The sequence below is a fragment of the Rissa tridactyla genome, chromosome 2 (genome assembly GCF_028500815.1).
Source record: "Rissa tridactyla isolate bRisTri1 chromosome 2, bRisTri1.patW.cur.20221130, whole genome shotgun sequence".
NCBI lineage: Eukaryota > Metazoa > Chordata > Aves > Charadriiformes > Laridae > Rissa > Rissa tridactyla.
The window spans coordinates 4,711,757-4,783,845 of NC_071467.1; the positions used below are offsets into that span (position 1 = coordinate 4,711,757).

At 41.2% G+C, this 72,089-nt stretch overlaps 1 protein-coding gene across 3 annotated transcripts; it reads right to left on the reverse strand.

The window, feature by feature from the left end:
• Positions 1-684: 684 nt before the first annotated feature.
• Positions 685-39,732, reverse strand: DENND3 (DENN domain containing 3). 3 transcript variants are annotated; one of them, XM_054191977.1, is made up of 23 exons: positions 39,586-39,732; positions 34,284-34,557; positions 33,415-33,530; positions 32,773-32,912; positions 27,260-27,371; positions 26,116-26,235; positions 24,441-24,659; positions 22,909-23,030; positions 22,290-22,445; positions 19,018-19,114; positions 15,174-15,277; positions 14,670-14,851; positions 13,569-14,090; positions 12,010-12,272; positions 11,287-11,457; positions 10,224-10,353; positions 9,634-9,741; positions 8,270-8,409; positions 6,880-7,040; positions 4,395-4,528; positions 3,241-3,356; positions 2,983-3,120; positions 685-2,185 (listed from the first exon to the last, which is right to left on the reverse strand). In XM_054191977.1, the coding sequence occupies exons 1-23, from the start codon at positions 39,667-39,669 to the stop codon at positions 1,985-1,987; spliced, it is 3,810 nt and encodes a 1,269-aa protein (XP_054047952.1). In that variant the 5' UTR covers positions 39,670-39,732; the 3' UTR covers positions 685-1,984. The 3 variants fall into 3 exon arrangements, 2 of the variants coding, with proteins under 2 accessions (XP_054047952.1, XP_054047953.1); XM_054191978.1 differs by lacking the exons at positions 34,284-34,557; positions 39,586-39,732 and having other exon boundaries at positions 32,773-32,923; positions 33,415-33,528; XR_008464915.1 differs by lacking the exons at positions 685-2,185; positions 4,395-4,528 and having other exon boundaries at positions 2,984-3,120.
• Positions 39,733-72,089: the final 32,357 nt, after the last annotated feature.

Genomic DNA, 72,089 nt, shown 5'->3' on the forward strand with positions numbered 1-72,089 from the left:
ACTTGTTCTCCAGACCCCTCACCAGCTCCGTTGCCCTTCTCTGGACCCACTCCAGCACCTCAGTGTCTTCTGAGATTCTCTAAGTATCTGCTGATGCTGGTGTTCACCAGCTGGCATTAAAGAAAGCAGCGTTTTTAAAAAGGAGGCATCTCAATAAAGTATGTTCCATTTCAATGAATTACTTTGGAGTCTTTCATGAATAAAAGAATTTACAAGCATAAAAACTGACATTTGCTCGTTCTGTCATCTGACATTTTCACAAGCTGGGTACGAACCAGTTGAGAAGGCGAAAGCAGGTTTTAGAAGTCCGGCAGGAACGAAAATCCATGAAGGCAACGGCCGGCAGGCGGCAGGTTGGTCTCTGCAGCGAGTGAAACGTCACTAACAGCGCTTGTGGGTCTCTGCACAGAGAAATCTTTTTAATTCAGTAAATAATTCCTTTCGCTTACCCTCAGCAGCCAGGGGAGGAGATAAGGAACCCGAAAGTTACAGACGAGGGGCTCAGAGGAGGACGTGTTGCCAGCAGAAGCTGGTTTTAGAAAGGAGAGTACGTAGCGAGGGAAATCCAGGCAATTATTCTCCGTAGCACTCAGACAGGACGCAACTCAGTGCCAAACATCATCATCTCGTATCGCGTTATCAAGTTACACAGGAAAAAGAACACGGTACAAAGAGAGGCCGAAGTATCAATATAGTATTTAATATTCTTAAATGCCAATAAAAAGGTAAAATTTCAGTTGCCGTCGTATGATAAAAGCTTTCATCCGCACACGGAAATAGTCAGAAATATTACACAAAGTGTATTTCCAGTAGTTTACACTATTCTACACTGGTTTATATTTATTTTAAAAAGTAGCAGCCCGTTTTTTCCTTCTGTTTGCAGTATTTTAAATATCGCGTTCCACTTTGCACTGATACAGATAGAACTATTCTGCACAGATTTATTGCTTTACTCGGAGATAATTGTCATCAATGGAAAAAAACCAACGGACATCAGGAAGTGCTCAGGGAACGGTGCTCAAGAGAGTCCCTGAGACTGCAACCCAGTGACGCTCACTGCAGCAATTAAGGAGGAGTTTGATGACTCTGACGTACTTAAAAATTAAGCAGATTCTACAGAAAATAACAGCAGTTCCCGTGATTACAGAAACGGCGTCCGCAGGGAGGAGCGGCAGAGGTTTGTTTGCGCAGTAACAGAAAGGGTGCTTCCAAAAGCAAGGCTAATATATACGAAAATGAAATAAATTAAGTGCTTCAGAAGGAAAAAAATATAAAATAAATGAGTGTCACAAACTGTTACAAATGCCAAGTGCCGGGCATTGTTTTTAAAGGAAAGACAAGTTTAAAAACAGTCATTAAGAATATCCAAGTATCTTGTTCCACCAGCAGGGAGCTTTCAGCGCTATGCGGGAGAGCCTGTCCGTGTCTCCATGTTAAATACTACAGCACCATAAATATCCATCCGGGGGTAATGGACAGTCTTCCCGGATAAATCCAGCTGCCAGTTCACAAAGATACTCAGCATTTACAGTAACTCCAACAAACGCACTTAGATTTTTCTTTTCGGTGACCGTTTCCAGCTATTACAGGCTGTAAAGATGATATCGAATTGCATTTTTTAGGCAACCCACGCCACGGAAGAGCTCCAGTGGAACGACTGAGCTGGTTTCGGCTCTCCCAAGGCAATCTGCACCCGCAGCCTGGCTGCAGCCCTGAGCCTTCACAGCAACACACGTCAAGTTTAAAGGCAGCGACCCCTCTACTCACATCTCCGCTTCTTTATCAAACGTGCAAGAGCAGCACAACATGCAAGGAGAGATCCACTTCTATTTCGATTTTCTACAACAATGTAGGTACTAAAATAATAAATACCAAAAAATAACACTGAGAGGTTGGTTGAAATATACGCAAAATGCTGGAGTGAACACAGCCTGAGGTTCTTCACTTTTTTCCAGCCCAGGTAGACAGATTTTGATTAGTTTAACTATTCAGCTTTCCAGATGGCAATCTTCCCTTCGTCCTTTCCAGAGCCGCTGAGGACGTATCTGTCCTCTGCCGAGCACAGCGCCTTTACTGTATCGGCATGGCCAACCAACTCCTTCTCCACAGTCTTCTTCTCAGCACTGATCACGTAGATCTTCCCTTTGCTTTTGCCTTGTGATCTTCCACTGCTGCCAACCCACATCTGGAGGAAAAACCAAACCAAACCACAATCATTTTCGTGGGTTTTCCATTTCAGTTCCCAAGTCTAACCAAGGGCTGAATACACAGAAAGCTTCTCTATTTCACAAGGCACTTCACAAAGTCATTTCTGAGGAAGGAAGGAGGGAAAAATCTGAGAAAAAGATTCAGAAAGTTGCTTTCCCAACAGATATATATTCGTATGTATTTGCAAATTAACCCTAAACCTGCCCATCTAGTATGTCAACTACAATCATCTGCAGAGCTACTGATACCATGCAGGAAGAGCAGGTACACAGCCTGAGGCTGGTAACGACAGGGACACAAGATGCTGAGGTCGGAAGCCATTGGCTCCTTTGGTCTCTGTAGACTTAGGAATGTGGTAACCAAACAAGAAAAAGGTCACCTACAAAACCAGGCCAGCTAATTGGCATTTATTGTTTGTCTATTAACCTCTTCCAAGGCTTAAGTCTCAGGAGCCCTGAGATTAAATATCAAGGGAGCTAAAATTGCAGTTTCTACGGTTCCCTGAAAATGTCAATGGCTAATAAAAGTCATCGCGCATTTAATTACTGACGAGGCTTTTGGCTTGATGTGCATTGTGGGGTATACCTCTAACTGCCAGCCGTGTTGGGCAGTCGTTAGCTTCTCCGATTTCAAAGAGGAATCAACGTTTCAAACCACTGCGTATGCAAACACCCGGTAAGGAAGCTAACCGACGACAGCCCATGGGAGCTGCAAACAAGCAAAACTTCAGTAAAGAATTCCACAACAGGTAAAAACAGTCCAAATGTCTCTCACCTGATTTTTAACTCTTATCATACAAGTAATCTCAGAGCAATCTTGAAGATGAATCTTTTGAGGTGCACTTGTAACGCCTCTGGTGTTCCAAATATACAGGTCGCTACTCCCTGAATAAGACGCCCACACTTCGTCTCGCTAAAGCGGAGAAAAATACGTTTAACGTGAGCACTGCTGACAGGACGTATATTGCGATAAGTAACTATGGCTTGTAACGCCACTTAGTCATGCTTCATTTAGACAGTTTAAATGCAATACCTCAGGGAAGAGCTGGAAGCAGAGAAAATAGGAACACACATCCTTCAGGTGATGCTCAATTTTCATCTGTAGTCGAAATTCATGAGCTGACATTGCAAGTATGCAACTTCCAGTGCCTTCAATATTAAAGGTAAAGAATTAGTAACAGGAGCGCCTACTTCCTCCACCTCTATAAACAATGGAGAAAAAAGGCAAAATGAAATGGATGCACCTAACAACTGACTTGTTTCTCAATCAGCAGTGACATCTTTGAGATATTTCTTCCCGGTTTTCACAGTATCTATCTTTTAGATCTGTTCTTTCTCCAAACCCTGGTTGCTATTCTGCAGCGCATACAGCTGTTAGTTTAGAGTCCAAAAACGATGAGAGGAGAGGGAACAAACTCCTTAAAGTTAGGACATCTCAGACTTAGGTTGTCAAGTACACCTTTATTTTCATCTACAGAACTGAGACTAAGTGTCCATGCTCCCAAGTTAACAGGGCTGAATCCTTAACCCACCACAGCAATAGCAGCATCCAGACTGCCCAACCGCAGGACCAGGGATTTCCCAAGGCTTTAGCTTATATTCTATTATGATATGTTTGGATCCAGGATCTTGTGTATGGCAGTACTGAGAACCAGTGCAAAATTCTTGAACTGGTCACCATTTATGAAACAACTTCAAGATGATCTTTTACCCCAGCGCAAAGCTTTACTTCATGCACCTGAACTCCTACAGAGGGGATGACATTTCTGGGAGCGGCCAAAATGCAGGTCTGGGGATTGCCAAGTCAGACCAATACCATAAAGTCTAGCTGAAATACCAGCGGCGATTTACAACTGCTATTGCCCCTCTAAACGTTAAAATGACTTAAAAGTTTTCCATTACAATTTACAGGCATCGTGCCAGGGGAGGGCAGACAAATACAGGGTAGCCAGAAGTCACAGCATGGGCAGCACCTCCAGGAGTGGCCCCAGCTAGCCGTCTATGTAAGTGTTTTGGAGGCCTTACCTACAGAAGGCTGCTCAAACAGCCTCGGTGGAGACTGGGGGAAAAACAGCACGTACACAGATGTCTGAGTTTGAGATTAATGTATTGTTCTGTCTAATAAACCAGAGCATTATGAGAAAATGTAATTATTTTTTTTTTAAGTTATTTGAGGAATGAACTCACAGCACCACAGTTGGTCATTATGGAGCTTGACAGAAGTGAGATTTTGGCACGGCAGCTGAAAGACGCGGTTAACTTTCAGAGTGCTGATGTTCCAAGCAATCACTGTTCCATCTAAACTGCTTGAGTACGCTTCACTGTTGGTACAGATTGAAAAAATAACAACAATAGTACAGTGTACATTCCTGTTCAGAACAGAGTGCATACACAGAAGAGACCGACTTGCAAAATAACCCGTTTTACAGTAAGCCAAATTAATGTTCTTATTTCAGAGACTGGAAGAGTAAAGCACAGTAATGGGTTCCAACAGAAAATGGACTGAAGTCCAAAAGGCTTCAAGGCCAGATACTATCATTACTTTAATAACAAGCGATTAGTCTGCTTCAATTCTTTTAAAGAAGGTGACCAGAGTCTTGAGTGGACAGGAGTATGTCCATCCTGTGCCCACCAAGATGCGTAGGGAAGGATCTAAGCTTCTTTTCTCCCCTCGCTATATTCTCTGTAGCTGGCTCTAGACAGCTGAAGGTGCAGTTAGAGCAACCAACAGCTCTGGGTTGCAGCCAGGCATCCAACTTTCAAGCGGCTTATGTCTCCTATTGGAATCAAAGTATCCTAGCACAGGTATTTTTTTTCTTCTTAAGATTATACTTTACAAACTCTGTATCATTGGAAACTCTTCAGGCTAATTCAGAGTTCAAAGTGAATTAGCGCACACATTACATCGTGCATGAGGACTGAAGTGCAACAAAAATTTTCCCCATGATTCTCCTGATCATTGTTGCCTGTTGGATTCTCTCCCTTTTTCTCTCAAGTTAGGACAAAGATATCTCAAAACTGTTTTTCTTTGCTACTGCTGTGGCAGTGTACCCTCCCCCGGCACTCCCTTCCCACTTAAGCCATAACCACCAGTGGGGGTCGCGATGGCTGCATCCAGCTTACTCTGGACTTTGGGGGATGACGCGTGGCAACACGGTAGCCAAGGGCTGTCTGGAACAGTGACCCAGATGTCTTGCTGGTATGCAAATATGCCTATAAATCAATCATCTTACTCTATAAATAGCGGACAGCCCAGGGTCTGTTGAGCTCTCCTGCACAGCAGCGGGCTGCACATTGGGGCTCCCCTCGAGTAGGGACGCCCCTCAAGGTTACTGCTCGAGGCTGAGAGATTCTTTGCCGCAACAGATTCTTGGGAAGTGACTGATAGCATGCTAAGCTTTGAAATCTTAGCAAGGGATAAAAAGGACTGATTGTGCATATATAATCCTTTACACATAAACTGTTGACCAAATCTGGGATTAGGACTGGATCCGGCTGCACCTAGACTCCTCTCTTAGGAGTTTAGAAAGCCAGGGGGTCCTTTCTGGACCTCGACTCAATGGGAAGGTGTCCCAGACAGTTCTGTCCTGCCCTGTCCTCCCTGCAGCAAATAACCAAGTGTGCCTTGCCATCGAATCTTGTTAAACTACTGTTGTGTTTACCATTGAACTTTGTTAACTCCCTGTTTAACAACAATAAAGTATATTGTTGCTTCTCTCTCCTATGAGCGAAGTGCATGATTCCATCCGCAACAACTGCACCCGAGAAAACAAATTATGCTATCCCCCTTTTTCTAACCTTTAACATCTGTTGTCTTCAGATGACAAAACCTTTTTTCAGAAGGTTCCAACAACACCTAAGCAAATTATCCCTGAAACCCAGTTACACCTGCTGTGCCACTGGCAGAGCTGCGGCTGATGTCCGGTCTGGCCTGGGAGTTGCCATTCCCATGGGAAGACAGCAGGTTAAGGCCTCCAGCCAGCACTCTTCCCAGTGCTACCAAAAGATCCAAAGTATTTTGCCTGAACAAAACCATAAATGCTTTATTTCTTTTACAAACAGGCAGGAAAAACCCAGAACCATGTTGTAAACATGCAGTTGATGATGTGCTCAAAGCAAAACTGAAGTGGTCTTTAAACTCCCATCTGTATTGCTTCATTGTTGGATGCTGCCAATTCCTGGCTGCTCTCATCTTTGTCCAAAAAAGCATTCCTTTATCCTCTTTGTTCCAAAGTACATAACGCTCTTTTTTTAAAAAGGAAATTCTTAGGTTACCAAATACAATATGGGAGCTACAAAAACAGGCTAAATGAAGGCTTATGTTAGCAGGATAAGCCCCCTCCATTTAAAACAATAAATTCTTTCCAACATCTAGGAAAATCAGGCACTGGCTTCCAATATGGGCTTCTTTTCCTTGAGCACAAGTTAACTTTTTGGCTTTGTTTCGGTCTAATTAAAGCACAATACTGTATCATTTGGATCTTTAACTAGTCCTCTGCTCACTGCGGGCCAAATTCTCTAGGCTGGTGCATACTGTTCTAGCTACATATAATGGCTTTCCGTTTAACCACGGGAAGATTCTCCACATGTCCATGACTTCTCGGGGTACAGACGTCCTTCACATTTGCTTGTATGCGTCTTTTTAAGAAGAAAATGTTGTAATTAAATATACCTGGGTATTCCATTCTTCTTCGCCACAATGATGTCTGTAACATCAGAACGATGATCATTTAGTTGCTTATTACAAGACATACTGTGGGTGTTGATTATATAAATAATGGAGTCTTGAGAACCGATCCACACTTGACTCTGTTCTACCATGATCATACAAGTCTGGGGAGAAAAAGCAGGATTTGATAAAATCTAGAACAAAAATCACTCTTTAATGTAACACGGAAAAAGGCTATATTTAAATGCTACAGTTTTCTGGTGATTATCATAAGAGATCAAGACCCAGCGCTCCAGTATTCTATCCTTTGCTCTGCTCTATAAATAATGAGAGAGGACACATGTCTTTCTTTGCTGAGTTTATCCTTGAGTAAATAGGATTAATAATGTATCTTGGTAACTGACTCAAAGTTGTGTTTCCTGGCCCAAAGTAAAAGTTACAAAGGGCATTGGGGAAACCACAGAAGTTACTGTATTTCTCTCTTCTGGATTGCAAGTCATCCTGACCATCTGAACAAAACACATTTCTAGTTCAGTTAGAAGTAGTGTCTAAGAACACTGTCTTCTGCTCTACTGTCTCTGGAACATCCTTCCCCCATTCAGAAGTTCTTTATTTCTCTCCCTCCCGAGTCCCATCAGTTCCAAAATTTCCTCCTCTCTTCTTCAGAATAGGTTGGTATCCAACTCTTCTCTTGGATTTCCATCTTCCCTCCACCCAGCTCTTTACCATCAGCTTTACCACTCCCTTTCTGACCGTCTCCCACACTCATCCACAGTGATGTTTCTCAGCTTTCACACAAGTGACCTATACGATCCCTTTTCCTGCGTGTTCTCTCTACTGCGTGTTTTTCACTCAGTCTGCAGCTCTGGTTCAACTTCCCCTTCCATCGAGAGAGTTATTCTTTTCAGGTGGTCTTCCACAAGCAACTCTTTAACCTGCTGGTCGAATCATCTTCTTTTAGATCTCTCTTTCAGTATCATCCACCTGGTTTCCTTACACATTTCCCCAATTTCCCGTTCTTTAGAGCACAAGTGACTTTTCATCCATTCTTAGGGCTCATCTCATCTTCTCTTATATTGATTCTCTCCATTATTCTTTCTCCTCAACTGTTTCAAACCCACCCTCCTGCCCCAAGAAGCCATGCCATCAGGCCAGCAAGCCCTCCTGATATCCAGTCCATCACTTCCACCAGCTGATTTGTTTCGTTATTAATTCATTTTCTCTCCTTTCCGTTTTTCTCAAAGATCTCCATTTCTCCAAGTTAACTGAAGCCCAGACAACTCAAATGTCTTCCTACAACTTCTAAGGAACGACTATGATTCAGGGTCATCCAGGCTATAGCAACAGAAACACCAAGCTAAAGCAGCAATTGCAGTACGCGTGTCAGTCTTACCAGTTTAGAGCGGCCCATTTTGAAACAGTGTTGTTGAATAGACCAGGTAGATGCGTCAAAGACAACCACTTTCCCCTCATTTAAAGCACACCATAGTTTTGGATGAGCATTGCCAGGTCTTTCTGAAGGGTCAAGATGCCCTAAAAATGAAGTAGGGAAGATGAAAGTGGTAAAAGAACATAAACCACTTTTGGAGACAAGTGGGGAAAACATTATTAGGCAGAGCAGCCTTCTAACAAAACGCATCTGTGTTCTGCAACTTGCATCACCAGTTAATGAATGACACATTTTTCACAAAGGATTTGTGCTCATTCTCATCTATTTCTTGAGCTTATCTTATGGTTTAATCTTACACTTCAAAGATATTCAGAGCAGAGATAATGTTTTTCATTGATGACTAAGTATTTAGCTAACTGGGACTGCAGGGAGGCTTTTAAGCCCTATGAAATACAACTAATAAATCTCCTCTATTAGAGCTCCACTTAGAAGCCTCGCACTATAAAGGAAGGAAAGCACCACTGAACCCACCACCCACCCAACCACCTACAGTTGTTCCTGCCCACTTTCTTAACGTTAGAATTCTACTAGCTTTCCCCTTTTGTCTCAAATTGCCCAAATACTAGGAATTACGTATGAACTTACATCAGAAGACTAGTAAGATTATGAAGTTAAGAGTTAGGAACTTCCAGAACTAACATATCTGCTACCTAAATTCATGCCCATAGCACACAGTCTTTAACTTCTCTCTTTTTTTTTTTTTTCGCCAATGCTTTTTGAATTAGTCAGATAAAAATGTGCCAAGTATCACACAAAAGCTCACAAGAAAATTCATAATGCTTTCTTCAGGGATCGACTTAAAATTGCATGCGATGAATAGTACATTAGGTCATATACTACACAGTGAGAGTCACGGGCATATAGGTCTGGCTGGGATTTCAAGAGGTGGTACACTATTCCTTGCACTGTGGATCAACCAAACACCCCCATATGACTCTACTGAAAAAATAAAAAAATAACAATGAATATTGATCAACGGTGGAGCATCATTCATCCACCCTGCTCAATAAATGAAGCAGAAATCTTAATGGGAAATCAGCACATTAACACATAATTGAAGTCTATTATAAGGCATATACACACAGGAAGACAAATTAAGACTGTGAAAACTATGCCTTGGAGTATCTTAATATGCAATGTTAACTGTTCTTTTTTAATGATTTTCTGGTTTAGTATTCAACACACAACCAAAGCATGTCAGAATGTGAACAAAAGCAGACAGTCATAATACCAGGTGTTATGAGATAACATGCTTTACAGGCTAATTAAAGCTGGGCTAACATAAAGAAAGCAATACATCATCTTACCTGGAGTATAAAGCAAGACATCTATTGCCTGTGGAAATGTCTCACCAGCTGAGGGGTTGATCTTGTGCTTTAATGTCTCTGAAGTTGTTTTGGGGACCATCATAGGCACTAAAATAGATTTTTAAACAGTCATGAAGTGCACACTTATGCCTAAGATCCAAGACACAGATCTATAATTCTTATGAAATAAGAATTCTGCACCATGTATTCACATTTCTCATTTTTCTTTCCCTCTAGCCTTAGCTGACTAGGAGAGCCAAACACCATTGCTATGAATTCTGGCAGCAGAAGCAGGCATACAACACCCAAGCACTTCAAACAACCAAAACAAAAATACAGCATCCGACGCGGGGACAGACATACCAACTAAGGTTCTGAGGCACAGAAGCAAAAAAAAAAAAAATAACAACCACCAAACCCATAAGCTTTCTATTAATACTATTTAATCAACTACATCCGTGAAAGTGAAATCAGACTAACATATTTTTATATTTCTACAGATAATCAGTTTGAAACCAGAATATAAACAGAAAGAGCTGAGACAGATGATGCAATAACAGCAGGTTTCGTAGCCTTGCTACGTGACTGACCTTCATTTTTCATCCTGTCAAAATAAGACAGTTTAGAGGCTGCGTATATGGTTTTGGAGGACTGCAGGGCACCAACTACAGCATCCATCAGGAGAACGTTTGTCAGTGCTTGCTGAATATACTGAGGATCCTAAAGACAAAAATCTTACTGTAGTTTATCTATTGTTCATTATTCTTACAACTCTCCATGTTCAACACTCACAACGTACGTCATGCTTAGCACAAGCACTAGCCAGTTGCTGCGCCGCAGCGTAATTCATGCTACTTGCAGTCAAACCCTGCTCCCACATCACACGTTCCACTCCCAAGCAAGGTCATGGAGCCAGGAGCCAGCGTTAATTCATTACACTGAAAGAAGTATTTCAGATCTGGCACAATCTTGATACAGGAGGTGCAAATGAAATCACATGAACGGCACTGATGAAAAACATGCAGTGGACACAGGATGGATATCCATTTTCAGGATGGATCTTTCTTCATGGGAGGGAAGTACACATTATGGTTCATCTTGGCTAAAATGATTCAAATCCTTCCTTAAGAACCAGCAAGCTACATTTCCACTATTAAATTCAGCCGTCGTGAAGAATTATGTGGTTTAAATGGAAACCCTGCTCGTATGATCCTTTTTCTCAAGGTTTCTGTGGCAGAAGACTACATCTTCATCTATTCATTGAAAGGATCTACAGCCGGCAGGGTTCCAGAATGGCAAAATTCTTTCTACGCGTTATACTTCGAAGCAAGGTGGGGAAAATTTTGTTAGTTAGGATCGCTATTCTCATACATTGTGAACTCAAGAAACTATTTCACAGAAATGGTGAATAAATGAAAAGTTCCATGCCAATGAATGACAAAAAAATATCATATTTTTTTAATGTAATCTTTTTTCTTGTTTGTATTATTCCAGAAGTGTTATACTTAGAAGTAACAACAAAAATAAAAGTTTATTACTTAGCTATTGTTTGCTGAAACCTCGAAATTCTAAGATTGAGGCGTTATTTATTTAGAACAGAGACAGAAAGCACATACTTCCTACTTATTTGGTTAGAAATTCCCATATTTATACCTTGTGGTCATCCGCCATTTTCTTTCCAGCCCACATTTCTTTCACTATCAGGTACCAGAGATCACACTCAGTTTTAAGGTTAGCTTCAAAGACTTCTTTTTTAGATAATGTTTTAATCCTCAGAGTAGGTATTCTCAAAAGAAGGAAAGCTACAGTCGTGCTCTTAACATCCTGGGAATGCAGGGAAACAAAGAAAGCAAGGAAGATACAGCATGCGATCACAGATAAGGTGCAGTACTCATCCTACAGGGCAAATTTCTCTATTTATAACTACAGCTAATGATTTCAATTGTCCGTACACACCATTGAGCAGAGATGGTTTTCTGAAATACACGTTTCAAACAACATCATACAGACTTTGCTACACAGCAGGTACAGGCTGGCTCGCTGACACCACAGTCTAATAAGCACACTTACGTTATTAAACTTCTCGAGCTCTGTATCCCACGTGCTGTGCTTTGCACCTTTCTGTTCATCTAGAAGTTATGACCTCTACATTTTTATTCTATGTCATCCCAGCGCCTGGTAAACCATCCTACGTCAGCCCTGAAATTCTCGGTCCAAAGACCCAGAATTTTATCTAGTCACTCGTAAGTTACTGACTTCAAAGGTGTTCCCTACACTCCTTACTGAAACTTTAAGTTGAGAGACAGATCTCTGCAGCACAAAACACTGCCTATATCCATGGGCATGCAAGAGAACAAGAAGTTACTTGATGCTCACCTCTATGTCCCTGAAAGAAGCAATCTGGACATAACCAGGACGTCCTCCTTCTGTCAAAAGGAACAAGCGCTTTTGGGTCAGAGCTATTTTTCCTACGCCATAGTTAGTTTTAACTGAGCAGGATAACTTGTAGACACATTCATTTTTATCTAGATGCTCTATTACTGTCGGTGGCAGGTTCACCTCTTGAGCTTCTGCTTCAGTTTCTTTCCAGTAGTTGTAGAAATCTCTGAATGTTTCAGGATCAATCTGTTTCTGCTGTCCTAAAAAATATTTAAAACTTATTTAATGTGAGAAAGTTACACAGATTTACAGAGACAGATAGCTTTAAAAGATACTAGCTTTCTAATTGTGCCTCTGAGAGCATGATGGGTAAGCAAGGTGCAAAAACTACAAAAAGTAGGCCTAGAAAACAATTAAGAGACAAAACTCTTCTCCTGAGGTACAGAGATTCTTCTGTAGTTAGCCTAGGCCACTGGTCCCATGTATCTGGCATCCTCCCTTTCACCCTGCTGTACGGAGGGAGGGAACAAACACTGTGCCAGTCTTGCTTTTTAAAATTCATGCCAAAAATCCAGTCAGCTGATGGGACAGGATTTGTACTTCCCTACTGAACTGAATACTTTTCATTATGGCTTTCCAGTTCTTTATTCTATTGAATGCTACTGTATCGCATACTTACCAACCTGGGATAAAAGCTAAAAGTTATAACAGTTAAAGACTTAATCAACAGGTATTCTAAGTAATTAGTTATTCTAAGAATTCAAGGATTTGGAGAGCAGAATCTCAAACAAACACAAATTCTTGCAAGATGTATGCTTCAGAAAGTCTTGCTATCGTCTTGCTATTTCGACCAATGTGTAATCCTTTGTGGTCACAAAAATACAACAATTATCAAAGTAACTAGGCACAGAAAGAGAACTGAACAGTATTTTATAAAAGCACTCGCAAACTATGTTTTTAGAAATTGATCACAAGATTCACATCTCATTCAGGAGAGAAGAAAGTTCTCTTAAATATAAATGTAACTTCTCCTTTTGCTATGATGACCATCCAAGAGGAATTTAACTGTAACCACTTGAATTCTGGATTTTGTTAGTTTGTTTTTAACAGACTGCCACCTTGCCATGTTACCCAGTGGTTTTACAACACAGAGGTATTTTCCATTAGCAACTAGGACAGTCTTGTATTCACTTTACTCAGCCAAAGCCGAAGCAGAACAGCACACCATCAGATCACAAAACTACCTCACCTACACAACCTGAAAAATTGTAAATTGTGCGCCCGAATGTAAGTGTATTCCTTGTCTTTATTGTAGATGCAAGTATAGACATTCTTGTATACATCATTCTCCATAATTATCTGAATTAAATACAATTGTCCATAAAATTCATATATTGTGAGATTTTAGAGACCCAGAAAATGTTGAATAGTAATTGAAAAGAAAAACAACTGGAGACAAAAAATTGATTTTGGTTCATAAAAAACATAATAAAAGGAGGTTTGAAATTGTCATTGGACCAATGTAGATGGTCACTAAAAACGTATCTTGTACTCACCTACTGTTAGAGCATCAAATAACCGATGTATAGTATCTATATCTTTGACAATCCCAGATTCCTGGATTCGCTTCACAAAATCATCCAGTTGCATGTGCGTTTTTGGCAATTCAAAATTTTTTACATGGTCATCTATTTTCATAACTTCTCTTTGTTTTTCCATCACTCGACTTATCAGCTTCTTCAGCTCAGGCTTGCGGTCTGCCTGAGAACGCTCAGAAGGAGGCATAGTTTCCACTATTTTTCTTACAAGATCAGTAGGGAAAATTCTTAAGTCTGTTTTATCTAGGTTCTGAAAGTCAGAAAGCGCATTTAGTAGTTTCCCTTGCATCAAGCTAATAAGTCCCCGGAGGTAGAAGTACCTTGCCAGCAATGCTGAGTTATCAGGTGGTAAGGTATTTATAGCTTTGCTGAGATGGTTGAAGAAGTCTGTGTAGTAGGAGTGAACACACTGGAATATCAAAGGAAAGTGAATTTCTGGGATTTTGAATGTACTGACTGATTTGGAGGGCATTTTCACCGCTAAAAACAAACAAACAAAGAAGAACATTGATTAGTATAAACAGCAAGTAGAAGTGCCATGCTACAAACAAAAAGAATCCCCATCACAGCAACAAGCAATTACATCGCACAAAATTCACGTGTGATTACAATTTTGCTAGGGAGACAAATATATTTCTATGTCCATCATCCTTATTATCAGAATATTCCCTAATCCAATAATATCAATTCCGGGAGGAGAAAAAAAAAAGACACTCAGTTTCTATAGGACTTGCTTTGTTAAACACTGATATGTTTAAAGGCAGTGGAGAACCGGACGTAAAGTGGGTAAGGACCGAACATGGTTACTGAGTCAGGAAGCAGTTCTACAGTATCAATCCTACTGTGAGCGTTCAGTCTTTCACGGCACAGCAAAACTTCCAGCAGACCACAGACTGATTCAACATGCAAGAAGCAGCACAGACAGGCCCCAGCTCAAGACGACCCAGCTCACCATTTCTTTCCAGCATCTGACACTGTTTCTGTGAAAATTGTTCAGTGATGTCACCCAAAAAGATAACAGAAAAGACATGGTATAGGTTCAACACGTTCTTCCCTTACCAATGCCTGTTTCTATTCTTCGAAGTGAGGAATTTCTAGTAGGACCCTCTGTCAACTTGATATCTTGCAGATTCGGCATACTGATTACCATACGCCTATTGACCGTGTACTGTGGATTAAGTCGTTTAGAAGCCATTTTCCCCATAGTCAGTCTTCTTGGCATAAGAAACATTAAGTTTAAGCTGGGAAAAATAATTTTAAAATTATATAACTAGTTTTAAAATTCAGTTTACATACATACAAAATTACTAATAGATTTTTTTTATTATAGTATCAAGTTACAATTATAGTATCAAGTTACAATTATAGTATCAAGTTACAATTTCAACAGCCATGGCTGGACATGTTCATATCATCCTTTTACAGTAAGCTTAATAAAACGTCCTATCAATTAGTTGTATCTTACGCATAGGTGACCTGATCTCTAAAGATACAGTCAAAGGAGTTTTATTACTGATATCAACAGAAGATTCAAAACCAGACTAAGGAAAGAGAAAACTTTACCTGTCCTCTTCAGACTGGGTACTCAACTCAAGTCGAGCAAAAGCATCCATCTTTCTGTTCAGACGAGCTTTAAGAAAAGAGTGAAACATGTAGGTCTCCAAAACCTGTGAGACATAAACTGGTGAATTGTGGATCATTTACAAAATACAATTTTATTAGCCTATTTTGCTCATTTTTATTACCTTTACATATGCAAAGCTGAGAATTTCCTATTTAGCTTTGGAATTTGGAAATTCTAATTTCAAATTTAGAATTTCCAATCACAAAACCAAAAATCATAGAATCATTTAGGTTGGAAAAGACCCTTAAGATCATCGAGGCCAACTACTACTGAAGTTTAACAGCATATTTTCTGCCTATAACTAAGTGATGCTAATATTGTCTATGGTTTACAATAGCCAGCTTTCCTCCCGGTAGCCCCCCAAAATTGTTCCCTGTTAAGGTAACTGTCACGGTGTCATCCAGAAATAATATCCAAAAAGGTCAAATTGCTACTTTTAGGAGAGAGGACACCATAAGAAATGCCAACAGTGAATTCAAGAAAAGTGCAAAGCTACCATTTCAAATATAAATAAGATAAAAGCTAGGGTTTGAGGCAACACAACATGTATATTATATAAATGTTAGTTCTAGCACAGAGCTCTCAGAAAACTATTCCATTCAGAAAATCAAATGCAAACTTCATCGGGTGACAGTGTTGTTATAATCAGGAATCCTTTCTTTATGTTTATACCACCTCCGGCCTTTACAAACTTACTAATGCAAAAACAGTTGTATCTTCGAATGTAACTATGAAAAATTACTTTGATTAATTATATATCCCAGAGGCTTGCCTAAAATACCCTTGTTATTCCTGGACTTTATCACAGGACCAAAAAAAAACCACAACCCAAACCAACTCAAAAAACCCACTGATCAGACATCATTGTATTTCTATGATCTTTTTAAAAGGCAAATGAGAAAGAGTCGTAAGTAATCTAGGCACTCTGAAATTATTGGAGACATTTCACCAACAAATAGGTCATTGTTATTCAAGATGCCCCTTATCAATCCATTTGCAACATACCCTGTAAAATGGCATCTGAAAAGCATTAAGATTCCTGCTTTTAAGTATTTCTCCAGTAGATGGCACTTTTTGTTGGCAATTGTATGTACAGGAGATGATGAGCTGCAGGAACTGAAAGGGTCCTTTCTAACGGTTTTTGGAGTTCTCTTAACATAATTCTAGATACCACTAGTAACTACTCTGTATTGTGTTATCTTCTAAGATTTGCTTGAAAGCAAACCTGGTATTTAAGTGATTAGTTGGTATTGAAGTGAGTCAACTGCTCAAAGCTCTTCTTAAATCTGCACATCTGAATTTTAAATTAATTTTAAATTTCAATTCATAAAATCGTCACTATTTCATTTATAGCATTAGAAACTGTTACTGAAAATATTTTAATTATTTCTATTCATTTGAAATCCTGGCCAGAAGATTTCCAATTAATTTCTCTCCTGATGATGTATTAATAGGTTCTTCTTTCATTTTTCCTTTTTGTTTGTATGTTTTCAAGAATGTTTGCTGGTGTTGCAAGCTTTATCCAACAAACATTATTTCCTATTTAGGATTCATCAGTTTGTTATCTTTGAATTGCCAGAGATTCTGCCAAGTTTGGCAATTACTGCTCAAGTAAAATGAGATACTTTTCTGATCATTTCCTTCACACACTGACATCTCCTTCAAATGGATGTTAGGAAACTTTTCTTATCATATGCTTGAAGTAGGAAAAAAAAAAACAAAACAGGAAACAAAAAAGGTGTTATCAACCACGGCCTGTTGATGTTAATGAAGAGTTCATTTTGCCAGGTATAAAACAATTACTCCTGAGAGGTAACTGCCAAATTCTAGCAGCAAAATAAACCTCTAACTTTCATATGCACCCACAGAACACAATTAAAAGCAAATGTAAGATGGGAGATGCGCTTTCTCACATTTCTTATTAAACCTTTTGTTTGACCCACAGGTCTGTTAAACAAACTATAGTGTCACCAAAAAAAGCGAAGACACAAGCCAATAGTATTTTACTTTTGAGAAGCTTAAATAACAGCACAACATGTCTCACAGTTAGTTAGAATAAGAAGCTACTTAATAAAGTATCTGTTAAAAACTACTAGGTAATATTGCATCAAAGGGTGCAAGAAGCTGAGAAAGATGTCTTGCATCCCTTCAGAAATTAGGTATTGACCAGAGACACTCTCAGTTTAGGGTAACAGTCTTCCAAACAATTATTTTTTCATTTAACTAAGGTAAACTTTTTATTTGATTAATAATCATGACACTTAAGAAAAAAAAAAAAAAAAAAAAAACAAACCCACAAGTGTTTATAACTTTGGATTTTGTCTTGCCATGTGAAGACCGAATTCTCCCAGAACACTATACATGGCTAGACACAAACCCTTAAAACATGTAAATTCTGTTTCTTTCACACACACCAGTTTAGTTTAATTCTTTAATGGCAAATATTAATTAAATCAGGTGCAAACAGTTTAATGGAAAAATAATAGCAAGTATGAAACTCTCAACCTTCCCACTTCTGGTCAAAGTACCCTAACACTGCGAGATACTCTCGCAGGAACCTGCACACTCTTAATCTCTCCTTCTGTCCCTGCTCCTTTCCTTCTGTTCCCCCTTCCTTTCTTCTTCCCTCTCACTCAAAGGATCTCCAACCTCCAATGGTCACAGACAGTCCTACACCAAGGGCATGGAGAACTGGTGTAGTTCCTGGTGACCTGGTGACCTCCTACAGCCTGGTGACCAAGACGCTCTCCTTTTAATGAGGAAATTAAACCTACTCCATTTCCTTAGGATATACAAAGCCATTACAGAAAAGGCAGACTGACACGCCAGTACTGTCTATGCTCTAGAGGAAAACAGACCTGCATCCTTCATAAAAACCTGGTTCACTAGATACACTGGGTGAAAAACGAGTCATTTTGGAGCTTCAGCAGATCAAGCTGATGCTAACGGGAGGACCAAGCTGATCAGGGCAGGTGCAAAAGGGACTCAGGGCTTGTATGGAAAAACTCCACACCCCTACAGGTTTTCAAACCCAGGTTAAGTGTTTAATAAGCTGGGTTAGCAGGAGGGCTAAGAAAAACTAAGTGAGGGTTTCAGGTTGTCCTTTAGCCTCCGGCACTATTGGGCCTGGCCTGAGGCTATGCACTATTTGCATATTTCTTCATGGGCTTCACCAGCACAGAAAAGTAAGTTAGGGTTATATTACCTGGTAAAGCACATGGAAACTAAAAATCAACCTACGTCGCACACACCCTGTCACACTGCAGGCCCTAGGGACACCAGTGCCACTCATGCGCTCAGAGTCAGCAGCATGCGGTGGCCTGGAGCCAAGCAGACATCCTCTACTCCATGCCTTGTCACTCAGGCTGCGGATAAAGCAGGTACTTCGATTTGTGTCATTTCAGCTCCCTTCTGCTGTGCTCACAGGCTTGCTGAAAACTCATGTCTACAGACAGGCTTCGGTGCAAACAGTTTGGACAGGTGCCTGTACTTAAAATACAGTTTAGGTGTAGCTTTACTGACCATCTGCCATAGGTGAATCTCATCCCCAAGGAATTACATTTAATTTGCTCTGGAATTACATAGTACCTTGCTCTCCAAAATGCTGTCTACTATTTTATCTGTTTATAGTGAAGGAAATATATTTGGTTAAGCATTCTGTGGAAGTTGGTGGTTCAACACCACCACACAGACCAAACTGTGACCATTCTATTAATTTTTGGCATTAATCCTAAAATACAGATTAATAACAGAGAATCACAACATATTTAACACTGAATTTACCTTCTTGTAAAACGGCTGGTCTCCGATTGCCCTTGTTTTCAGAAATTCTTCACTGTTAAACACTCTATGTTCATAATTTAGATGGTCTTTTACCTCCCTGGAGACAAAAATAAATAAATACATAAATATGCTTGGAGATTTGTAAGCAAGCTGCACTTTTGCTGTAGCAGCAGCCCACTAGTACTACTAGAAATATGCTGCAGTATTGGAAGGCAAACTCAGTTTTAATGAACAAATCTGAGTTACTGAATCATAGAAAAAGAATGCAAACTCTTATGAGGAGTAAGACAGGCTACCTGCTGCCACTGCCATTTCAAATCAGCAAATTCACTTAAGAGTCTGTGGGATCAATTTTAATAACCTACAGAGGAGATTTTGTATATTTATAAAGTCATGACTTCAGCTCCAATCCTGGAATTACATTTACATACACAGTTCCTGAATTACGTATGACCCATCCGGAGCGCTAAGACAAGTTTACCTATTCACATAGGCAATTTGAAAGATGTGATCTGACCTCACACTGCCCCATTACATTGCATCTGTAACATGCACCCCAAATATTATAGATTACATTATTTTTTGCTGCACTCTCAAACTCTGCTCATAAAGCCAGCAATAACTGGAAATTGGGTTAAACTAAAGAGACAGGTCTATTGAAATAAAAGAGGAAGCGAGATAAAGAACTGATGCATATTTCAGTATATGCAGGGTCAGAGCAGGCAGCAGAAGCCCTGTATTACCCGTGGAAAAACAGACATCAATACTAACTTCTGTGCCCTAAAGGTGAGCCAGAAAAAGTTGTTTCAGGAGCAGAAAGTGGGAGTTTTTTGGAAAAAAAAGCTGTTCTCTGAAGCCTGTGAGTAAGAAATTATAAGTTATTTAAGCTAGATATGTGCAAGTGGCTAAAATCAGGCCTCCTTTTATTATTACATCTTAATTCATCTACTCACGCTGGATATTGAGGAATAATAAATTCCCATGAAAACACATGAATGAAGAAAATAAGTTGGTAAGCTAAAATTTGAGTGTAAGAACACAAGGGGAATCTCGTACCCATGCAGAGATCTAATAGGTCTACATATCCCTTGTCTTTCATAGATCAGTGATAAAAGCCTATTAACAGTTTATCAAGCCATGTGGGTTCAGAAAAATGACGGTTAGTAAAAGCATGTAGTTCTATGTAATTTGACATAATTTAGCATTGTTTGCTTTAAACACAGAACCTCCATGCACGCAAAAATACTACAGTGCTTCGCTGAAGACAGTATCAACTGGCAACACAACTGCATCAGAGATTTACTTTCCTTCACTCCTGGACGCTGGTAGATACAGCATTAGAAGACAGAAGAAACAAGGCTGAAAAAAAGAACAAAGAAAGAAAGTTTGAAGGAAAAGAGAAAGGAAGCAAGAGAATAATCAACCCCTTTGAAGAACTTATTATCTCTTAAAGAGTAAAGCATCTGTTCATTTTTTGTAGCCAAGTGTTTAATGCATTAAAGATTTCAAGCTGTTAACAGCAAAATGCATTTCTTCTCATCTTTATCTGGAACATATTGTTGCCAAACACTGAAATCCACCAAAATCCCACAGTGGTAGCACATCAGGTTGTAAATGCATTTCATTGCTGTGCTAGCTGTACAGTCCGTTCTATCCTCCATACCCAGCCCCTGGAGGGCCCAGCCACTTGTATGAACACTCCCTAAACTGATCCCAAACCAGCAAGCAGGTTAACAGAGACCTGGTATTTGGATTATAGAAATTAACCCAGCACCTTCTGACTGAAAGTGTTACGGAGCATTCACGTGAGCAATTCGGTAGCTAATCCAAAGCAAGCACCACCTCCAGCAAGAAGCAGCAAGGAATAGCTGGGGATGGTTATCTGCACACCTATTTGCAGGCCTCTGTCCATAAAATCAGATTCTTTACAAATACCAGGCAGGCAGTTTCATTTCAAGGTCAAATATGCTATAGATAGCAAATATGCTATCTATGCGTATGCAAACCAACCATCCATTTTTGTACAAATCACCTACCACACTTCCCTTCTCTCTCCAAATATAAGCAAATAATAGCAAAGAGATTTACAACCAGTACCCAGACTGGTAAGATAAAGCAGCTGTGGGTATCAACACATTATATTAGATTAAGAGCAAGGAAAATTAGCATAGCTGGACCTTTATCTAGAGGGGGGAAAAAAAAACACCAAAACTTACTCCACATCGTTATTAAAATGTCAGTCCCAACCACACCCAACACCCAGCATTTCTTCTGCCATCACTCTGTCCTTCAGCTTAAACAGCTTCTCTGCCTCCTTCCTTCTCATGTGGTTGCAGTCTCCAGAAATCTCACCCATTCTCAGCATTTGTTCCGTTAGCCAAAACACACCCAGGTGTTCTGAATCATAGAGTCATAGAATGGTTTGGGTCTGAAGGGACATTAAAGGTCATCTAGTTCCAACCCCCTGCCCTGGGCAGGGACACCTCCCACTAGACCAGGCTGCTCAAAGCCCCATCCAGCCTGGCCTTGAACACTTGCAGGGATGGGGGGCATTTACAACTTCCCTGGGCAACCTGTTCCAGTGTCTCACCACCCTCACAGGAAAGAATTTCTTCCCAATATCTAATCTAGATCTCCCCTCTTTCAGTTTGAAACCATTACCCCTCGTCCTATCATTACACTCCCTGATCAAGAGTCCCTCCCCGGGTTTCCTGTAGCCCCTTTAGGTACTGGAAGGGCCTCTAAGGTCTCCCCTGAGCCTTCTCTTCTCCAGGCTGAACAACCCCAACTCTCTCAGCCTGTCCTCATAGCAGAGGTGCTCCAGCCCTCGGATCATCTTCATGGTGCTGAACTCCCAGTCCTGCTCTCAGCTCTTCTACCCTGTCCAAGTTTGAATTCATTCTCCTCTAACAAGAGTGACCAGGACTGTGTCCAGTTACAAATTAATATCCCTACTGGGCCTTAAGCTTTTCCTAATTATGAAATATGGGGGCTGCACTTCTCTTCCTGGAATCTTTGTACAAGAGACATACCATTTCAAAATTAGAACAGTTTTATCTAAGGCGTCCTACCAATGTATATGTACCTGAATACATTAATTATTGATATTCCAGCAGGCTAGCTGGACCTCCTCCTCATATTCCCCTCATAAAACTTAAGAGATTTACGAAACATTTATGAAGTAAGACAAAATAAGAGTATTTTCAATGACAGCTGAAGTATCTTAACCAGTACCATATGCTCTTATAATAAAAAATACTGTATCCACTCACCTAAAGATATTAACAATTAACTGCAAAGTTGTTTGCTGAACTTCCGTATTCAGTTTCTGTTGCCAAGCCCTTCTACGCATTTGGAGTTCACCAAGATCCGTGCTGGCTCGGAGATGGCAGAGCTCTAGATCATAATGCAGCTGAAGACTCTCCACTCTACACAGAGAGGAAAATTATCAAGTTACATCCTACCACCACCAATTTCTTTCATCCCTTTTACTTTAAAAGTCATTTAGGCCTCACACATCTTTCAGCTAGAGAAAGTGCAAGATTGATTTGCAAGTGTTGACAAGCTAATAAGATTCCTGGAAGTCCTACTAGTGCATGTAAATCACAGTGCTCCCTGTCTTCCGTGTAAAGAACAGTAAAGTTCAGAGAATAATCAGTAATTAAAAAGAAACCAGCAATGTTTCTTTGATGTAACCAATCAAGGTTATGATTTTGACTGCTTAAAGTTACCCGTATATATATTAATTGAAATTTTCAATTTGCCCTTACCAACTACAATGGTTTTTATAAGAATGAAATAATATAACAAATAATATAAAATAAAAAACTTAGAGAGAGGGTCAAGCATGATTTATGTGCCATGATAAACACAACTTCAACATCTTTTCACCTTTTTATGAAAGCTTCTGCTGCATGTGCTGGAACATCTGGAATTTCAGTTTCCTCTTCAGTCATTTTTGAATGTGTAATATCTCCATTATCAATATTAATAAGTATTAAGTCTTCAGTTTCCTTTTAATAAAAAAAAATAATGACTGTAAATATACTTATGTTGTAAAAACATTTACTTCTTCTTTATATAGTTCTCGGGCATTATTTCAGCAAGAAGATAAACCAGAAAACGACTGACTTTTTTCCCTCACAACTAGAAGATCATATGGATAACTAAACAATTACTTTCAAGAAAAATAAATGCCATTAAACTAATAGATATTACTCTCCATACACAAACATTTGGTAACCTAATATGCCCTTCATACAGTACTGAATTAATACTGGATCTCTAAGCTTATCCTTGAAAAGGTATACATATGAAGATATGTACAAAACCATATATACATACACAAAGAAGCTCCCTAGGAGCTCATTTACAGCACCGACTCCCATACTTACCCTGTTGGGGTGACTGGGAGAGGGAGCATTTATATATTAGAGTCTCAAACGCATGCTAACGGACAAAATGTCACATGGAGGTCAAGCCCATGCTGATCTCTCAGTTTGCAATTTTAAAAACCGTAAAGATCAGACTGTAACAAAGTATATATAAACAAACATAAAATCTTTCAAATTATATCTGTTGTCTTATTTCTGATAGTGACATCTTCTTACCGATAACTAAAAAAAAATAAAATTTAAATTGTCTATTTCATCTTAACTTAATTTTTTGCTCATTTTGGACTTGACTAGATGGACCTGTTCCACTTTGTCTTATAATCAGATGCATTAGTCTAATATAAACACACACAATTTTTCTGTGTTTGGTTTCAAACGCTCACAGAAAACCTATGTGACATCCTCAAAAAAGTATATTCACATTAGCCCTGCCCTATGAAGCTGAGTTTTTCTTATATCTTTTTAGCTAACCAAGATTAATGTTACCCATTGGAAGTGTCTGAGTTAAATAAGATTCTGAAAAAAGATGACAAAAAACCCCTCAGAAAGATTATGAGATTGTATTCTTTACATTGCTTTTTTCTTTCTTTTTTTGTGAAATACTTAACCCCACCACAGGGAACAGCAGCATCATTAGGGTCTTTTCAAATGCATGCTCAATTCTTAACCCAGATGCCTGGAAAAGGCACCTAATTCATCCCACACGACTCTGAGAGAAAAGTAACCTCACTGATCTGAAGGGAAACTATTTGTACTATACAAATGACATCTAAGTAGAATTTTTCCCCGAATGAAATGTGAACTCACAAAAAATCATGACATTATACTGCAAAGAAAAGAAAGGTAAGAGATAAAACAATAATCTTTTTCCAATAAGCCACTGGCCCCATCAGTATGGTTCCATTACTTTTCATTTCTGCACTTCTTGCACACCTAAATAACAAAAAAAATTTCTAGATGCATATGAAAGAATTAAGGGGAAAAATGCACTGAAAGAGAACAGCAAGAGTGGTAACAGTCTAAACATACCGTGCTAACTTCATCAAAATGATCAATATGACATCCCATAAGAAAAGATGTTGGGGCCATTACAAAATCCAGCATTTGACGAGACAGAATAGGCACAAAAGTGTGTTGCCACTGAAGAGGATGAAGGTACAACATAAAGCATTCAGCAACGAGTGTCAGCAGAGCCCAGTCAGAAGAGAAGAAAACTATTCTCTGCTCAGTCAAAATGCAGGTCATAATCTGGAAAAAACCCCAAAACGTTAAATGTTTACAGAGAGTTATATCTAGAACATACTAGATACACACAAATACTTCATCTGCTTGCGAAACTCAGCCTCACAAGTTCTGTTTTCTAATAGCTCCCTTACATATTTATAAATTGAAATAATGCCCACTTGAGGATTCTTACAAAACTAAGAGAAGAAAACAGAAGAAGAGAGACAATTTAAGTGACAGTGGAAGTCAATGAGAGTTTTGCCACCAATGTCAACAAGGCTAGGATTTAGCTGGAATTACTGAGACCTGTCGCCTTTCTTTCACAGTATTAGACTGTAAAATGCCTGTAAAAAGTACCCAGATGAAGAATATAAGCAAACCTGTCTTTGATGATGAACACAAAGACTACCTAGGTTTCAGACATCTCAGTCAAACGTCTATTCTAGACTCTGGCTAGTCACAGCCCTTATAGTGCCACTGGAGAGCACTCGTTTCACAGAGCAACTCAGGAAGGTAACTGGAGATGTCCACCCTTTTCCACTGATGGAGAGGGACCCAATGGCATCTAAGCACCAAACTCGGATGCCGCAAGCTAGGTAGGATGAATTCAAGCCAAGAAGACTAACGCCGCTAAGTGGGACATCTCGCAGAGGTGCTAGCACATAAAACTCCATTCTCAAGACACACCAGTTGCAGAGGACCATTTAGGATTTGAGATAGTTTTATTCATAACATGCACATGTGGGCAGAAGCCCATATAGGTGGAAGAATGGGCATATCGCAAAAAATAAGCCAGTATTGCCTACTTTCAGGATTGAGGAGGCTGACAAGCATCCCTGGAAAGAGGCCTCCAATTTGCTCTTTTTAGAGGACGCGGCACCAATAACACTGGATGACCTTGAGCAACCTAATTTAACTTCACAAGAGGCCTTTGAACAGGGAGCTGAATCAGGAAACCTACAAAGGATGCTCCAAATTAAAATTACTGTACAATTCTATGAAGCACTCAAAACATCCTCTGCAAACAGCTTTTTGTATTTTCTCGTCTGTCTACCCTATTTACACTTCATTTAGATGAGAGTGCCAACTGTTACCAATCCATCCTACAGGTCCCTTTCTTACACATGAAAAAGGTTCTTATGAATCTTGTAAAAATGCATGTAATGAAGATTCAAATTAAAATCTCTCATTCAGCATGGGCATTTATATTTTAAAATGCTTAACAAATTTAGCACCTATTGCTAAATCACAGGTGAAATAAATCCAATATGCGTTAATCTAATCTGGTCTATAAATAACAAAGTATCTTAGTGGAAAGGGTATTGTATTGTGCCATATCTCTAATATGCAGAACTAACACTGTTCTGAATTCCTGGGTTTATAATGGGTTTTGGGTGACCAAACATCTTGAATTTTTCTAAACCACAAATTACCAGTACTATTAACCTTTAATACATTTTCAAGTATCAATTAGTTTTACCTGAAGCACCTGCTCTGGCTTGAAACACAGCAATGGAAGATGAAGATCCAAGTCAATAATTGGACTATCCGGATCCTCTCGTGAAGGAATTATTATTTGAAGTGGTTTCATGTTAAATACCTGTAATAACAGATGTTTTCCATTTACTTCCTAATGAAAATGTTCCCACAACACATTTATTTCAGGATTTTAGTTCCAGCTACAAAATATGAACACTAATTGAGAGCAAAAAGACAGATATTTGCATACTGCAGAAAACTGAAAGATAGGGAAATATTAAAAGACATAATAACTAGTTTGAAAGATTAACATGGACTTTGTCTCCTTTCATTTTCATGGGTTGTTTAGTCAAAACTTTTTTTAAAAATATATTCTTTTAACAGAATTAAACTTGCATACAGTCTGGAAGGGGCTCTAAGGTCTCCCCGAAGCCTTTTCTTCTCCAGGCTGAACAACCCCAACTCTCTCAGCCTGTCTTCATAGCAGAGGTGCTCCAGCCCTCTGATCATCTTTCCTGGCCCTCCTCTAGACCAGGTCCATCACACAATCAAGATGACAGCCATGAGCATCTACATCAGGCAGCATGTGTCAGTATCAGACACAAGACAGGGAACACCCACACTTTGGTTGAATTATAGTTAACAGGATTTACTGGAGTTTGTACGTGTGTTTTCAATGAGATGGCGAGGGCATACTGTTCGGGTGAAAGGCAAGCTTCCATTCTTGTGGAGCAGTTACAGACTGGAGCTTCCAGCTGCTTCTGTGGAGATTATGTGGGCTGCCCCCCTAGGAACCAAAGGCTACATCATGCTGTCCCCAGACCTACCCAGGCATCGTCTCAGTCAGTAAATAGTTGGCATGAGCCAAATCGTTCCTAGAAGAGTATTAAAAATTAAAGAGCATGACCAACTGGTATGCCAGTGCTCAAGCCTGCACCCTGGTCACACCATTACTTCATGTACTAATAATGCATAGCTTTATTTTATTTATTTTCAAAGTACAGGTATTGACATCAGTTTTATATCAGCAAGTAAAATCTCTGACCTAACAGTGAAGAAATTCCCCCAATTTATAGAAAACAACATCTTGGTGCTTTGTAAGACATAATGTTAAAGTAATTACGAAATTCAGCATCAGTAATTACCAAGTGGAGTGGTCCTGGTGGCGGGCTGGGTATTAAGAATAATTTTGCTGCAAATTCTTTTATGTGCTCCTCAACATCTAAATCCTTGAAAGGTCGCAGTTGCACTAGTAAACTGAAATTAAATTACAGAAAATTACTTATAAACAGTAACATGCAAACAGGGAAAAAAAAAGCCTTCTTGCTGCTAACTTAGAACTAAAAAAAAATAAAATATTAGGAGCAATGAAACTATTATTCCAGATAATTAATTTCTAATTTATTAGATACTTCAGCAGTTCCACTTAATTTTAATGATGCTGCTGTGTCAGAAGCAGGGTTTTTTACTTCCACGCATAACATACTACTGCATCGTATGTATCAGAGGATGCAGATGACACGCTGGGTCTCATGATGGCAAAGAAAACCTAGAAGTGAGATGCAGCTAAAGGAAGTGTCTTATAGAGATTGCCTGAGGAACAAAACACCCACAGCTACAACACAGTGCCATAGTGTTTCTCCCATCCTAAGCATCAGACATCAGCTCTGTGATGGAAATCAGAGGAAAAGAGAAGTTTAAACATGGGCTTAACTGCAGAGGAATGTGAAGCAAGAGCCATATTTAGGGTAAGGCCTAGGCTTGCATGAACACTGCTCTTTGCTATTGTTCCTACCCATACAAAGAACAAATACAGTTGTGCAAACCTATCAAATGTTTCTATTTTAGAACTGTATCACCCTAGCTGTGTCATAGACACAAAGGTCATGTGGTTTATATTATATGCCAGATCACTTCATGGACATTTAAACATATCCACTATTAAGACTGCAAGCGATTAAGACCAACAGCGTCTCTGAAATTTAACAATTAAGAAGTTAAATATTTGTAGACAGAAAGGGCATTTTGTTCAATATAAGATTCACGTGCATGTTTATAGCAAAAAAAACCAAACCCAAACCTTTACAAAATCAGAAATTTAAGCCTGCAAACCTGTATATACAGAAAGTAGGAACTTAATATGGTTCTATTCTGCTTTGAGGTTTTATTTCAGTTTGCAGTTTCCTGCAGAAGAATACTTGCTCTTCAGGAAGTGGTCTAGAAAGCACTGAATAGTTCAAGAGATTATATTAGAGTCCAGGACATCATAGTGGCATATAGTATTTGGATTGCAGAATAAAAATATTCTGTCATGTATTACTGAGCTTTATTTGGATTAATGAGACATCTAAATTCAGGAAATTCCCATTTGGAAACTGCCCTGGGCCGAGTACTAGGCAGTTACATATATCCCCAAAAAGCCCAACAGCTATTCAAGGGTACAGAGGAGGCAGGGGGAGAGGAATTTAAGAATTATCAAAGAAAAGCAGACAGCAGAGTCATTTTAAGCAAATACGCTGTTCACACTTAGTAACACCTTAGATGTGGCCTAACAGCATAGGTAGACCTACTTTTCTTTTTTTTTTTTGGAGACAAAAATCATGTATCAACACATACAGTAAATGTTACAAGAGAAAGAACCAGACCCTGATGCTGAAAAGGCAGCAGATGTACATAATGGACTGTAAGAGCTCCCTAATCAGTAGACTGTGACCATTAATGCAATGTAATAGCAGCTGACAGCTCTGCGCTGCAAACGTCTACTGAAATAAATGAAGTAATCTCTGAAACATTAAAGCGGAGAGCTAAGGAGTTTATGAACCTTCCATTACCTCTATTAACTGTCCACAGACAGATGTTTCAGAAAGCAAGAACATCTAAGAATAGATCCTTTGTACTGCTTCGGTGCTGTGAGCTATTCGCACACTTCCACCTTTTCTCATGGCAGCTGAAAGGACTAATACACAGGTTGGAAGATTTACTGTTTGAATGGAGCCCATTCATCCACCCAAGATGGGAGTTCATCCAGACGGAGATCACTGCCAGGAATATTTCACTTTTCATGTAGTGTAACAGATTGAGGTAAAACTACCTGTGCAAAGTGCCAAAACCTCTCAATTTGAAACTGAAGCTTTTCAAATAATGATGTAGAATAGTCAACAGACGCAGTCTTGGGAAACGGTCTAGATGCACATCTGCTTGCTTTGGAGAGAGGCAGACTCCTCTCCACTCCACTCCATTCAAATTGTTCCAGATGTGGAAGCACTGCGTGCTAGTAATATATGAATTGGTTATAAAATTAATTGCACAGAATATGAAGACCTTCGTTACTATGATGAAATTTTGCAAATTCCCCTTGCAGTTCAAAGCACCTCCATGGATTTATAGTTTGACATTGCCTTTGTATCTCAGTTTGGTCTCAGTCTTCAGTTGTGATTTCTACTATACTCTGCGATTTGAAAACGTTTAGGAATCCGGATTTTATCTGGGAACGCTTATGACAATGAAACATCTTTGAGGACTGTTCTGAATAAAAACAAGTACCACTCCACCTGTAAGCAATCCTGTGCACTGCAGGTCCTGGAGAAAATAAGCTATGCACAGCAGAATTCTGAAGGAAAATTAAATCTTTTGCTGGAAAAAGGTCCTGAATGGAAGCAGAACCCCTTCAGATGCTACTTCAACATCAGGCCTTCCTTAGCAATAACAAATAGCATTTCTCCACTAATTCTCATGAGGAAGGGTCTATACACTAGAAATAGGTGGTTTGAGGTCAACCAGCAAGTGTTTTCAAATCCCCAGACTCACAGAATGATTAATCAGTTGAAGCATCCTGCAAAACACCACTGAAGCATACCAAGGATACAAGTGTGCTGTTGAACATGTTATTATTTGTTAAGTATAGGAGGCACTACTACTTGAGTACACTCAGTCAACGAAAACATTTAATTAGATTTTTAACCCATTGGCCACCTGATTATAGGTAAGGCACCCAAAATGACAATAAGTCCCTTTCTCATTTCCAGGAGAACAATGTCAATGTTTTGTAATGTTACAAAAAGCTGAAATATCCCCAGCTGTACAGGACACTACACTCAAAATATATCATTGAGGTCTTTTCTGTAATTGCTTATATTCCATTCAGAATAGCCACACATCCCAGCAGCTGTATCATGCCATATGGAAAAATTTCAGTAACACAAGCAAAATACGGAAAAACAGTACCTCTCCACCCCTCCCTTTCCTCCCAATCAAATATACTCTGGCACACTAAAATGCCTTTTCTGGAAAAAAAAAATGTGGTAATTAGATTTTTGAAGAAAAAATCCAGAAGAAAATATGATGGAAATATAATCAGTTGAGTTTCCATTACAAGCGGAAATGCAAGCACCAAATGCAGCTTTGTCACTTGCATTCCCCCTCTCCTGCCAGTTGCACACACTTGCATCTTGCATCTTACACCCAGATGCAGCAGCAAAAAGGAGAGACAAGAGCTGTGCAACTGTATGATAAATTCCCCTGTTAAATGGCCAGGACAACACACAGTACTAATGTGGAAGGCTGCTGTCCTGTTGAACGCCCCTATAATTATTCACATATTCACAAAACACTTAAAGCTTAGATGGTAGGTCACTGATAAATCTGAACTCCCCTTAGAAACCAGTACAGACTCAGCTTAAAGGGAAAAGCCATCCATAATAGTTAGCTTGGACGTTAATGCTTTAAATAGCTGCAAAAACCTACTATATATGATCAAGGCAGAGATGTTTAATTATAATGTTTAAAATACTCACACAGAGGCAGAAGCTTGCATCTCTAGAGAGTTAACTCCACCTGGTTCCTGTCTGCTCTAAACAAATATGAGACCTAGGAACATTTTCGTAACCTCTGGAATTTCCATGGTTTTCCTGAATTTCTCCCTTAATGGGCTCTTTAAAAATCTGTTCACAATTTGACTGCATCTCCCAGCTCAGAGAAGTCTCACTTCAGAGAGGAAATTACTCATTTATGAATATACTATATAAACCACTGACGAACATTATAACTGAAAAGCTGAATCTATATTATTTTCCACCCAGTGGAAAGCTAGTGTGTAGTGAGCCCTCATGCAGGCTGAGTTCACAGTATAAAAGCAGCATGAATCCTATTATAAAGAGCGGATATAAACAGTACAGCATCACAGCTCTAAGAGTTACACATAGAGATCAGAGCTTACTTGAGATTTTAGACTATAAAAAGGCAGCAATGAATCAGCTCCTGCAATACCAACGGCTGATGTAATTGACTTAAAAGTAAGGAGTGGAAAAAGTGATCTGGCAGGAAAGGAGAGAGGGACACAAACATTTCCTTTTTATTTTACTGATCATCTTGATTTCCTACTGATCTGTGAATACTTAAGTTTCCATCATGTTGAAGTCCCTTGTCCCCTTTACGAATATTTTGAAAATGACGGTGTTTGCTTACACTTAAGGGCTGCCAGAGTGATTCATTTCTGGTATCACAGCTTTTTTGGAGGCAACATCTGAACTGCCCAGGAGGAAGACACTGCTTTGTTCCTCCAGGGCTCTCTTCATCTAAACCAGGGAAGCCAGTCAGTGCTCCAACCAGATCCAAGCCCAAAGCTCTGGGAAGAAGAGGTGCGTGGAGTGGGGAAATGAGTGCTCGGGCCTCACCCTGGCATGGAGTCAGGTTAGGGGCTAGTGATGCGCCTCAGCCAGCAGCCAGGAAGCTGCATTCTTCCTCATCTGCTCAGCTTACTGACTGCCAGCAGAACAAACTGGAAGCTCCGACCTAAAACCCTAACATCTTTCAACTTACGTATAAGAAACAAATACCTGCAAAAGGAAAACACCTGACTGCAAATTTCACTCTAGAAATTGACTGGGGAAAAAAAAAACCCTCTTCTGTCTTTGGACTACAGGTCTGCAAGTGAAGATTACCCAGTAATGTCCAATGTGCAGAGGCAGGCCCCCTGATGCAAGGAGTTTTTAATCCATGTCAGAAAAGAAGCACATAGATTTTAACGATTTAACAATGAAGCAAGACACAACCTCAAAATAAGTTAAATTACTAAATAACAAGACAGACCCATCTGTCTTTTAACTCATCTACACTGCAGAGTATTTGTTTCTAACCAGTGAAGCACTCTGTATCCTAAAATATTCTCTCCTAGTTCTACGACAGCAAAGTAACCACTGCACTCCCTCAAGTGACTTGGATTAGTTAAAGTGTCATTAACTGCTTATTAATACATACATTCATGTTCTTATAACATTTATTTGGTGCATTATAAAGAGGGTTTTGTGCTTTCAAAGTGAATTTCACCAGCATAGCAAAATTATAGTTAATCCTCTTCCAAAAAAAAACCAAAATCTTTGAGAACTCTGTTCCCTGCAAATCAGTATTTTCTAGACTTACCAAAAACCTCAAAGAAAATGAAGACAACATCATAACTAATTTCCTTGATATTTAGAACTTGTGCTTACTGTCTGCGTAACATTCACATTACATTTTTTCTCCTCTCCCACACATCTCACATTACCGTAACTTAAAACTAACACCTGTTTTAACATTATGCAGCAATCCCGATCATGCAAATTTGTTTAGTAAAACCTGCAGAGTTATTTCCAGGAGAAACAAAGAGGATAGCAAGTCTTACCAAGAGAGACAATCCTTGAGGGCGTTAAAATATGGGTATCTAGATATAACACAAATAGCTAATGGTACAAAACAGACAGGCATCTTCCCAGTCTGCGCAGATTCCCGATGGACCTGCCCATTTGAGGAAATACAGCCATCCTGCAAGAAAACTACAGATTAATGTGTTTATGTTAATCATGAATTTATGGCTGATATTTTCTTGAGAACCTTAGAGATATGATACCCAATTCCCTCTAAATTTCAAAGGGATTTGGATGTCTATCTCCCTTAAGCTCTTCAGAAAAACATCAGCCAACAAGACATAGATGCATGCATTAAAAAGAATTTCAGCGCAAAAAATATTTAGAAAGAACACAGGGTACAATCTTCACCAAAAAAAACGTCCAAGGGACAAAGTCCGGTCCTAAATATTCAAAACTCCTAATTGAAATCTGTAACGGTTTATCCTAATGCAATGCTGTTCTAGTGTACTTAATTTACAAAGGCAATATAAAGTCTGATTTATTCTGTATTCCTACTAACATTAAAATATATCTGTTAACTAATTTTATAAATTAAACATGACATTATTCTCAAAGTGTTTTGGTTTATTTTATGTCTTTTAATATGTTTTAATATAAGCATGAGTTAAATAACATACTTGCATAGGCTGGTAGTATTGTGCAACAACACCGTATGTTCTGTTACCGCAGACGTCTGTGAAGACCAGGAAATGAATGTGGTCATCTTTTGATTCAGAGGTTATATAAAGTCCTCCTGAAATGAAGGCAGAAACCAATTTTTTTAACTACATATTTAACTACAGCTGCCTGAAAAGGGATTCATGACAAATACTGTACATTTCCACTTAATTTCAAGAGAAACGTCTCATTTCAAGAGATTAAAATGCACATATGCGGTCCATTTGATCTAAGGGTTATTACAAAGGCTTACGCTGCAAATTACTGAAGAAGAAAAAATATTATATAATTATTCTGCATTTTAAGTGGCAAAATACAATAGATGGGGTTTGTTCACCCTTTTTTTTCCTTCAAGGTATTTATAAGGTCTGCAACAGTGACATGCATATTAAAATTACTGCAATTAAACCTGGAAGAAACAGTCACTACTTCAGATACATCTTAATAGCAAATAAAAAGGGAAAGAGTACTCAGTCATTTCTGGTGAGGGAAATAATTTGAAAAGAGTGTGTGTGTGTGTGTGCGCGCGCACTTCACTCAAACCTAGATTTACCAATAAGAACTAAACTGACTTTCAGCTTCCCTCTCTTGCAGGTGTTGCAGCTACTGTTGCTAATGGATCTGTTTCACACGAGATAGCCATACAGAGCAAGGGCACCCCATTCAGGTAACAGCTACTTTCATCACTGACCTCCTCACAAATAGACACTTTTTTTATACTGTGAAATACAAAGAGATAGAGAAGATGATCATAAAAAAAAAAATTGGCTGTTGGTCAATAAATATATATTAAAAGAGTTCTCATTAAGAAGCATGAACCCTACTGTACCTGGGAAGCATAGCTGTGGCAAACCAATAAGATCAATGTCCTTTGGAACTGTAATATCTTCAGTGTCCGGTGCTTTCTGCTCCCCATTGAGGCTCTTGACATTTTCAATCTTTGGTCTCTCTTTTTTCTTTCGGAAAGACCGACGTTTACTTTTATTCAAGTTATTACCAGCATTAATCATCTGAGTATCATCTCTGCTGATAAATGGGGGCACAAATACAGAAAGAACTTCTGGATCAAGGGGAGGAAGACTTTTGGGTTTTTTTTGAGTACCCTATAAAAAGAAAAGAAAACAAAAAATACAAACAACCACTAAGTTGACACTCATTTTGATAGGTTTTTTTAAACCATTTTTATCCCTGTTTTCTCTCTATCCCTAAAACTGTGGGTTTAGAATGCATTTTTTCTTCTTCCTAAATAACTAATTTTTCCTTCTAATTTCTTGCTTTACATATGTTAATGCAAGGGGAATACTCTGGGTGTTTTCAGTAGGCAAAGAATCACTCTTCATCATTCAAAATGCATCCTATCAAAATTATGCCTTTGCCATAAAAAAAATAACAAATATCAAATACAATATTTCCTCCTTTGAAGTGTTGGGATATACTTAAGCTATACTTAAAATTAACACTGGTAGTAAGAGAAACCAGGCAACAAAGAAATGAAGAGAAAGAAAAACAGCTGAACTCCCTAGATAAGCCTTTGTTCAGCTTTAGGAAAAGCTACATTTTAGCTCAGAATAACCTCTACAGGGGAAAAAAGAAAACCAAACCCCCAAAAAATCACACAAGCTTTTACAAGACAACTTTTAACTTTATAAGGCAATTAAGAAAGTAAAATTAAAATCTACAATCGCTGTTACAATAAACACAATTTTAAAACACTGTACAACATGAAGCCATAAAAATGTCTCTGTATACTGACAACTAAGTGAAACAGGCATCCCAAGAGCATGTATGAAATTACAACATTTCTTAGTAAGCAGCTTTGTAAAGTACTACTGCGCTGAAAGCCCTTGCTGCCTTGCTATGAAAATCCTGTGGAGGAAGTGATAAGAAGAGATTTCCTTGTACTTGGGAGCACTTTTTGTATTCTGGACCATATAGTAGAGACAAGTAGCTGTGTTTTCAATTACTTCAGTGTAATTTTAATTCTTCCTGAAAGGTCAAAACAGCAAGTAAAAGCTTTGTTTAGTCAAAGGATATTTGGAAACAGGAAAGGTGAGCCTCATTGTGGCTAAAAAGCTATTTCATTTTCAACTTCTTGCTAACTGATTCAAAGATACATAAAGCACACTTGCTGCTTTTACCTTCAGACATGTTGCATCAGTATTACTCATATTTAAGATATTCTTTGAGAACCAATGCCGGCCTCTTTCCTACTTTTTGAAATAGCTACAACATACAAAGCTCTATTGCTTTACTGAAGCCAATCTTCAACTGTCCAAGTCTTGGAACAGAAAGTCTCAGCTTTTTTGTCCCAGTAGATGAGTCCACCGATAGTTTTCTTCACATTTGAGCATCATAGGAAAAATGCGAAGGAATACTTACCTTCATGATACATTAGTTACTGTATCTTAAGCTTCCCCATATTCTATAAAAAGGATACTTGAAAGAAAGTACTTCGATAAAAACAAGAAGTTGAGAAACACCCTTTTAATGAACACACAGAGTCTGAACTAGAAAGAAATCAAGAGTGGAAATGATAAAAGTTCAGATAAATATCCACTGGGATATTTAAAAGATAGTAACAACTTTAAAAAAGCACGTTACAAATTGGGGTACTGAGTGCCATATCCTGACATACTAAAAACTTCAAATGTCATTTTCCCTAGCTGGCAGCTGACACGCATTTGAAGTGAAGAAACTGGAAATACAGATAAATCCAACATGATCACTCTGAAAATAACATGCAGCTAAACATTTCACAAGGAAATTAAGAATTAAGGCTTAGCCCTGAGGCTGTTATCCAAGAAAAACACAGACCTACTCAAACAGTAGCAATCTTAACTTGTCAGATTTGCCCTGCAGAGGTCTTCATACAAAGTTGCTTTGACAGGGCAATCCCTGACTTACACTAAAGGCATCTCTGTGCTACAAAGTGCTGGACGACAGCCAGCGATTTAATAGCCTCACAGTGTAACAGCTTCTAAAATGGCAGGTCCTCGATGTCCTGAACTACAACAGAGGCATTAAACGTCATTTTTTTCCTCCACAGAACAGCACTGTCAGCACCGCCGCTGACCCAGTGACTCAGTCATCAGCATTCAAGTCAGCTCACATTAACGTCTATGGCCAAAGTCATATTTTCTTACCCTTTCAGTTCAGGGATAGTGAATAGGCAGCCACAGAACAATATTCACTTCTTTCTACTATTCTTTGAACATTTTATATTCTCTGCTTCTACTGTTACTTCTTCATTTTGAAATGCTTCGCTTCTGTTGCTTTTTACGATCAATGTCTTTGCATCATACATAGCTTCTTATAAACATTGATGCCTTTTCTTTCCTGTAATTCTGCAAGATTCCAGAAGTCAGGGATTGTATTCCACCCCCATTTACTGACTGCGTTCCTGTAACAACAGAGCTGTACAGGACATGGATGAGAGACAGACTTTTTACAATGACTGCACTATTTTAGACACAAACAAGAAGTAGTGTGTTGAAACCACAGATCAGACTGAGATCTCAGCTATTTGGTGTTTCCTTGATCTCACTCTCCTCTTCCCATCACTGAAGAATTTAATTTCATTTTGAATGTCATGAAAGAACTGGCTTCTTTAAGGAGTAATTGGGCAGGGGAAAGTATGAAAAGTATGAAGCCTTCAAAAAACTAGGTTGGGAGGGACCTCTGGAGGTTCTAGCGCAACCCTTTGCTCAAAGCAATGATATCTTTGAAGTTAGATCAGGTTGCTCTGGGTTTCATCCAGTCAAGTTTCAGAAATCCCTTAGGAAGGGGATTCTTCCCGCCTTGTGATCCAGTTCTCATATTGCTTAGTTTCTTCTGGTCTTGCTTCTGTTTGTCAGCAGTTCTCCAGGACCCAAATGTGGGACAGTATTCCAGATGTGACCTCAAGAGTGTTGAGTAATAACAGTACAAGTAATAATGCCTACCCTTCACCTGTGAGCTATGGTCCGGGCGATGCAGGCCATTACACAACTACTTTTCACTGCCACAAGCACACGCTGCTGACCTGATCACACCTCGTTTCTTTTGCACATCTTGATATGCAGGGGGGCATTACAGAAGAAAATTGGTTTGGTGGCTACGGCTGCATTAGCAAGTCCAGAAAGCATGATGCAGACACTGTAAGAGATATGATCTGTACCACTAACTGTGATAAGTAGATACAGAACCCAACAATGGAGCCGATAGGAAGATCTGAAACATCTCACAGACCACATTTGCCATATCAAACCCCAGCTTTATAGCTGAAGATAACTTAGGGGAGAGAAGTCTTTATCAAAGATGGCTGTAGGGTCTTCACTATTGTACATCTCATTCTTACAAAATACATACTTCCAACACTTTCCACAAAAAAGTAATCTCTGGCTGAAAACAGCAGCCTTTGATCTCTTCAAATTGAAATCTTAAGAGTGACAATTAAAGATAATTGCCAAGATGCAGTAAGGACAATTGATGAATGACAGCCCAGAAACTTGAGTTTCATGAGCTTCACGCATACCTTTTTACCTGGAATCCCCACTGATAACAGGTCAGTCATATAAGACTTTTCTTACTTTGGGAGTGTGTTATATCACGTTCCCTCTGACTTCATTGACTTTATTACTCCGTATTGCAGTAAAGTTAAGAATGCACAACCACACTTTCAAGACCAAGATTTTAAGCACTATCAAGATTTTTACCCTGCTGTTTCATCTGTAAACATCATCGGAGGTCCACTACTTTCCATTTTTTAAATGTTCTTATTTTCTGTCAGTAAGGTCACTTCTTTCTACATGCCCTGAAATTAGACACAAAAAATACTCCACCATTTCCTAATGCAGATGGTACTGCAGAAGGAAAAGGAAGTGGAGAAAATCTATAAACTTGCCCTAAAACACTGACTGAAATCCCTGTGGTGTAACAGCTTGCAGGGACTTTACTATCGCTAATATTGACAAGCATCGGGACTACTTTCCTTTCTGACACTTAGTTTTAGACCATGAGCAAAGAAACTATTCAAAACCTGTAGTGCGAGCGGAATATCTGAATGGCTTCTATTTTTTGTAGCCAATTTCCTATTTGTTGTTCTACAAGTCTTTTGGAAGCAATGAGATCAAACTGAGTGGACTGAAATGAACAAGAAATTCCCCTTCTTTTGAGTTTATTTCTCACGCAGATGCTGAAAGAACACATACACACCGATTTCAAAAGCCCGGTGGTGACATTTATGGCACAACTATTTCCTTAGTTTGAACGTATACACAAACGAGATCCTGGAATTTGAACCTCTGCCTAGCCCCTATCACTTAAGAAGCTGACATCAGCAAAAGCTGTCTCCTGAGCGAGAGAGCAGCAACAAGTTTAACAAAGGCTTCTTTATCTAATGCTATTAGAGCGCGCAATCAAATTCAAGCTCAAGCAAGACAACCAAGACCGCTGCGCGCAGCCTGGCTTTGCGGCACGTGCTGGCACGGCAGCTACTCCCACACAGGTATCTTAACAAAACCATCAGCCCATTTTAACAAAGCAAAATCAGGAAGAGGGTTTTAAATTGTCAACTCACGTGTGAAGTGGCTGTAGTCATAAACAAATTATAAACCACATATTCAAAGCAGAAACCAATCCACCAACTTCTGCCCTATCTGAATGGCTCAGGTTGTGCCCAGGGCACTAAGATTCATCTCAAGACAGGGATTTAGACCTAAGGATACGAGTTACCAAGTTTTATTCCCATATCTTTTGCTTTTATCCCAAACGGGAGACAGGAAACTGGATATCACGAAGTAAAGGATATGCATTGTTCAAGCATTTTGCTGTTCCTGCTTATATAAAACTACACTGCATTCTTCACCTAAGCTCAGACCTTCGAAAAAGTGCGATTACTTAACGCTGCTACCGAATTATCCCTGCTTGGTTGATGATCTCCTGAAAAAACAAGTTTTCTTTAAAGTATTTCGGCTCTACCCGATGGTAACAGCAACAAGACCACCCCAGAGTTTCACTCGAACCCGTGGGGGGGAGAGAGGCCCGTCCAGGGCCGCTGACAGAAAGGCGCTGACAGAAGCTGCCCCACAGAGCAGCCGGGGCACCGGCCCGGCGGGCACCCCGCTCCCTCACCTCCCCTCAGCCCCTCTCACCTGGAGGAGCGCTCTCACCCTCTCCCGGGGCACGCCGACCACCAGGCAGATCTCCAGCAGGCCCGGCGGCAGCACGTCCTCCATGGCACAGCGGGGCCGGCGCTGCCGGGACGGCGACGGCAGCGGCAGCTCCTTCCCGCAGGGCCGCTCGGCCCCTCCCGGCGGTACGCACCCCCCCTCCCGCCCTCAAGGTAATGCACGCTCTGATTGGCTGTCTCTCCCGCCGCTCTGAACTGCTGCTGCAAATCAGAGCGGCCTGACGGGCTAAAGGGGCGGGCCTCCAGGGCTGAGGTACCGGGTGCTCCGCTGTGGCATGGCGGTTGCTCGTCGCCGTTAGTTCCCTTCTATTCACCTCGTCTCCTTGCTCCGCCGGGAGAATCTCCTCCCTCCCCCAGGAGTACTCCTCCCGATCCAAAGGGGAGCTCTTTTTTCGCCCGGACAGACGCGGGCTGATTTCCCGGTGGGGCCGTTGGCCCAGAGGGACTGAGGTACCTCAGAGCTGCCCGTGGCCCGCGCTTCAGAGAGGTGGGTGAAGTCACGGCCTGGTGTGCCATTCCCTGCTGTTTGCCCCAGGTGACTCAGCAGGGGTATGTGACTGCCACTAAATAACAGTCTTATATTTATCATGGGTCATAGTTTCAGTGAAGTGTAAGCGCAGAGCTGATTGCAGACTGCGTGGTGTTTTCACCTCTGGGGTTCAGTGGAGCTGCCTGTGCAGCAGAGAAACAACCTAGGGGACTCCGGGATTTCTTTTTTGAGCTGTTTAATCTAAATAGACAATGAGTCACTCTGTGTGTGTTGGCTCTGTGTCGATCTTCACTGAGAGACGTGTTTCCTGTGGGACTGCTGCATAAAGTACCTGAAACTGTAGGGAGCAGTTTCTCTGAAACTGAAGGTGTGAGGTGTAGTTTCATCGCAGCCACAAACTTTTTTTGTGGACAAGTGTTCACATATTTTAAGTGCAAGAAAAAGCCCAATGTAAATGTCTCCAGGCTATCATGAGTTTGTTATCAGTCCAGGGTTGAGAAGAGAGTTCTTCAAAAAGTACAAAGAATGTCAGAAACACGAGGTGTGGTCTTCATGGGGATTTTATTATCTGAATTTTTGTGGTATTAAAGCTCAGGATTATATGGCCTGTGGTCTCAATTTATTTAGAGGAAGTCACAAATGCAGAATATAGGAAACTATGTTTATATAGCACTGACTAAAAGAAGGAAATTCTTGAAAACATGGAAGTTCAGGGATCGCTTCTTCAAAGTGATAGAAGATCATAAGCTCAAAGATTTATGTTAATGAACTTTAGGTCATAAGAGATTGTTAAAATCCTCTTGTTTAGCTTGTGTAGCTAGAGTGATTCCTGTATTGAATTTGTAACTTCTGGCTGACATCATGAGCTCCTGCAATAGGGATTACTAACAATCACTGTTAAAAGTTAGGCATCTTATTTTTAGTTTCACTGTTTAGGTTAGCCTCTTATCAAGTGATCATGATACAGTTTACCTGCTGTTTGAACAGATTCTTTACTACGGAAAGATTTCTCCTTGCAGAGTTCAAGTTTATTAATCTCATTTTATTTTTAAGAGATTATACAACTCAGCTATTTAAATTTCTTTCCTAATCATTCATGTGCATCTTTTCTCAACCTTTTCAATTTTTTCTAATATTCTTTTTGAATTGTGAACACCAAAAAAAATCTTTACTATTGCTGAATGTACAGTGGTAAATCACATTGCTATTTCTAACTGATATCCCCACCTAATTAAAACAGAGAAAGACTGATATATGAATCTTTCAGAAAGGGTGTAATGTTTAATTGGTTATCCACTGTAACCATGTATGGTTTCCTTAGGGTTATTACTTTCAACATGACAGTCCTACATCTTACATTCATTGACCTATGACTATGACCTAGCATTTGACTATATTAAAAGAAAATTACAAATGAGCCAAGGCTATTAAGCAATCCAGGTCACCCTGTAGTTAATTAATCTGTATCATGATTAGTTTATGATTTCTCTGCTATCTGCAATGATAAATACTGGATGATTCTTGTTCATAATTAATGTAGCCCTCAAAGCAAGGATACGGTGATGTTGATATCAAAACAGACCTACAAGATGAAAGGTGTTAACATGAATCTGATAAAATCTTAAGAACTCTGGAAGTAGGAAGCCTGCTATGTGGGGTCACTGGTAAGAGACAAAATAATTTGCATGTAGAAGAATGCCTCTGTGCTTCAAAAAGATTAATGTAGTTAAATCATCTTTTTCCTAAGAAAAATTGTCAACCGAGGAAGAAATGCCAGCTTTTATTGTGTGTTTTCTTTATGTAATATCACAAATACAGTAAATGTATGTTTGTTAGTTTGTTTATTATCTAATGTGGTTCTCGGCTGCTTAGAGATATATGCAGAAAGAACTGCAGATCTTGATATATCCTCAACATGGGTAAGGCTTTATCAGACCTGAGGGGCATATCTGAATAATTAAAGATTCCCTTGACATAGAAATCTAATTCAGCTTCCAAATACAGTGATTATGTTTTAGCTAGGCTGCCTCTGTTAAGAGGAGAAAATAATTTTATAAGTCATGTGTTTCTTTAATGCAATCTTGCTTATAAAATATAACCTACCCAATCAGATAAGAAGCCTTGAACTGGCTGGGGCTTTAACAAGGCCACCCTCAAAATTCCATACTCATGGGTGATATAATACAGCCTTCCGTGTTCAGCCTTACATTTGAAATACCTTGCAAAATAATCTCCAAACTTCTACCCTCACCTTTTTCAAATTACTGCTGTAAAGTAGGAACTGCCAGGATTTGCCTGGCAATCATGCTGTAGCTTGCATGGAAGTGGTTGAGTTGCTCTCCATCAACCCCAAAGGGAGCTCTGAGTGACTTGTTGAGTTGTAGCAAATATATATATTCTATAATATCAACACCTCAGTCCTGAGGAATATGGGCCAGGTGAAGAGTAGAGTCAGGATCCTGAATTTTAGAAGAGCAAACTTGCAGTTGTTTAAGAAATTAGTGAATGGGATCCCTTGGGAAACTGTTCCCAAGGAGCTGAAAAGAGCTGGCAGTTCTTTATGGACATTATTCTTAGCATGCAAGAGTTCTTGATTCCCATGTGTAAGAAATCAGGAAAGGAAGGCAGGAAACCAGCGTAACCCAGTAAGGACCTCCTGGTGACTGGAAAAAGGGAAGCATCATGCCCATTTTTAAAATGGAGAACCCTGGCAACTACCAACCAGTCAGCCTCACCTCTGTGCCCATTCAGATCATGGAGCAGATCCTCCTGGAAGGCATGTCAAAACATATGGAAGACAGGGAGGTTATTAGAGCCACCATGGTTCCACCAAAGGCAAATTGTGCCTAACTAATCTGATGACTTTCCACAATGGAGTGGCTGCATCAATGAGCAAGGGAGGAGCTACAGATGTCATCTACCTCGTCTTCTGTAAGGCCTTTAATATGGTCCCATACAGCATTCTTGCCTCTAAATCAGAGAGATCTGGGTTGGATGGGATGGGATGGGCAAAGAATTGATTGGATGGTTGTATCCAAAGAGTTACCATCAAGAGATCAGTGTCCAAATGGAAATCAGTAACAAGCAATGTCCCTCAGAGATCCACACTAGGACCAGTACTATTTAATATCTTCATCAATGATATAGGCAGTGGGATCGAGTGCACCCTCAGGAAGTTTGTCGATGACACCAAGCTGAGTGGTGTGGTCAACACACCTGAAGGACAGGATGCCATTCAGAGGGACCTGGACAGGCTTGAGAAGTGGGCCTGTGTGAACCTCATGAGGTTCAACAAGGCCAAGTGCAAGGTCCTGCATGTGGGTTGGGGAAACCCCTGGTATCAATACAGGCTGGAGGATGAAGGGATTGAGAGCAGCCCAGAAAGCCAACCGCATCCTGGGCTGCACCAAAAGCAGCGTGGCCAGCAGGTCACGGGAGGGTATTCTGACACTCTGCTCTGGTGAGACCCCACCTGCAGCACTGCATCCAGCTCTGGGAATCCCAGCACAAGAAAGACATGGACCTGTTGGAGCAGGTCCAGAGGAGGCCACAAAGATGAGAATGAATTCAAACTGGGACAGGGTAGAAGAGCTGAGAGCAGGATCGGGAGTTCAGCGCCATGAAGATGATCCAAGGGCTAGAGCACCTCTGCTATGAGGACAGGCTGAGAGAGTTGGGATTGTTCAGCCTGGAGAAGAGAAGGCTCCAGGGAGACTTTAGAGCCCCTTCCCCTACCTAAAGGGGGCTTATAAGAAAGACAGAGTCTTTGTAGCAAGGCCTGTAGTGACAGGACAAGGGGCAATGGTTTTAAACTGAAAGAGGGTAGGTTTAGATTAGACATAAGGAAGATTATTTTTTTTTTATGATGGGAGTGGTGAGACACTGGAACAGGTTGTCCAGAGAAGTTATGGATGACCCATTGCTGGAAATGTTCAAGATCAGGCTGGTCAGAGCTTTGAGCAACCTGATATGGTGAAAAACGTCCCTGCCCATGGCAGGGAGGTTGGACTAGATGACCTTTAAAGGTCCCTTCCAACCCAAACCATTCTGTGATTCTATTTAGCTAAATGAATCCTAGCCCATGTAATAGTAAAGTCATTGAATATATCTTTATCATAACATCTTCTCTCACGTATATGTCATCTTTGGTACCCGCAATATCGGACTGAGTCCTCAACCTTTATGTGTTCCCTCCCAAAGGATATGATGAAACCAGCTGATAACAACAGCTCTGTGTTAAACCTGAGAAGGGAATTTGCCCTCCAGAAGCTCTAGCACTGTAAGCTGTAAAGTGCCTAAGTTATTTAAGGAGTTTCAAAATATTATGATTATGGAGCATGTTCTTTTAATTGCTGATTTTTATTTGTGCTCGTGCATCTTTTCAAATAGTGCTGAGACCTATACGTAGGCTAAGTGAGGACTTTGTACATGAACTCCTGCAGAGTGTCACCATGATGTGTATAAGTACTACAGGAATTTCCTTTTGAAACTGAATATAGACATCGTTTGTATTCTGCAGGTTTATTGATACATTGCTCAGTTCAATATCCTCTCTTTGGCTTATGATTAAGGCTGATGCACAGCCCTATCTTTAGGTGAGAACTGAAACTCAGACCACTGCTTCCTTCCACTACCTGGCTTAAAGGAATACCCATTTCTGTGTCTATGCTAAGCAAGATTGCATAAAGTCTTCTGTCTGGTAAGAACTGTGTGCTCTAGCCAAAGAGAAGACAGGAAGTGCAGCATGTATGCTGCTCTAATGTATATCAGACAACGCTTTGCAGTCTAGAAGTCCGTGAAAAAATATCGCATCTCAGGATTTTAAAACCTTTGTCTCTAAATTCAGTTCTTATTAACAAGATCATTCACAGGAGGAAGGATTTGTATTGACGAAAACTTGGGGAGGTCAGCTTGACGTATTCTCTTCAGCTTCAGCATTTCTCATTTTATGTTCCTTCTTCCAGAATAACGAAGCAGGAGAATTCTGTGAATCTGCAGAGAAAGCTCTTTATATACATTTCTTTCATTGCAGGACAATACACTTTCTAAATTTACACTGATATTAGCAACCAAGCAACCGCTTGGTAACTGACTATGCAAATTGAATCATTATTTTCAAACTAGAACCTTGCAGAGTCTTAAAATTCCTCTCTCAGTGTCTCAGACATTTATTCCTGTTCTTAATAATGCTATAAAAACCTACTGTGAGAATTCTTTATTGTCCCAGGTATCATCCAACTGAGTGCAATGACTTTGACCCCAATATTATTTTGTAAAAGGTCTCCAGATTCAGTATAAATCTATCAGGGGGAAAGGAGGACAGTGCAGGGATCTCTACATCTATTAACAGCTCCATTTGCATCTTTCTTTTTTACTTGGCTTGTCTGGTTTGTGCTGCCACCGTTTGTGGTATAACAGAATACAAGTTTTCTGCAACATTAACTGTCATTTAGCATGCATCTCTTTAATAATACATAGATGATTCACTGCCATTACAGAAAAATGCCAGCACGAGACCACTTCTTAAAACATATCACCAGATGGGATTTGTATTCTCCACAGCTTGTACCTGCCTGGGTGCTGGAGAAGGCATCTGCTGTCTGCTGTTTCCTCAGTTCTCAAGCTATGGAAAGCTACCCCCAATTCCAACTTTTGTAGGGAAACACACTCCTTAAAGTTCAGGTCCTTGTGATTTGTCCACATAGGCTGAAGGGTTTTGTCACGTTTCCCTGCCACCTTGGAATAAGGTAGTGCAAGTACTAAAAACAGGTAGCAGTGAAGTCTGCCATTTCACCCTCGGAATGTTCTTAAAGTGCCTGAACTAGTACCTCTGCCCTGCGCTACACTGTGCAATATAGACATATCCTACAACTGTCAATAGCAGTCTTTTCAACCTTCAAAAATATCAGATTGATTTAATATGCTGTATGTAGAATACTCTTTCGTTTATATTATGGCTGTAATTAATTACCTTAATGTCTGCCATCTCCTTTTAAACATAAAGATAGGTCAAGCCATGCTGTGAATGAGGGTAGGATATGCGAGAGAGAGAAGGGTGCCATAACCACATATGTGCAGCTATGTCGTGGGACCTGGGGTTTGTGCCCCACCAGGGAGGGACAGAGTGATAATGAGAAGAATAAAGTCTCCTTAGCCCTACTGTCATCTTATAACCTAATAAAAGCCTCTGCAGAGGACTGTAGGATAACCATATGCAAGACTGGGATAAAGACATGGATAAACCAGAACAAATTAAGCAGAGAGGTGCCAAGATGGTATGGGCTGAAGCACTGGCCCTGTGAGGAGAGTCTGAGGCAACAGGGCTGGAGAAGAGATGGCTTCAGTGGAACTAATTGCAACCCCAGGTACCTACAGGGAGGTCATCAAGACCTCCAAGGCTCTTTACCAAGGTGCGCATCCAGAGGTGGAGAAACAGTGGTCATAAACTGAAACAGGGGAAGTATTGATTGCATCTAAGATAAATAGTTTTCATTCTGAGAGTAGCTGAGCACTGGAGCAGAGGCCTAGAGATTGTGCTTTTTCCATCTTCAGAGGTTTTCAAGAAGAGACTGAATAAAGCCCTGAGCAAACTGGTCTGACCTGACCGCTGACCCTGCTTTGAGCAGGAGGTGGGACTAGAGATCTCCTGTGGTCCCTTCCACCCAGGATGATTCTGGCATTCTCAGGGTCTCTGTGTACAAATACAGCAAGAGGGTTAAAATTTTTATATAAAGGAAAGAAAATGTTAGAATTCCAGTCAACCAAGCAGAGAAAATCCTCAGCCAATTGTACAGTCAATGACCTTTCAATTTAACACAAGTAACTTTTTTGTGATGGGATAACCAAGGCCCAAGGAAATAGCTTTGGGTGTCAGTGCAACACTTACTCGTCATCATCTCTATATTTCTGATAAGGTGGCTGGCTGTAGTTTTGTTTTTCTGATAAAAATCTGTTGAAAGTCCTGGAAGGGGGTGGGGGGGGAAGAAGCTGAGCTTTATCACAGCCCCAGCATCTAGAGAAATGTAGCAACACTAAGCTGTCAGGTCTTGGCAAAGAACCAGACTAAAGTGAGTGCTCTGAATATTAGAAACACTTTGCATTGTAGATATTCTGAGATATTCCTGAGGCTACAGAAGAGCTTATTCCTGAATCTAATCACTCTAGGGTCAGTTTTAGCAGTGTTTTATTTATGTGGGATGCATATCATGTCCCTCAAATCTCACTTGCTTAACATGACATTTATTATTCTTCCAGTTCTTTACCATCTGGCACAACCTCAGGCAGCCAAAGAGATTTTGATAGTTTTGCAGCTGCTTTTATAGTAGCATTAAGACTTCGTAACATTTGTCCTTTTACTGCAGTGCTGTAAAAGAAATGCAGATCCAGAATTACTGAAGTGGTGGGACAAGAGAGAGGAGAGCTCAGTTAGTGCACAAAGATAGAAGGTCAGATACAGAAAATCAAATTTCAGGTAGAATAGTTTTTGTATCATAGCTTCTTCTATACATCAATGTAACAAACGTTAAAATATATAAACACAGATATCCTCGTTCATAACTATGAACTGCTTTTTTTAAAAAATAAAGTAAACTTGGTTCTGTCCCTGGAGTCTGAAGAACACTTTGGGGTGCTCCACTGTGTTCAGAAAAGATCTATCAGTAGTTCATAGCTTGACAAAAGCACAATATAGTAAACTTCACTGGTAATTAATATTAGCTTAGTGAAACACAAAAGCCAAACGCTTTCCCTCTTGATCTTTTTGTAGTTGCCCCTACATCACTCTCTTCATGAAAAAAATGGCATACATAAATAAAATTAACTTTTTATATATAAACCAATCTTCTCTAAGCTTGGGAACTGTTTAAATATGGTAAGGTTGTTCATTTTAAAATATTCACTTTACAAGAATATTAATTCAGGTTTGTATCCAACCAGAATACCAAACAGTTGTATTTTCCACATAAAATAACTAGCTTCCAAGTGACTTCAGTTTATTCACAGATAAAAAAATACATCAAGAAGAATTGCAATAAGACAGCATAAAGCAAGTATCCTTTATAGCAGTCTAACGTAAATACAAAAAGGAGGGAATCCATGGGCATTAGTCAGTATGGTTATGTATAAAGTGAGACCATTCTAACTTGACAGCATTTCATGATTATGCTTCTTGTTCTCTAGCAGGCAGTGCAACATTGTGGAGCTAGACCTCATGAAAGCCATTTCTAAGGACAGAAGGGACAGAAGGCGCCTGGAAGTGGTGAGCATGAGTTTACCAAGGGCGATTACACCTTACCAACCTGTGTGCCTTTCCTTGGTGACTGACTCTGTGGAGCAGAGAGGAGAAATGGATGTCATTTACCTTTTCACAAGGTTTTGACACAATCTTCCATAGCTTCCTTGTAGCCAAGCTAGGAAGAAATGGACTAGATAGGTAGACCACAAGGTGGCTGAAAATTGGCTGGACCATCAGTTTCAGAGGCTTGGGGTGAACAGTTTGAAATCTAACAGCTGGTTACGAGTGGCATTCCTCAATGTTTGATACTAGGGCTAATAATGCTTAGCATTTTCATCATGAATGTGGACCATGGGGTGAAAGGCATCTTCAGCAAGCTTGTGGATGCCACTGTGGGGAAGGTTGAAGGGCAAAGCTGCCATAGGAGAAGGCTAAGGAGAGATCCAATTGCCATCTGCCTGAGGAAGGGGTTATAAACAGCAACACAAACTCTTCTGAGAGGCGCACAGTGGGAGGACAAGAGGCAGCAGTTCAAAGTTGCAGCAAGGGGTATTCTGATTGAATATAAGGAAAAAGGTTTTCACCATGAGTGTGATTAAGCACTTGAGCAGGTTCACAGAATCTTCATGGTTGGAAAGGACCCTTAAGATCATCAAGTCCAACCAAACAACCTACAATCGCTGCCCTTCAGAGCATGCCCTGAAGTGCCACATCTACACGTTTCTTAAATACCTCTAGGGATGGTGACTCAACCACCTCCCTGGGCAGGCTGTTCCAGTGCCTGACCACTCTTTCAGTAAAGTCATTCTTCCTAATATCTAATGTAAACCTCCCCTGCCGCAGCTTCAGACCATTTCCTCTGGTCCTGTCATTATTCACTTGGGAGAAGAGGCTAACACCCACCTCTCTCCAACCTCCTTTCAGATAGTTGTAGAGGGCAATGAGGTGTTCCCTCAGCCTCCTCTTTTCCAAGCTAAACATGCCCAGCTCCCTCAGCCTCTCCTCATATGACCTGGTCTCCAGACCCCTCAGCAGCCTGGTAGCTCTCCTCTGGACATGCTCCAGCACTTCAATGTCCCTCTTGTACAGCGGGGCCCAGAACTGAACACAGCATTCGAGGTGAAGCCTCACCAGTGCAGAGTACAGAGGCACGATCACTTCCCTGCTCCTGCTGGCCACGCTATTCCTGATACAAGCCAGAATGCTGTTGGCCTTCTTGGCCACCTGAGCACACTGCTGGCTCATGTTAAACTGGCCGTCCCCCAGCACCCCCAGGTCCTTTTCTGCTGGGCAGCTTTCCAGCCACTCTTCCCCAAGCCTGTAGCGCTGCTTGGGGTTATTGTGACCGAAATGCAGGACCCGGCACTTGGCCTTATTAAATCTCATACAGTTGGCCTTGGCCCATCGATCCAGCCTGTCCAGGTCCCTCTGTAGGCCCTTCCTACCCTCAAGCAGATCAACACTCCCACCTAGTTTGGTGTCATCTGCAAACTTCCTGAGGGTGCACTCAATCCCCTCATCCAGAGCATTGATGAAGATATTAAACAAAACTGGCCCCAAAACTGAGCCCTGAGGGACACCACTGGTGAGCGGCCGCCAAGAGGATTTCACCCCATTAATCACAACTCTCTGGGCACGGCCATCCAGCCAGTTTTTAACCCAGCGAAGAGTACACTTGTCTATGCCATGATTCGCCAGCTTCTCCAGGAGAATGCTGTGGGGGACGGTGTCAAAGGCCTTACCGAAGTCCAGACAGACAACGTCCACAGCCTTCCCCACATCCAGAAGGTGGGTCACATGGTCATGGAAAGAGATCAGGTTGGTTAAGCAGGACCTCCCTTTCCTAAACCCCTGCTGGCTGGCCCTGATCCCTTGGCTGCCCTGCACTTGCCGTGAGAGCTCACTCAAGATGATCCTCCCCATGATCTTTCCTGGTACCGAAGTCAGGCTGACAGGCCTGTAGTTCCCCGGATCCTCCTTCCAACCCTTCTTGTAGATGGGCGTCACATTAGCCACCCTCCAGTCATCTGGCACCTGCCCTGTTGACCAGGATTGTTGATAAATGATGGAGAGAGGTTTGGTGAGCTCTCCCGCCAGCTCCCTGAGTCCTCGGGTGAATCCCATCCGGCCCCATAGACTTATGTACAGTTCCCCAGGGAGGCAGAGTAATCTCTTTCTTTAGGGATTTTTGAAACTTGGCTGGATGAGGAGCAGGGCAACTGGATCTAACTTTGAAGTTATTGCTGCTTTGAGCGAAGAGTTGTACTAGAGACCTCCAAAGGTCCCTTCTAAACAACATTTGTCTTTGATTCTATAATTAATTAACCCAGTATTGTTTTATTTGCATCCAAGGGTCCTTAGAGATTTAAAAGTGCAGCAGACAGAGAACAAAGTTCAACCTTTTGCATAGCTAAACATACCATATACTTTTAGGTGCACTTCTATAGCACTATAAAAGGAGTGTGTTTAAATATTGCCTGGCACATCAAATATAGCAATTAGGCACATGTTGCTGTATCATGTATGACTGAAACTGGACAGAACGTAACTTCTCGTAAATAATTAACTCCTATTTACTGCTTCAAAATCTCTGATTTGCATGAGGCCATCATGGGGCAACTTCTGCTGTGAGAGCGGGCATGCTGTGCTGCCACAAGGCCAAGGAGGATTCTGCATGGCTGACCGAAAAAAAATTGCATTAGTACAAATACCACCCAATAGTCTGTGCTTGTTTTCCATGTTGCATGTCTCCTAATACTAAAAAAAAAAAAAATATGCCAGATTTGGGGTTGGAAAACTGAATTGACAGTGTGTACCCACTGTCTTGTTTTCTATGATTCGTGTTCATTCCTCTGTAATAGCTATTTCAGTTTTCTGTGGGGTATCTGGTTATTTGAAGAGCAGAGAGAATCTCTCATCTACAATGGTGAATTGTTCATCAGAGTTATCTTAAGAAATTATTTTTAGAGCAATTTAGGCTTTCTTTTCTGGCACAGCCGAATCTAATGCTGTCTTTCCTTATTTCAATTTTTCTTTCTTTGCTGTTTGGAGAATTTTTCAGAGTTGATTTACCTCAAATCTTCAAATCTTCTAGTAGGAGGAAACCACCAAAATATAACATTCAACTTGGTGAAGTAGCATAACCTGCCTTAAACAGAAATGACTGAAAATTATAAAACTAGGGTCATACTCCACGAAGATTAACGTTATGTCCAATTAGCAAGTGTCAGAAAGAGCAAACCATTTATGACGACTCTGGCCTTCTTCCATTAGCATAAGATGATCCTTCTGAAGGGTGGCTATTATTTTTCTCTGTTTGTAAAGCTCACACAACACCAGGACCTCAGATTGGTCAGCTAACAAGTACTATTATAATATGTTACAGGAGTGCTCATCGTGATTGTTTAAAAAAGGGAAGTTTTTTATTTTATCATGTTGTGATGTGTTTATCGTGTTGTGAATCCAAAGGCAATTATTGAATACTAGAGTGGAAAAAGAGTTTGTCGTGTGATTTGGGAAAGCTTCCTCATAAGAGAAGCCGTGACTCAGAAGACACTGCTCATAGCTTCTGTAATATCGTCCCCAAAACTGTTCACCTACCGACGGTAAATTATGTAATATAAAAATATACCAAATTTTCAGAGTTTGTATTAAATACATTTGTATGAAAAACTAAAAATAGATATAGCCCAAGCTAGGTTTGGAAACAAATTTATTAGTACTTCCACAGAGGACATCACTTATTTTTAAGTCGTAGCTAAAAGAGACAGACTTCTTTTGAGTTCTCAGGTTATGCAGACCAAAGGCTTAAACAACTATGTTTTCTTATTAGTTTTGTTCTCATCCACGTGTTATGTATTTGGCAAGTTTACTTGCTGCATCTTTTCTAAAATTAAGCCTTCAGCCAGCCCTTGGTTTCTTCTTCAGGATCAAGCCCACACAACTCATTATTGCATTGCAACCTTAGACTGTAAATGCCTCAGAGCAGGAGGCATTTCTCCGAGTGTAGTACAGTTATCCCACAGAGCGGGGCACTGATCCAAGGCACGTGGATAACAGCACGACAACAATAACCAGTTGCTTTCTGGTATTTCTTTGTTAAAGTTCAGCCATTGTTTTAAAAGAAAGCTGGTTCACATCTTTCAGCAGATTGCATTTTGGCCCCTTCACCAAACATTTCTGAAAGTGACATTAATGTAAAATGTGAAATGTATCATTCTGCACTGTTCCGTATTGCACCAAAAGAGAGGTAATTTTTAAAGCACGCTAGGAATGTGTAGTTTGGCACAACCATGTGAGGCATTCCCTTTCAGGCCTTTCTTCAGGCAGTGCAAGTTGCTCATAGGTCAAAAAGTTGATCAGACACTGATAGAACCCATGTGTCTTTAACAACAAGAGTACATGCTTCTAGTAAAAGCTGGCTTACCAACATTATTTGTGTCTTTTCTCTCTTTCCTTGGCTATAGTAACAAGCAAGCAGCATTGTTTAATTAAGAAAGCACATTAACAGAGTTCATAAACGAATCTTTGAACAGATTTTCCTGCCAAGTCTATTCTTTAATTCATATTTCCCTGGGTTTTCTCCCAGATTTAACAAGATTTTTCACAGAAGCCTCCTTACAGTGATTTGCTGCCAGTATATTGCAGCAGCAGTAGAGAGCTGACTGACTTGAACAAGATACGATCACCTCTTCATAATGACATGCATGATTACCCCTGCAAATCATGTAATTATGATAAAGATTTCAAAGGAAAGAAGGTAATTTATTTACATCCTGTCCAGAAACATTCAGTCTCTTGATGTGGAGCAAAACCTGAATCTCAATGTGGAAGTCTTTAGAGTTACGGCAACAAGACCAATCTGAGTTAACAAGGAAGGAATCAAAGAGGCTATTAATAAAGCAGTGCCGAAAAAAGTGCTGCAGGGCACTGTGCTGCGGTAAATATTTACAATATGTTATAAAGGCTACATTTGTTTCAAAATCAACATCTTTTAAAAAGCAGCAAGTTTTGTTTGGGAGAAAGCAACCCTCAAATTGAGTTTCTGAGTGATCTGGACCTGTCTAAAGCTTGTGAAATGACAACGGCCAAGCCTTCTGTTTTTCAGCTCAGCCAAAAAGCAAACCTTAAACAAAAACAGCACAAAAGCTTTGGCACTAAGCAGAATCTGTAATTCAGCACCGAGCCAGCTATTGAATCCTCCGTACAATACCTTTTACTCTGATTTCTTTTTCTTAACACCTAGATACCTCGTGGGGGCTTGAAACATCATTGATGCTTGGTGCCCTATGGACCTATGGCACAATCTTTCCTCCAAATAGCTTACAGAACAAACAGCCAAGCAACATGGACTTGTTTTGTCTTAATTCTGAGTACAGATGGTATTCAGTTCTGCTAAGTTAAAATAAATATCAGAACTTAAATAGAACAGCTACATCCTCCAGACAAGTGATTGCATAAATATGCAGAAATTTCAGCCTTGCTTTCGTGTTGATTGTAACCGCAGCTCACTTATATCATCAGGCAATGTTTTCCCCTTATTATCTTTCACTACTAGTCTCATTTCAGACAGCAAAGCCAGTTCCAGACACATGCCAGCTCTATGATAACAAAACATCCATGGCTTCCTCTGTAGTCTACAACAGAGCTCTGAAAAGCTGTGCTTACCCCTCCAGCTGCCATCAAGGAAAAGGGAGAAGGAATGTGAGATGAAGATTCAGAGGTTGCCAGCGCATAAGCAACAGCTACTGATTTCTACGTTCCCATTCTGTTTAAGGCAGAAAAAGCAGCTTTTAATGATTTTCCCATGTTTTCTAGCCCAGGTCTTCTCCTTCACCTATTCATCCTGTTTCCCATGACAGGAGGCGCTTAGTGTCAGCCAGGCATCTGTCCTCACTCCTTAGGATGACAGCATTCAGATTGCCTGCAGCGAGGGTAACCCTGAACGAGCTGTACCTGAAAAACAGGGGGGTTATAGGTATCCTCTGGTTTCAGTGCTTAACTTCTGTTAATGTTGCTTTCACCCTGTAACTATAATGCCACTCAAAAGCATCATGGAAATACCCAATGAGTCATTTTTTCCTTTTATTATGTTACATTTTCTGATTTGCAGCAGGGGAGCATGCAAGGTTTCTATGGAAGAAAAGGGTCAGGAAGGAGGCTGAGGTCATCAGTTTTTTCAGTTACATGTAGTTTTCTCTACAGACTGCGTGACCCTTACCTTTGGCAACGGAGCTCAAAATGGTTCCTACTTCTGTAGGAATTAGCACTCGTGCCCCAGGGGTACCTAGAGCCATCAGGATCCAGACTTTCTAAATGCAGTATAAACTCATAGTCTTTGCCGTAGGGAACATTTCACTCTCCATCTTTCCTCACCCTCATTGGATATTCTGCCCCAAGGCAGAATGATGGCAGTTAATGGTAGCTGTAATGGTGACTGCTGTTATGTGAACACTTTCCACTGCAAACTGTGTGGATGCCAATACTGATTTCTCTTCGAGCCCAGTACTAATTTCATGGCATTCAGCTGCTATCAGTAATGGCTAAGTCTGAATTGCAAACTAGGCTCTAGTCTCCACTCTTGCAATCATCTATCCATTCAGTTTTCTTCCTTTTAATTGATAAAGAGAGGTGGTGAAATTCCTGGGCAACCTAATCTAATTTCCATGTTAGCCCTGCTTTGAGCAGGGGATTGGGCTAGAGACTTCGAGAGATCTCATCCAACTTGAATTTTAATCTGATTCCACATTTTATAAAAGCAGCTGTATTGGGTGTCCATGTCCAGGTGTTGGCAGCTGGGGGGCTGCAGAGGTGGTCTCTCTGAGAAGAGGCCAGGCTCCAAAACAGATCCACCACAGGACACAGCTGAGCCTACCAGGAATGCTGGTGGCACCTCTGGGAAAACATAGTTAAGAATGAACAAAAAAATGTGCAGCAGCTGAGAGGAGTGAAAAAAATGTGAGAGAAACAATGCTGTAGACACCAAGGTTAGTGAAGAAGGAGGAGGTGCTTCAAGTGCTAATGCAGACATTCCCCTGCAGGCTGTGGAGAAGACCGTGGTGACACAGGTTGTCCCCCTTCAGTCCATGGAGGATCCCATGCCGCAGCAGGTGGATGTGCCCTGAAGGAAGCTGCAGCCCACGAAGAGTACACAGGAGCAGGTTTTCTGTCAGAACCTGTAGCCCTTGGGGACCCACGTTGGAACGATCAGTTCCTGAAGAACTGTACCCCAGGAAAGGGACCCACGCTGGAGCAGTTCGTGCAGAACTGCAGCCCGTGGGAAGGACCCACCCTGGAGAAGTTCGTGAAAGACTGTATCCTGTGGGAGGGACACCACACTGGAGCAGAGGAAGAGCATGACGAAGAAGAGACGACGTGTTATGGATTGACCACAACCCCTGTTCCCCGTCCCCCTGCACTGAATGGGGAGGGGAGACGTAGAAGAGTTGGGAAGGAAGAAATGAAGTTGAGCCTGGGAAAAAGGGGGAGTGAGGGAAAGGTGTTTTTAGTTTTATCTTTTTTTCTCACCATCCTGCTGTATTTTTGTCAATAAATTACATTATTGTTCCCCAAGTCAAGTCTGTTTTGCCTGTGACAGTAGTTGGTAAGCGATCTTCTTGTCCTTATCTTGACCTGTGAGCTTTTTCATCTTAATCCCCCACACCCCCCCATCCTGTTGAGGAGGGGGAGTGAGGAAGTGGCTGTGTGGGCCAGCCAAGGTCAAACCACTGCAGCAGGTATTGAACTTTACAAGCAGTTGCAGCCATGGCCTGATCACTTTAAGCACATGAACAACACTGTAGAATTCATAGTGGGATTTATTCAAGTGCATAAAGGCATCAGGAGATGCCCTTTAATGATTGTACGACGTCTCCACCGCTACCAAATCCCTTGAGCCTGTGCGCAGCAGCGTTCAAGAAGTGTTGCACTCTGTGACTCACAGTTTAAAATGCTGACACATAAAAATACATGTGTCTCATATGGTACAACCATGAACATATACCTCTTGATGAAACCCTTGAACAAACAATTTCAATGCCAGTGTTTTTTGCAGGTAATGTTGAGGAAAATGTGAGTGGAAGAAAAACTTGCAGCAAGGCTTTCCTACAGTTAGACAGGCTACTTAGATCATGTAATATCACTCAAACCATTTAATAATTTCCTAATTTAATTAGGAAACAATAAAACTTTCAATTATCAATTTAAGTTCTTTGCTTTCATTGCTGATCTTTTGGGTGAATAAATACAAGTATGACACCTAGGTGTAACACAGACTATTTCTCAACAGGGTTAACAAAACCAAAAAAAAAAGTAGTTGGGCAATACCAAATGATGGCAAACCAGAGGTACTTCCTGCAAACTGAAGGACCGACTGGTTTCACATGCAAAGGTGAGCAGGAGTCATTGTTATCTCCCTTCCTCCACTGCAGCTACTTTCTTTGTAAGTTTTAATCCTCTCCTCTCACTGGTGTCCACTTTTTTCCAGAAGGAGGAAAAAAAATGGCACCTAGGATGGAAGGAATAAGGAAAGGACAAGCTTGGAAAAAGGCTGCAACATTTACTAGTGAGTACTGTGCAGGGTTTATCCTGCATGTGTTGATAAAACCTGCTTTGACTGTTTCAAAACTGGGGACTTGCGGATCGAACAAAAGCAAAGCTCCAAAAACTCAGCAGCTGCAGATCGGAGTTAAAGGCCCAGATGACAGTAAGGAATCAGCAATGCCAAATGAAGTATCTCACATCAGATTCACGACATCAAATCTGTGCAGCCCTGCTTGCAATGTACACCAGCACTAGCTGCACTTAAAGAATACGAAAAAACAAGAGGTGAGTTGGTTAAAAAAGCTTGGATGGAAACATGACTTTTCCTGGGGAAGAGAGGGGAAATGCTATATTATTATTGATGTATTTAATATGACAGATATGACAGCTGTCTGTGACGCACCATAGACATGTAAGGTTCTGCTGGAAGCAACCTGCCTTTGTAAGTGTGTGCAAACATCCTGGATGCAGACCATGAAACTGTAAACAAAGGTGGAAAGGTCTGCTTTTGACCAGTAATGGTGTGGACAAACGTGGTGTGAGAAAATAATTGTAGCTCTGTAATCAGAAGTTCCCTGTCTCCCAAGACGACCCCCAAGTTACCAACTCTGTGACACAAATATTTGAATTTCTGAGTGTTGTTGCCACTAATTGTATGTGTTAGCAGGCCAGAGCAAGTCTTTTCCCTCCAGCCTGTTGTGCTTCAGGCTCGTAGATATTGCTTATACACAGCAGTATTTAAAGATGATCGGTTGTTTTTGAAAGTGCACCTCTTGCTCATAACAACTGTGGAGCAACTTATAGCAGGATTCAAACTGTGGGAAGAAGACACCACTGAGAACAGAAGGAGCTTAGAGTGGATTTCAGCTTTAGGTACTTCGGTTGGTACCTAAAAACTGATGTGATAAACCCCAGCTTAACTGTTCTAATAAGAGAACAGAGACACAAGAATAACTAATAAATACATATAGGAAGTTGCAAATTTCTCAAGAAGCGTTTGCACATCTGCTTCTTTCCAGTTAGAACTGAGGAGAAAAAAAAAGCACACTTGATGTCATCTGCACATTCAGTGCTTGGACTCCCATCGGAATGATAAGAAGATGCTAGATTATATAGGGGTTTTTCACCTGGTTTTGACTGCTAACAAGAAGTTACTGAGACTAGCAAATGACTGCCTGAAACATTAGCCCAAAGTTTATATTTCAGATGAACAGAATATAACAAGCTGGATTTCCCTTCCCTGACAGCGTTGAGTAGTACCGGCAGCATTTCCCATAGTATGCAGAGTAATGCTGTTACTTGGTTCCTCTAGTTTATAAATAAAATACTTGTATCTGCACCTTTCTTTGCCTGACTCACCTCTGTAAGATCACATGGGAAAAATCAGTGCACTGCTTTTTTCTCTACCAGACAGTGTTGGCTGCCATCATGCCTTGACATTCAGGAGCTGTCTGCTTCTTTGTTTCACCTTCTGTGCAGAAAAAGCAGGTACAATAGCTCCACAGGATTTATTTTTAACCGGCTTATTTACCTTGCTCCATCTGTTCAAAGTAAACAAACACTGAACAGGACAGGTAAGAGGCTGGGCTAGATGTGCAGAGGTGGTTACCTCTGTTCTATTTTATGCAACCCCTGATCTTCAAATTTAATAAACAAGGACTTCTTTCAAGCTCTGTGCAAGCATTAACTCATAAACACACCCGTGAAGGTACAGGTAAGAAGCAACCATTTCACAAGACAACTCAAAATATGTCAGTTCTGAGAAAAAGTGTATTCTTAACTTGGGCTGGAGTTTGAGCTGAAACTGCCACGTGTACGGCAACTGAGGTTTTTAACCTGGGTTAGTAGTAAATTAATATTTAAAAGGGAAACTTAAGAATAAAACCAATCCCTTTCCTTCTATTAAAACCCCAGCTGACTTATATTTATCTTAGCACAGATGAAGAGTGAACTTTCTTCTTTCATTCTTTTTTTGGAGTGTAAGCACATCCTAAATGGAGGCAAGGAATTCCAGAAGTAGCTACTGATTTTGACTATGTTTTTGTATGTTGAGTTTGAAGTAGCTTAAGAGAAATTTTCAGAAGTGCTGTCTCTCTGCCTGTGGTTGTATTCAGTATCAGCTGGAGGTGTATGGCCATTGTGGCTTCTTGGCAGCCAAAGACATCTCTGAGGAAGCTTGGGGGAAAATTACTTACCCTTTCTCTGAAACGCAGAAGTCAGATAAAATGCTGGTAAACTGTGGACTTCCCTTCCCTAGTACCGCTGATAACAGAGGAGAAAAAGCCCTAATTATTTGTTCCTTGCCAGCATGTGTACACACTGAAATCAAAGTCCTGTCTTCTCCGAAGGGCATACTTGGAGCATACTTGGAGCGAACTGTTTCCTACAACTGAGATCAGGGTTTTCCCCAACACAAAGTACTCCTTATGTTCCTTCTTGTGTGCAGCGTCTTCCAGCTGAGAAAACCCCAGCTCCTTTTGTCCACCGCCACTTCACTCTTGGTAGACCTAGTTCCAGATTCTGTGGACAAACTAACTGTCTGATTTTCTCTGAGACTCAACAGTCCTGTTTTAGGTTTCACAAAGACTTAAAAAGTTTAGACTTGATAAAACACCGCAACGCAGGTGTCCACAACTGCAGAGTGAACTCGTGTCTGAGCTAGTCTGAAACTAAAGTTTAGAACTTGTTAAATTATTTCCCTATGATGTCTACACAGATCGTCAAACCCATCACCTCTCTTCAAGAACAAGGAAATATTTCCCGTGTCATAAACTTCCTTTTTGGTATAGAGTGATCAGACACTTAAAATTGTCTGAAAGAGGAAGAATGCTGTTCTGCTATGGGGCTCCAGCTCTGAAGGTCATGAGGAGAAAGCAGGAGTTATTTAAATTGGTAATGACAGAAAATATTCATTCAGATACATTCAGCATGTCAAGTGGCATTTTAAAAATCCTTTGAGGGCAAGATGGACACAGCTGCAGGCAACTGCTTTTGTCTAGGCAGGAATAGGGCACAGAGGGGTCACATTTGCTCAGGCCTGAATCATCTTGCACAAATCACACTAGAAAGATCTTTCTAAAGGCTTCTTGAAAAAGATCAGATTTGACAACCTCAAATTCAACGCTTAAAACTAGGACAGATAAAATCTCATAAGTTTAGAATAATAATAATAAACAAATCTTTGCAGTATTTCAAAAGGATACAAAACCAGAGGGTCTGTGTTTCAGGAAATACATTTTAGTTGCTGTTGCATGTCACAAATAACTGTAACTTCATACAAAGCCGTTTTCACAGTGGTCCTCCCAGTTGTCTCCGCTGCAGACAGCAGACCAAGAGTATTCAGGGTCGGTGGGCTCTGTGAGGAAATGACTCAAAGGAGCTTTGTGAGATTAAAAGTTGGAGTCCTTTAAAAGTTATTTTCTCTTCCAAATAATAGCTTCAAAATCAAATTGTATGTACCACTGAGACATGCTTAAGAGAAATACTGATTTTAGATATGACACTTCCTTCATTCTAGTTACCTCACTTGTGCTGAGATAGACTAACGGCTTTGACAGTAACGTGCTGGCTCTAAGTCTTGCTGTGTATTTTAGTTCTTTTAGGCCAACACACAGGTAAGCAGTTCTCTCACCCCCAGTGAAATGTCCTTTACTTCCTGAAATCAACACACACATTAGTACTGAAGTCAGACCAGCCACAACCAGTATTCTAGCCACTGCAAATGAAAATAAACCCCAATCTGATATGGCATAGCCTGCAATTGCTAAAAAATCCCTGTGGCAATTTTCATGTTAATGACCTCCTCTGCTTATATCAGAAGGTTATGGCCTAGCAGCTTCCAATTTCTCCACTCATTGCCTGTCTAAAAGCATGCTGCCTTTCTTCACAATGATTCTAAGACTTTTCCCTGGAATGATTAATTTAACAATACTCTGCTCTTCAATGGTATTTAAACACACTTAGACATGCTCAAGAATTAACCTTCATAACCTCCATTACGAATTCATGGGTATCACACTTACTACACAAATTAGTTACTGTTAGATGTTCAAACAATCGATTTCATGCTTTCTGTTATGCTTTGGGCTTACAAAAATATTTACAGAGCTCTCTCATTAGCTTTTCTCAAATCCGTCATTAAAATTTTTTTGCCACAATACAGGAGCCTTGGCAACAGCCCTGTGCTGGCTGCCTATCTATCTCACGCATCAGTATTGCTTCACTGTTGCCTTAAATTCCCCTCCCTGACTGTATCCATCTGTTGTTTCTTGTCTTACACCTCAGAAGCAATTTGGGGCAGGATTACCTTTTCATTTCAGATTTTTATTGCTTCAGTCACAATGGGATTGTTTTCTGCGACTGAAATTCCAACATATAACACGCACAGTAGCAAACAAATGGGGAGACAGATAGGAAAAGGCTAAATGACTTGCCTAAAATATCCCGTGATGGCTAGGAGTCAGGGCACTATCCATCTTCCCATGTTTGCAGCCTTTTTCTCACAGTTGTCATCCTTCTCATTGCAGAGGAAGTCCAAGCATTCTAGAAAGGATGAAAAATCAAATTTTAAAAAGGAAGGAAGATCACAATGGGTGATTCTAGGGAAAGGGAAGAGTTACTCATCCAATTTTCCAAGAGCTTCAAAACTCTAGCGAAGCTCATATAAAACATGTCATGGGCGCTTTTAACCACTAGGAGCCGTATTCAGACCATCTCCAGCCTATCACGGACTTGGCAAATTTTAGCCAAGGGACCAAAATTTAGGTCAAGGGAGTAGTTAAGATCTTCTGTTATCCAGGGCTGCCAGATGCTGCAATCACTTACACCTCATCCATCCTTGTGTTTGGGATTGCCAAGCTTCCAAGACTCCCGGGACTGCTCGACGTGTCCCAACCTGAGCTGAGACATAAGCTCCATCATAACACCAACTCATAAGGGGGTACCTACCTCCAGTCTAGATTTCCTCACTGTCCCAGTGCAATGCCATCAAACCCAGCACAGACAGCCAGTATTGACAGATCTGAAGGGAGGGGAAGCCGTTCCCCTGAATCTTACGCAAAAACTTTCAGCAAAATTTGGAAAGAGAGGGTTGTAGGCCTTTCTGATTCCGGAGGGGTTTGTAGCTATAACTCCTACTTCTCGGGAAGTGACTTCAGCTCAAGGGCCCATTCTCATTAATGACCCGTCCTGCTTTCGCAAAGCTCTGGACTCCACAAAGGTCTGGAAAGGGGGCAAACATGGCTTGGCTAGGGTTGTTAATTGCTATGGGGTAATACACTTTTTGCCTTCGGTTTGCCTGAAAACCTGATGACATTGGGTGTTTGATTTTTTTAAATATTCCTTCTTGCAAAGCTTGAAATGTCTCTTTTGGGGGATTTTGCACTTCTGTGATATTCACTATCTCAAAGCCCAGATATCACAAATTCGTTTAGAAAAGTATGCTAGGTCAGCTGCAGAAAGACTCTCTTATCCACTGCCTGTTTTACCGAACGGACTTCAAAACATGAGGAGCTTAATGCAAAAAAATCCAGATTGCACACACTCAGGTTTGCAGGACAAATTCACAAGCCTGTACAGAATTCAAAAGCTCGGGAAATTGTTTAGAAAGCAAACCTTTTGTTCATTTTTACATTATGCAAGGAGGTAAAAATAAACAAATCTCCATTTTAAAATGCATATGCAATTTTTTAGATATTATGGCCATGATTTATTATAGCAACTTCCACAGCCCCACAACATTGGCCACCTCCCTGGAAGCTGAAACACGTCATCTCGTATTTCCCAGCCTACTACAGATGTGAGCGAGGAGGATTAATTAGTTGACACTGTGAGAGGTATTTAACTTCTCTGTGGCGCAACAGGATTGCAGTGCTGTGCGGTTCTCATCTAAAGAACAAGCACTTAATAAACACCTAAACAATCTACAGATGAAATTTAGTCCTATAAGGTTTCGAGTTCAACAGGTATAAGCCAAACGTCGCTTGCTACAATTGCAGGTATGAGAGGAAGCAGCACTGAAGGCATCTTTAATGAAGTGTGTGGCATCAGAGTGACCAGTGTGTTACGGTTTGGATATAAGTTTGAATGTTGCTTGGCAAAAAACTTGAAATCTGGCTCAGCTGTCAGCTGTATCCACTTACACCTGATCATTCGGGCTAAAGACTAATAGTTGGCTGGATATGCTAGCTGTGTCTCTCTCTGAAATCGCCATGCCTTAACCCTGCTGCCTTTGGCATACCACGCTCTTCCTGTATTTTACTGAAGCGTAACAGCTACATAAAACAAGCCAGTTGTACATGCCTTAACAGTTCTCAGTTCTTCATCTGCAAAGACTACAGAGGCAGAGCTTGGAAACTGTTGTGCTGAATAGGTGGGACCAGGCCATGGTGTGTGACGGCAATGTGATGGGTGCACACTCAGTGACTACTGCACGCTCCTTGTGCGTCTTCAGGGCTGGACCCCCTTTCCCAGCCTGCCATGTAACCCTGAGCAAACCATTCTACTCGCCTGTCACAAATTTGTCCTCTGTAAAATGAGAATGAGAAGGCTTCCCTCATCCGTGGGGATCATTTCCTAACGTATGCAAAGTGCTTTGAGAACCTCTGATTAAAGAGGTGAATTTGGATGTTCTATTAAGTACTGCATGAATTATTTCAGAGATCAGACTGCATTTGCAGCATGTGATGTTGACACACTGACAGCTTTTTCTAAAAGGAAGCAGTGTCATGGCTGTGGAGTAGATTTTTTTAAACAAGCTACACAGAGAAATCTTTCTAGCGACCTGCAAAAACTCACACAAGTAATTTTTAAGCACCAGCACCAGTGAATCCTGGTTTCCTGGGTCTTGTGCCCTGATTGACTGACTTCCACATTTAAAGAAGCAAAATCACCAAGTGAAGCTTTTCCCACAATAGCAGAACCTACATGGTGTCCCTCCCACCTGAATTGTCTAATGACACGTGCGTTTCCAGCCTTTACTTCAGTAAGTACGCTTACAGGTGCTTTATTTTCTGCTCATCTGCCTATTTTCACAAAGGTGGCATGAACTGCTCTTCAACATTTTGCCTTTCTATCACATTTGACTGAAAACAGATTTAAACTTTATTAGCAAGAGAAGAAAGGATGGGGGGAAATCCATCAGGTGCCGTGGTTCTGCAAGTCTCCGTTGGAAACCAACCAGAAAATAAGTAATTAAACTCCAGCCAGCATCAGAGAAAGATGGGAAGACAGCTCTCATCAGACAGAATGAAATTGCTCTGACAGTAAAAAATAACAACTGTTTCACTCTCTGAAGGTCTCTTTTCAGGGAGCACAGAATGTCCGAATGCAACCTTTTCCTCTGGAGTCCAGCACTGACTGGATTTTTTGCTCAGCTTGCGTATCTCGTTGCTGTACTCAGGAAGCACCTAGGTCTTTGTCTGATCTCCACGACAAAAAGCAAGAATAGACAGGTAGATTTGCAAAATCTGCTTTTTATTTCCCTGCTTAGAGAAAATAAATTCTGTAGAGGGGGTGCAGAGAGACGAGCTGACAACTTTCTGGAGACAGCAGGAAAACCTCCTTTGGCTATGTTCCCAGTAGAAAGACATTCATTGTTGCGATGCTAATTATGTCACCCACGTCTGTACCTTTTTGTGCTTTTCAAGGAGTTAATAGTTGCTGCCACAGACCCAGCTCTTGTGGAACGACCCTCCCTGCTCTGCAGGGTTAATGTTTGCAAACAAACGCACAATCATTTGTTTATGCTCAGCTGCATGGACAATGCAGACACAGTTATGGGCAAACAACACCTCGCCTTGTAGGCAGCCAGTCACGTGCCTAACATTAAGCCTAAATCATGTGCAAACTCATCTCTGGCCCTCGTCCAAGTCCCTGCTTACCCTCCCATATACAAATATACAACATTAGATGGCACTGAATACCTAAATCAAAACTCTCCTTAGTTTTATTGGAGTAATAGGCTGCAGCTGCTTTGCCAACACACAGGTGGGAACAGCCATCTTGGTCCCAAATTACATGCAGAAGGCAGTACACTTAAGCATCTTACTACATTACTACAGCATCTTAAATAACTTCTAACAACAGTTCAGAGACCTCCTACCCAGGCTTGGCAGAGCCTGGCCCCCATGGCCTACTAGCTGTGGGTAGCAGGTGGCCCGAATTGCTCTCATGAACTCAGTATGCCATGTTATTCCATCTGTCGTAGGCACCAGAAGGTATGTCCACCCTATATATTAAGCCTGCCATGCAGGGTGAGCTGCCCAGCTGAGGCTGTGTCTGCTTGTGAGTTCCTCCAGCCCTCTCATTTCTGTCTCCTGGATCACTGAGCGGAGCTAAGCTCAGGGATCAGCTGAACCAGAGAAAGAAGCAGCTGAACAGCAATTAGAAGCAGCTCGGTGCCATCCCAGCCCACCCCACCAAGTTCTGGCCCTGGGGTCTCCTAAAGACTTTGACCCTTGGCTAAAGGGTGCTGTGGCCTGGGGATAGAGGTTTTACAGCGTGATCAGCAGGCCCAGGTTTAATACGTGACACAACCATAGTAAGTGGGTGAAGTCTTTAAAGTTATACATTATTATAAAATTATCATTAAATATACATATTTAGACTTGTTTTTTTTAAGAAAAAAAAGGTCAGTGTGATTCTGTGTGTTTTCTGAACTGTACATACAATTACCAGCACTCTGGAATTCGGGGAGGGGAAGGGCACTGCATGCCCCACTGATAAAACCGCCTGCTGAGATCTGGCTTTGAAATGTTCCGTGCTTGTAGTCAAGGTGCCGTTTGTGCCTGGCCCGAATAGCACAAGGGGGCAGGAAGGATTGCCTCCAGGCTCCCATGGGAGCAGAGACTGCTTGTACCCATCACTCAGCAGAGCAGGAGAGTATCGGAGTGCCATCCCCTCACTTGACAGGCTCTGAGATGCGGTTTCAGTGGGTGCTCACTAATTCAAATATTCTGGCTAGAGGTTATAGCACTTCAGATATGCTTTTTAGCTTCAAAAAAGGCACACCTGACAGCGCAAATTAGTCACAGCTAAGGAAAACCTAAGAAAATGCATTAAAATTAGAGCAAAGACTTGGCTCCCAGGAGAGACTAGTGTTTTCATTAGCTGCAAACTAGAGATAAGATTTTTTGACTGTTTCCTATTTACATTTTGAGAGCCGGAGTTGCTGGATATTCCCTTCAACCAGGAGCTCTCAAGCGCTTCACACCCCAGTTGTTTTCCGTGATTTCTGCACTAATCACTTCTTCTCTTGAAAATTCAATTCAAGACCATGTCTACCTCTAAATGTAGGGAAGCTTCAAGAATCTGAGGCATATTCTTTTTGCATCAGTCTATTTTTGTATCGCTACAAACGTTTTCCCGCTGTGTGGGTCTGCAGTAAAGTCCTTGCTGTGAAACTCTTACCTCCTGAGGTACAATAGGGAAGGAAACCTGAAGGGAAACGTCCCTTTTGCACGTTGTGGGGAGGCCTCGTGAGTGAAGGCACAGCCCAGCTGAAATGCAGATGAGGTCAAAAGGACGCATACAAGTGCCAGACGTGTCCACCTCTCGCTGCTCGTGCCGCACGCTGCAGCTGGAGCAGGATCTTTTGCCAGGAAGTCAGCCACCTCCTCACCCCCGGTGGGATTTCCCCCACTACGCAGATGGCTCTGGTGTGATGCGAAAGTCCCACTGCTTCCTAAGCAATTCCTCATCCTCCTGTACCATCATCAGCTGCTGCCTTGCTGCTGAGGCTGCTCTCGGGTTTTACAGCGAGCTTGTCGCACCAAAGGGTGCCGGGCGAATGTACCAGCCTTGCCCAGGCAGAAGCATTCATGGGATGAGCAAGGATCTGGCTAAAATAAGGAGACCATAAGGCCTTTGGTTTATGGTCCAGCTCCAGTACCTTGCCAAGGAAGGATTTCACTGGGTAACGGAGTTGGTGAGGGGTCTGGAGAACAAGTCTTATGAGGAGCAGCTGAGGGAGCTGGGGGTGTTCAGCCTGGAGAAAAGGAAGCTGAGGGGAGACCTTCTTGCTCTCTACAACTACCTGAAAGGAGGGTGTAGAGAGGTGGGGGTTGGTCTCTTCTCCCAAGTAACAGGACAAGAGGAAATGGCCTCAAGTTGCACCAGGGGAGGTTTAGACTGGATATTAGGAAACATTTTTACGCTGAAAGCGTTATCAAGCATTGGAACAGGCTGCCCAGGGAAGTGGCTGAGGCACCATCCCTGGAGATATTTAAAAGGCGGGTAGACATAATGCTTAGAGATATGGTTTAGTGATGGTTTTTGTCAGAGTTAGGTTGATGGTTGGACTCGATAATCTGAAAGATCCTTTCCAACCTAGGCAATTCTATGATTCTATGTTTAGGACCAGTAATTAGACTCTGTTTCCAGATGTTGCCCAGCGAGGGCCTCTGAAGGAGGGAAGGATATGGTGGATTTGTTGTGTGGGGTTTTTTTTTATAAAAGGTAGAAGCTTGTTTTCTGACAGCTGGACTGCATTTAAACAGCCTGGCAAAACCTTACATCAGTTTTAAAGAAGCGTTTTGCTACAAAGTGATTTCTGCTACAAGAAAAACTACGGGGGAGGTAGACTGGTTTTTATAAAAATATTTCACATGATCCTTTTAGCAGAGGAAGTGAGAGAAAAGGCAAAGTCCAAGTTTCACATTGTCTTCCCCACGGAGAATAATCCATCACTGTCTATCACATGTGGTGCAGGTGGATGGGAAAGGAGGAGGTGAACTCCTGCTGGACCAGGACACGGGAGTTCCAGGACTGGGAAGGAAGATGGCACGTTCTTTGGTGTTATGGTATACAGAGGCAATCTTAGCCAGCAATAATGTCCCAACAACATGAAATACCACCAGATTTTCATAATAAAGACAGAGCTGATTAGCCATGAAGAAGCAATTAGTTTAAAGAACAGGTAAATGAAAGTGTGGCCATTAACCTGAAGCCTCATATCAACACATTAATCAGGAGGAGAGTGAGGGATGAATCTGAGAGTGAAGGAAACAGTGCCAAAACCAGTTCTATGAAGATAAATCACCACAGAGGAAGAGTATGAATATTAATTTAGTAATGACTATTAATATCTGTGTGTGCTCTTTAGGGGCTTGAGATAAATCCCATTTGGGGTGCATCTACCAGAGTCCTGTGCAGTGCTGGGGAATTTGTTCTTGAAATTCAGGGCTGAAATCAGAATACAAGAACCTACAGCTATACATATCTAAAGTTTTAGACTTCGGAGAGGTGGCAATCAATGTCTGTCACAGCTTAAACTTTATAGTGAAGTAGACTGAAAACATGAGGTGAGGGAAATGGGCTGGGCAAGGATGAATGACTCTGGACCAAACGGTCTGAGTAAGATGACTGAAGTAAGGATTGAAGAGGACAAGACCTAGGAGATGCACCCTGCATCACCTCTCACATGGCTTTTGGCCAGTCCCTGGAAGCACTTGATGCTTCTGGTTGTGAACTAACGCACGATGTGCAGAGGCACCCTGCACGAGCTGTGCCGAGCTACCCACCAGCCCACCTGCAGTCCTTCTCCTGGGCAGCACCCCACCTCTTGCCATTTGCGTGGTGGCCCTTTGGCACGCAGCCTCTTCCCACTTCCTGCACTGCAAAGTGGGGCAATTTTTTCCTCTCCTCAGGTCCCTACCCTTCCTCCCTCTGCATGGGCATCGCTCCCCGTTCGCCGCAGCAGCCCTGGATACCAGCACCGTGAGTAAAAGCTGGGAGACTACCAGCAGAGGAAATGCTTTGAAAATGAGATCTCCTACTTCTGTGCAGAGGAACAGGCTATTTTAGGACCAGATTGTGTTGGAGATATGGGCTGGGACGGGATTACTGCAGCTGCTAAAGGAAATGCTGTCGTATCCAAAGCTTCCCAATAAGCAAGGCGATAGATGTCACGTAAAGAAACCCACCAGGCTCATCGGTTCCTCTCCTCCCTCTTTGGCATGGCCTCTGGCCTCAGAATCAGTAGGCAGGAGCTTCCCCAACCACAGAGACCACCTCTGGTTTACAGCAATGTAAGGGAGCAACCCCGCCATTTGCACTTTCCTAGAAGAATAACTATTTCCACAGCAGAAAGAAAGGGTTGTCCTGCTGTCAGTCTGAGGGCAGCACAAAGGAGCACGGTAATGGACAAAATTCCAGCAATCCTGGGCATGTTCAGCAACATTGCTAAGAAAAATTCAGTCCCAAGGAAATCCCACCCCTTCTCTGCCTGAGATTCACTGATTCCCCCTCCAGCTGCAGCTCCCCAGCCATTTAAATGACGTCAGATAATTAAACATCCTGTGAAAGCAGCTACAGTGTGTGTCAAAGCTCTGTTGGGTTTCACCAGAGAGGCTTCAGCTGAAACCTTCATTTCTTAAATTTTCTCATAAGCAGCCCATTGGGATGGGCAGGACACGTAATTTTCTCGTCACCTCTAGCATGCAGTACCCAAAAGCCATGCCATCAGCCTGACTTGGTGCATACTTCTCCAAACTGCATCTCGGTGCTACAAGCAGGAGAAGCTGCAAGGCACGCTGCGGAGCCCTGCGGACCTTTGTCCGTCATTGTGCCAAACAGTCGCTCTGAGAATTACCTACAGATTTATTACCCTTCAATGTAACTTCAGAAGAACGTTGCTGTCTCTATTCGTACAGAGATTTACAGCTCATTCTGCCTAGAAATGGGGCTTTCTTTCTTTTTTAATGGAGTGATCTGTCTTTTGGGGAAATATTTTATTTTGTGCTGTATGTTTCAAGGTCTTTGACTGTGTCACTTCCACTTTATTTAGCTACCCTGTCACACCAGCCTTGTGTATTCCCGGTTCCACTATCCATGGCAACCTTCATGGCTCATACATTTATTTTTCCTTTTACGCATCTCCATCATTCTTCCCAAACTGACTCTCCAGACTGGAATGTGGCCCTAAATTAGGACTTATCTGCATGGGAGACTTTTCCAGAGATTTTGGGATAACTCCTCTCTGTGGAAAGACTTGCTGCGGCATACGTGTGCACAGCTGGGAGTTATACCACTGAGCTGTCATAGTTCACTGTGCCTTTGTGCCACCATAAATTAGTACGAGCACTAACTCAGAAGAAGTCCTTGGCTGTTACTGGAGAAAGGTCAGTTAAGAACTGCGTTCATCGCGTGGCCGCGTCCGAAAAGCAAACATATATGAGACAATATAAAGGGTGGGATGAAGGGTTATATAATTCAGTTATGCAATGTATGTAATTGCTGCCATCCAACGACTGTCTTCAGCGCTTGTTTCTCTGTTTCAAAAATTAACAACAGGACTGGGGAGTTCAGGGACAAGCAGCGTTCTTACAGTGATGAACAAAAAAAAAAAAACTAAAAGAAGGATCGGAGTCATTTATCTGGGAAGGATAAGATGTGATAAATCAAATAATGAACAGTCTAGGACATATGGATTAAGAATGCCTGTTTTCCCTTTCATATAATAAAAGAGCAAAGTGTCATTCGAAGAGATGAGAAATAGCAAATTACAATTCTACAGCAGAAGCACTTGATCAACATAATTGCAAACCACGGAGATCTGGAATTTACTTAAAACCCAAAATGTGAGAAATCTTGATGTGGTAACAGGAACATATACAGTCGCAACAATGAAAGCTAAAAAAACAAAAGGGAGACAAATGCTTTGGTATCTATTACATATAGGGGATTGATATTAGACCATCAGGGATAAAGAGATATCATGGCTTGTTTCCACCCTCTACTGATGTCTCCATTACTAAACCCTCTCAGAAACAAGCTATCCCACCAAACGGCCATGCCTCCAACAGTACAGTGATGTCTGTGTTCCTAAGAAACAATAACAGCACTGAAGGCAAAGGAGCTGCGTCTTATTTCCAGAAATGTGTAATGTCTGCCTATTGTGCCCTTGCTGATACTTAGCATGGCTGCGCACACTAGAGCCACTGTTCAGAAACAAGTTTCAAGGACGCCAGTTCAACCAGTGAAAAATATTATGTCTGAAAGAGCTCAGATTTGGTGAACTTTCATCAGATCTGAATTCCAGCTCTGGTTACCTTGGAAACACTGGGATGCTGAAGATACCTCATCTCACAGCAGCTTTGTCTGAGGGGTTTGCTTGGCACCAGGAGCCTCAGCCACTGCAGCACTTGCTGAGACGCCGAAAAGAGCATCGATTTCACTCAGCAACTGCAGAGCAGGTCAAATTGCTCCTTCCTGGAATTAATATCGGTTCACATCCAGCCCAGACCTTTTGAGCTGAGTTTTCGTAGTTCAAATGCACATCTGTGCCACACGGCAGCTGCTCCTGGCTTTGGGTTACTCATTGCCCCAGGTGGGTGCAGACACAGTGTCTCTTATTTGCCCTGACAAAGCGGCAGAGGGAGCTCGGGCAGTTCAAACATATCCTAAAAGGAAGCGAACAGTGAGTAGACTTTTGTCCACTGTATCATGGTTTGCTACCAAACACACAGCTGTTCTCCAGTTGCATTGTGAGATGGAGCCAGACCGACTATTCTTCTCAGCTCCGTTACCAGATTTCCACCGATCTTCTCGTCTGCCTGGCCTCCATGCTACGTGAAGCTGAGAAACTGCAGTGTTTATAGATTTTATTAGGAGTTACGTGTGCTCGGTGCCTCTCAGACCAGTACCCCATTTTATTCTGTTCTAAAGGATGATATTTTGTGGACAAGTTTCTCCCTCAATCGCAAGGTTTTACAAAACTCTAATAAAAAAAGTTACACAGCCAGGATCTAAATCTCCAGATTACAGGGCATTCTAGGAGGTAGTCATAGAATCATTGAGGTTAGAAAAGACCCTTAAGATAATCAAGTCCAACTGTAAACCTAACACGGCCAAGTCCACCACTAAACCATGTCCCTAAGCGCTGCATCTACGTGTCTTTTAAGTGCTTCCAGGGATGGTGACTCAACCACTTCCCTGGGAAGCCTGTTCCAATGCTTCACAACCCTTTCAGTAAAGAAATTTTTATTAATATCCAATCTAAACCTCCCCTGGTGCAACTTGAGACCATTTCCTCTTGTCCTATCACTTGTGACTTGGGAGAAGAGACCAACCCCCACCTCTCTACGCCCTCCTTTCAGGTAGTTGTAGAGAGCGAGAAGTCTCCCCTCAGCCTCCTTTTTGCCAGGCTAAACCCCAGTTCCCTTAGCCACTCCCCATAAAGCTTGTTCTCCAGACCCCTCACCAG

What these genes read in the sequence shown, in the direction of transcription:
- DENND3 (XM_054191977.1), bottom strand. Translation starts at nt 39,669, where the DNA reads ATGGAGGACGTGCTGCCGCCGGGCCTGCTGGAGATCTGCCTGGTGGTC. An exon ending in AGCCAGAGCAGGTGCTTCAG is followed by an intron (nt 24,660 to 26,115) that starts GTAAAACTAATT and finishes GGTTTTTTCCAG; the next exon opens with ATTATGACCTGCATTTTGAC. An exon ending in TGACAGGATGAAAAATGAAG is followed by an intron (nt 9,742 to 10,223) that starts GTCAGTCACGTA and finishes AATCTATTTTAG; the next exon opens with TGCCTATGATGGTCCCCAAA.